Consider the following 71,034-nt stretch of genomic DNA (forward strand, 5'->3'; position numbering starts at 1 on the left):
CAATGCTTTTCTGAGTAATTCTTTTAAACACATTGCTTTAATGCATACTTTAAAATTAACAGATTACTCTTTAAAAGAAAATAAGTTTCTCAATGTCATTCAGTTTTTACCACAGTAAACTTTTAAATAATTACATTTACGGGGTCATCACACTTGCCATCATACTTCTAGATGCAGTTGCAAGACACCAAGACTATTACATATACAGGTGGATGGATTTCAAAATAACTTGTTAGCTATCACCTAGCGGCTAACCTGTCGTGTCCCATAAATGTAGTTATCAATTAAACAACAAAATATAACAGAAAGATTGAATATATCACACAGAAATCAAAAGGAAATTTGTCTATTGTACTACTTATTCGTTAATAAACTTAGCTCGCCGCAAAGAAATGGAGCAAAAGAATGCTCGATCTTACCATTGTGAACCAGTAGCCTCCACTAGGACAGTTTCACTTCCATAGCTGTTTTCTTCCACAGAGTCCACACCAGGTCACCTTAGAGCTTCTCTGGCCATACCAGGGGTTTTCACTGACATGGTTCAATTTGGTTTTCTTTGATAGGGTTCAATTTGGAATTCCACTAGCCAACTAGGTCAAGAATTCCTTTTGTGGAGCGTCCTGCCTTCCTTCACAGTGCTTCTCTAAGGGTATGAAGCTTACATCTTTCCCTTGGGATCTCATTGCTTTCCCTTGGGCCCGTTCGAGGTTCACAAGGTTTCCTCAAGAATTTTCTTCTCTCACTCTCTTGGCTCCTTTTTTCTTAACTGATAATTTATCTCTAGGAATAAGAATTTGGGCAGATAAACATCTCTGCCCATAACTATCTTGCAAGGTCCCAATATATTCACTTTCTTCCAACATCCTTTCCCACCATAACTTATTCACACCAAAATTCAGTTTGCCAACTTAAGGAAAGTAAATTAGAATATTTACAATTTACTAAAATTGAGACGAGAGGCTCATTCTACAGCCAGTGGTCATCAAAGTTGAAATTTTTCTCATGTCAGCGAAAATAAAAAAAATCTAAAAATAAATTAACAACTACACAAAAAATTTAAATAATTTATGCTCATAAAAAAATTGCACGTGAAGAAATTGAATCCCTCTCATCTCATATTAAATTGATATTTAAAATAAATTTATATTAATATTATATTAATATTGAAAAAAATTTATACATGTTTTGACAATAAAAATAATTGTAGATTCATCTATTTACTTTTCAAAATCACAAAATAGTCATATATGTAATTCCGCCATAATTCTATTAAGATATAAGCTATCTCTATTTGACCATGTGGTTTTCGGAAACGAAAAACATGATCAAACCCAATTATTATGAAATTTAATATCATTTTAATTTAAATATTTATAATATTAAATTTACTTTTCAAAATCACAAAATAGTCATATGTGTAATTCCGCCATAATTCCATTAAGATATAAGCTATCCCTATTTGACCATGTGTTTTTCGGAAACGAAAAACATGATCAAATCCAATTATTATGAAATTTAAAATCTTTTTAATTTAAATATTTAGATTATTAAATTTATTAGAATTTTTCTTTTTTATTTTAGAAAGAAAAAAGAGTCACTTGTGGGTTATATTTGACATTTAGGTTTTTATTTTTTTTTATGATTTTAGATTTTATTTCTCTTCCCTATATTGAAATGTAAATATAATTTCAAATATTTTAATTAAAAAAATATTTAAACTATACAAAAGATGAAACAATTATAAATTTAGTCCAATGTTTGATCAATGAGTTTGCTCATAAATGGCCAAATCAACATTATTTTCAAACCTTATATTAAGGAATTCTTGAGTTTGCTCATGAAGGGCCAAATGAACATTATTTTCAAACCTTATATTAAGGAATTCTTAGTAGACATTTTTCTCAATTGCATTTTCATATTAGTTATTATGTACAATGAGAAGTTTATTTTCGAATAAGTTTTTCATAGTTTTAATTTAATTTTTAATAATTATTAAGTATTGAATAGATATTCATTCTTTATGGAATATGTTTGAATATTCATAGCAATATTTACAAATTAAAGATTTAGACTTATCTGGTATTTATTTTATTTTTTGTTTTTTTCTTTCTTTCGGATTGATTAATTAAAGAAATTTTCATATCAACACATGTCATATTGTAATGTATTATTGATAAGCCATGGTATTGTAATAGAAGATATTAACAAGTGAATAATTTCCATAATAAAATAAGATGAAACTCCATAATTAAGAATATTGTTACATGTTTATTAAAATAAATAAATGTTTAACTCATATATTAATTGTTTTTATAATTAATAAAAATAATAATTTTAAATAATGTTACAATTTAATTAATTTATATGATTTATTATAAGTTAGAAAATATAAGATATATTATGAAGTGAGTGTTTTTATATTTATCATATAAACATTTAGAATTTATATAACTACATTAGTTAGTAAATATTTTCACAATTCTAAACAATTTATCTTATTCGGTTAAACCCAAATTGTTATATTAACACAATATTAATATCACTTCTCCTGTATCCTTCATAAAGTGTTAAAAATTAAGAAAAAAAACTTCCTAATCATTTTAATGATAAATGTATCTACAAATTTAAACAGCCTTGAAAGACCACTATTTCTCATCCATTTCGTGAAGCTTTCTCTTATTTCTTAATTTATACATAGCATTTATTTCTAATTTTTATATTTTCCTTCATTTTAACCTTTTTAGCTTTCTTTATTTCCTTAACTTCTTATTATACACATTAAACAATTTAAACTCAAGTTTTTTAAAATCTCTATAAAATTTTGATTACAATTAACTAAGAAAAATGTCTAGTCCAGATGAAAGCTTCAATCTCCCGGTGAAAGCTTCAATCTTGTAGCAAGGGCGATGAATGGGGCATAAGCTTAATAAGCAGAAAGATCTGCTGCCGAAAGAGAGGATGAAGCCGATGAGACGGTTATAGTGGCTTTTCCAGCAGAATAGGAAGTCCTTGATACGGGAGGACCATTTCATCTATAAGGTAGATTACCCTATTGTAAATAGTAATTCATAATTAATTTGCAAATTTTTAAAAAATATTTGAAAGTTTGTTAAAATTTTGGTAAATTTAAATATTAAATTTATTATTTTAGAAAATGAAAATTAATTTTTGAATTTAAAATTTGAATTCTTAATATTTTATTAGTGGATGAGTGATTTTATGTGGTTTAAAATCAATTTGTTAGAATTAAAATTTGTTTAAAAAAAAAACTTCTAATCATCACTTGCCCTTATTTTTTAGCAATAAACATTTTTTAACCTATAATTTTAGCAATAAACATTTATTAACCTATAATAATAGAGTAACCTTTAAGTATGACTCTTTCGTTTCTATGATACTTTATTCCTTGGTTTATAATAACTCCTTCTTCGTTTCTAGTATTTGTGGCATTATTTCTAATAACAATAATTTTTTATAATAACAAATTAATTGGTACATTTCTTCATAAATTTATTATTCAATATATATATATATATATATGAATTTTTCCATAATTAATATTTTCTTTCCATTCATTATCATACTTATTTTTAACAATAAATATTTATTAACTTATAATCATTCCTTATTGGCTTTCTATTAATTGTTGTATTCTTTTTAATAACAATGTTTTTTCTAATAATATTGTTTTTTCACCCTTTTCCATTAATATATTTTATTAAACATAATATTTTTTTGATAATTTAATTATTTAATGTTGCTGACATTTTTTTCATAAAACTTTGTTATCATGTACCAATAGATTATTAGCAATATGATTCTTCCTGGGTGTTTAAATCATGCACTTAATATAACTAAGTTATATGATCACATTCACCACATAAAAATTATCTATTTTTTGCATAAGAAATAGGTACTAAGTAACAAGATTGCATAGGTTTCTCTACTTTTTTGCATAAGAAATAGCTACTAAGTAGCAACATTACATATTACAAGTGTTTTCATATTGTAATAAATAGATATTAATTTAACTTATTTTCATTTATCTTTTCATTTTCTATCTTTATCTTTCATCTTTTTATATAAAGTAATAAATAAATTCCATCTTACACTATTATTTTTTATTATTTTTATAACGATATTTTGATAACTTACTTGTATTTCATGAAATTATCAATGTTTCCTTTATAAATTTTCTTTTGACTATTATTATTTTTTTCTCTACTTTTTGTATAAGAAGACGATACTAAGTAGCAACATTACATATTACAAGTGTTTTTATATTGTAATAAATAAATATTAATTTAACTTATTTTAATTTATCTTTTCCTTTTCTATCTTGATCGGTCATGTTTTTATATAAAGTAATAAATAAATTCCATCTTTACACTATTACTTTTTATTATTTTCAATTATTCTTATAACAATATTTTGATAACTTGTATTTCATGAAATTATCAATGTTTCCTTTATAATTTTTTTTGATTATTATTATATTTTTTGTCAAGTTGTGTTGCCTTGTTGGCTTGAGGAGCCATGACTCAAGGAAATCTAAGTGGTCAAAATCACTTGGGGATTGCAACCAGCCTCTGCCACACCAGCCCTTAGTTAACTTTATTTTTAGCATGTCTCATCCACTAGCACAGGGCACAACCACCCCATGACGATTGATCTTGAGTAGCCTTACCAACAAGATCCTATCCTCAACAAGTTGTGCTAATAAAATTTACCTTTTATATTTAAAAACTTATTATTATTATTTTAAATTCACTTAAAATATTAAATTAATCATAATCTTCTAAATAATAATAAAAATAATCTACGGCCTGGAGTATGCCGTAAAACTGCTTCTGCTTGGCTAAGAGCTCGTCTTCCTCGGACGTAAGGAAACAGGTTAACGGCCCAAGACCCAGAGGCATCTGGCAGGAGTGAGAGCCTGCTCCCGATTACGGACCACCAGTAGGGTTATGCCAGGTGGCGTGGTTTTCCTATTTAACAGTGATGAGTCAAACCCAGCATTCGCGGATAGCAGCCAGAGATGGCTGTCCTCACTGTTGGTTTGACACCTGAGTTGATAGGTTTTACCACCTTCGGAAAAAAAAAATAATAAAAATAATCTAACAATTATTAACTATAAAAGATTACATTATCATATACTAGTCATAACTCCGACCCGCAACCCAAACCGACCTCCCCATTATCATATACTAGTCATAACCCCGACCCCAACCCAACCCCAACCCCAACCCCAACCCCAACCCAAAAAGACAAAAAAAAACTCAAAAATTAAATTAAACGTTTTAATATTAACCTTCATTATTATGTAATGATACTCTTCATTATATATGGAGGATTTAAACATCATTATTCATGCGCCTACTATTCAAGGAGACTCCTCTTATGACCAATTATGTGAGAGAATCGAAGAAAGCATGCCATGATTTGGAGATGCAGATGGATAGGAATTAAATTCAAAGCAGCGTGTGATGGCCCCAAAGGTAAACCTATGGTGATTGATGGGTTATATGTGGGGATGGAAGCACCATTAGACACGACGAATAGTAAGGCCGCTTAACACAATGCAAGCAGCTCTGAGTTTAGCGATGGGACACTGATGCTAAACTCAGATGGGAAACTGATGCTAAGTGATTCATGTAGGGATCACGATTTCTGTTACACTAAAACTTGCAGGTGTTAGTAAACAGACACATCGCCAGAGTTAACGGATCCTTGAAAGGCGGTTAGTCCATGTCACAAAACACACACACGGGGAGTGCTGGATTATCCAATGCCCAACAATCTCCCCCCAACACGAGCCAGGTGTGATTCGAACTCGAGACCTTTGGCTCTGATACCACTTGTAGGGATCACGATTGTCGTTACACCAAAACCTGTAAGTGTTAGTAAACAAACACATTGCTAGAGTTAATGGATCCTCGAGAGACCGTTAGTCCATGTCACGAAACACAAGGAGTGCTGAATTATCCAATGCCCAACAATTCAAGTGGAAAGCCCATAAAATATGAGAGTTTCAATTTTTTATAATGAAACATAATTACAAATGGTCACTCTTTTTCTCCTTAAATTCCTATCGCACAATATCATCTTCCACCATTGAAAACGACTATATATAAATTCTAGTGTTTTCAAAATTAACAATATTAACGTGCTCACGAAACACACAAGGAGTGCTGAATTATCCAATGCCCAACAATTCAAGTAGAAAGCCCATAAAATATGAGAGTTTCAATTTTTTATAATGAAACATAATTACAAATGGTCACTCTTTTTCTCCTTAAATTCCTATCGCACAATATCATCTTCCACCATTGAAAACGACTATATATAAATTCTAGTGTTTTCAAAATTAACAATATTAACGTGCTGTGACCGGGAAGGCCACTCCCACCCACTCAAAGTCTAGCCCTCATTTTCTCCACCACAATTTTTCTATGCAAAAGCCATGTATATAAACTATGTACTGCTTGTCGTATTCAATATACATACCAACTATTATCCCGGAAGCGTCCCCAAAATCCCAGGATTAAGAAGAAAAACAGATGAATCTCACATTCTGAGTTCACACAAAATAAATTTGAACCTTTGAAGCACACCATCCTGAAATCTAGTCATGGAAACTGAACACCACGCCACCCATTAGTGGGTCGGTCGATAATCTTCCACCTCTAACATAAATCCCAGGTCCATATAAACAAAACAATTATGCATACAGGCAGACCGATTAGCTCCAGCGAAATGGTGGCGTCACATGCCAACGAATTCCTTCCATGTGATGAGGACGCAGATTGCAGTCATGTCTTTGGCTCTCTTCGCCGATTCCAGTCATGTCTGTGGCTCCCTTCAGCCCGACAGAGAATATAAGAGTGCGGTGTTATCTACTAACGCTATTGGTAGATTTTTTGGTAGATTTTTTTTGGAAATCGGGTAAAAAAAATCAGAACACTAGAGTGTTTGAATCATTTTTTTAATAGCGGAAACGGATACAACACCATGAAAAACCCCTGGGTCACACAAAATTCCGAAGTTTGACAGCTGCCAAGATTTTCAAAAATATCTCCCCAGATTTTGTAATTTTGTTGGAATTTCCATTATTTTCTTAGGTAATTTGTGTGCTCTTTAGACTACGCTTAAGAGCTCCTCCATGCTTCACCCTACAAAACCACACCAAGGCTCCATAATTCAACAAAAAAAAAATTTGCTAATCACATGCAATGTCAATTTTCATTCATCACATTGCAATGTTGATTTTGTTCATCAAATTGCAGTGTTGATTTCCGTTTGATACAATGTGGCATTTATATATATTTGTCATAATAAGATGTCATCTTTTGAGCATGGTTGTCTATGACTAAACATTTTTTAACCATGCTTGTCAATATCTAATTATAGATAAATATGGTTGACCATGTCCAATAATAATTGACACTATTAACCATGGTTGACCATACTCACATGGGATTGACCATCCCTAAATATTATTGTTTATTGAAAAAGCTTATAAAACTTATATCAAAAATTAAATGTAAAAAAAACTAAATATTAAAGAAACCTTAAATCTTACTATATAAAAATATTAAACCTTATTCAGGAACCGTAAACCTTTTTAAATATAAACCTTAAAAATATTATCAATAAACTTCATAAATAAAAATGTGTTTAACTCCTTTTTAAATATAAATCTTAAAAGTATTATTAATAAACCTCATAAATAAAAATGTATTTAACTTAAAAAAAAACCATACACCAAATTAGTAAATTAGTGTATGGGAGGCGATTTGACACGTATATATACTCTATCTCTCTGGTTTTGAACTTGTAACTTTTTAAGAAGAAACATATGCTCTTAACCATTAGGACCACTATTATTAACAAACCTTATTATTAAATTTTTTAAAACTTTGATTATGGTTCAATAAGGTTAACCATATTTGAATAAAATTGACTATGGTCAACTATGGTTGACTATAGTTGAATCTAGTCAACCAAGGTTGATTGATGATGATTAAAATTCACAATGGGAGAATAAGGTTGACTATGTCATCACATTGTGACATTTTTATTTGTTGATCATACAACAACCACAATTTTTTGTTCCTCACATTGTGATGTTTATTTCGGTTTATCATATTATGAAGTTGAATTTTTGTTTATCACATTGTGATGTTGGTTATGAGTTTCAAATATTGAAATATTGATGTTTTGTTTGTCATATATTGAGATGCATTTTTGTTTTGTTCATCACAATATGATATAATTTTTTTTGCTGAATGAAATCTCCACTTTGTAAACTTTTAAAAATCTCGTAAATAATTTATTAAAAAAAATGATTATTAACTCAGTATTAAAAAATTAAAATTATAAGAATTACTTAAAAAAAATTATTTCAATTAAGTACTAAAAATATAAGAAATATTTTTTCAATTATGAGAAGTATTTAAAAATTGAAATCTCTAAAACCAGCCATGTGAAAATAGAAAGCTTCCCATGGTTTGTGAAAGCAGATACTTTGAACTTAAATTCAAAGCACCATGTCATGGGCCAAAGGTGAACCAATAGTGTGAAAGGCCATACGTCTGTTGTATCGGCTGATGGAAGCACCAGTGGCCACAATGAATCTTAAGTCCGCTGAACGCAGTGGGAGACGCCATAAGCTCACCGGCTAGAAATGCATGCCCAATCGATTCATGTGGGAGGCCCATGAAAAAGCGTTTCAAACTTTTCTATATAAAGCATAACAACAAATAGCCGCACTATATTCTTACCGCACAATATCATGTTCAGCGATTGAAGTGATTTCCAAGTTGTCTTGATGATGAATTACACTAATTGGTTTGAAACGCGTCGACAAATGATATTCTTTGTGATTTTCGCCGAAAAAATCTCTTTAAATTGATTTCCAAGTTTTCAAAATTAAAAATATTAAAGTGATGTAACAGGTAAAGCCACTCCTACCAACTCAAAGTCTACTAGTCATTTTCTCTTCCACATTTTTTTTAAAGAACCATGTAGTTGATGATCACAGTACGTATATAAACCAATTACCGCTTGTCATATTCAATATACATACGAAATATTGTATTTATTTCATGGAAGCGTCCCCAAAATCCCACGTTTAGGAAGAAAAACAGATGAACGTCACGTTCTGGGTTCACACATAAATAAATTTTAACCTTTGAAACACAGCATCCTGAAATCTAGGCAAGTGAACTGAACATGCCACCACCCAATAGTGGTCCGATTGATTTTCCTCCACGTCTAAAATAAACTCCAAGTCCATATTAAAAAAACAATTATGAATACAGACAAACCAAAGCGAAATGGTTGGAAAAATCTCGGGAATCAGATTGCCAACGAATTCCTTCCATGTGATCAGAAACCCGATTGCGGTCTTGACTGTGGCTCCCATCAGCCCTGACAGAGACTTTACGTATTCCACCGGGCATCGCCCTGAAAAAGCACAATGGGGTTCCATAATGTTGGAATATTAATTCCAACTGCACAGTGGTTTTTGAAAACCACCCCGGTCTCCCCGCACCGCCATTCGCAAATGGCTGTACCAGCAGGAGGGGCTCCGACACAATCAAATGCCGCCACGCGTCCACTGTACATCCGCCATACCGCCTGCTCCCCGGACGTTAAAGTCCGTTTCGTTTGCCCGAGGATGGCTTGCGAACCTCGTCGGATCAGCTCAGCGATTTGATCGCGCGTCCTCAGCCGTCGATTTCCCGAATGTGCATTCCGCCTGCGTCAAATCGAAATTTTGCGTGGAGTGTTTGGTTTTCTCTGTTGACCGCCGCGAATGGAATTTAATGTCTGTACGTAGATGTAGGTGAATTATTAAATTTTGTTTACGGCACATAAGTTTTATTGTTTTTCATATACATATGTATGTTTTCCACATAACATTTGAGGGAGCCTGCGCGCTGGAGGATTGTTCATGAGAACAAGGAAAAGAATGTGGAGAGTGCCTGCGCGCGGGATTGTATGAAGAACAGGGAAAAGAATGCACTGCAGTGCGGAAAACAGAATAGAGGCGGACTGTAATGTCTGTTAGCCATTGCAAAACCAGGGAATGGCATGAAACTGTGTGTTGAGCCCGCGCGCAGAGGTTGTTCATGGAAATGCATTGAACGCACAGCAGTGCGAAAAATTAAAAAAAAGAACAGGGATGTATTGTATTGGTTGCCCAGCGCAAAACCAAGAAACAACAAGAATTTTTTTTTGTAATACCCACAGCAGTGGAAGACCAGAAGCGAGAGAGAGACAGAGTCTCTCCAGTGAATCCCTCTCTGCGAAGAGGATGAGTTTGTAACAGTTTTTGTTTTTAAGCAATAGAAAATGTTTTATGCTGTTGTAATGGACTGTTATGAGTACATTTGTTTTTAAAAGCTTCCCTGTCCAAAGGTCCTGGAAGAAATGGAACAGAGCATTGGCTCTGTGGTATTTGCTTGATTGGTTTTGGTATTTTCCCATTCAAAAATACCCAACAGTGGTATCAGAGCAGGTCCAGGCTCTTTAAAGAAGTTAAAGAAGCTGAAGGGAGAAGGTTTGTAGCTGCAGCAAAACCTCTCAGGCAGACAGAAGACTCAGACAATGAAGGATTAAGGTATTCCTCAAGCTTTCCTTTGTGTTACTATTGAAGAAACAGTCAGTGATTTTAAAAAAAACACAGTCAAGTATTTGAAGCCTAGTTAAGAATGGCAAGGTCAAAGAAGAAAGCCTCCAAGCCTGCTAAAAATGTGTCTCCCTCCTCTACTAAACTAGAAGGCAATCCATTTGAATACATTCTATTTGAAGCTCCAAAGTTTGATGGAAACTTTGATGTATGGGAAATAAAGATGAGGGCTTTCCTAAAGTCTGAGGGGATTGAAGTCTGGGAGTCAGTGATTGATGATAGCAAGATGGATAAAGAATCCATGGAGTATGATGCAAAAGCAGCAAAGACTATCTTGAATGGACTCCCTGATTCTGTGAAGAGGAATCTAGGAAAATATACATCAGCAAAGGATATATGGGACAGACTGCATGACCTTCATGCAAAGGGAGCACTGACCATGACAATGAGTCAAGAAGAACCCATCATAGAAGCTGAAAATGAAAAGGTTGACCTCATCAAGCTTCAGGTAAGAGAAAGGGATAAAGAGCTTGCCAAGCTTAAGAAGGAGCTTGACCAATGCAAGAAGAAACATCATGAAGAAGTCATATCCATGACAAATCAGCTGAATAGTGCAAAGAAGCAGGCAGATGCCTTGACAAGTCAACTTGAACAAAGACACGAAAGAGTGAATAAGCTTGTGGAAGAGATTGGACAGTATAAGGTAGAGGTCTCCTCCCTTAAGTCCGAACTACAAGAAGCCAAGAAGCAGCCACAAGGAGCTGAAAAGAAAGTGAAGAGCAGTCAAGCAAATGATGAAGAAGTCTCCAAAATGAAGACTGACATTATCTCCTTCAAAATAGTAGCAGCTGAAGCTACTCGTAGCAAGGAAGAAACTGAGGAACAATTACCAAAGAAAAGTAATGAATGTGAAAAGTTAGAAGAAGAGATTTTCCTCCTCAGGAAGAAGGTTGAAGGGATGAACAAGATCATGAAGAGCTCTCAAGCATTGGATGACATGCTTAGCTATCATAGATCTCCATCTGATAAATCAGGACTTGGGTATGCAGGTGAACCCTCAAACAAGCATGAGGATGCTTTAAGCAAAGGAGATGTGACGAAGCCAGAAATAAGGTATGATGCTCCTAGTTCCAGCAAAGGCAAGGAGAAAAATGAAGGCAGCAATAGAAGAAATCCAGCTCCAAGAAGAAATGTAGCTGATGTCAAAGAGGCAAGAGGCAATGGTGATTATCAAAGGATCTCAAGGCAGCAAGGCTTCAGAAGTACATCAAGGAAACCTCCATCTCCCAGGTACCAAAGTTCATTTTATGGTTATTGTTATGCTTGCTCAAACTTTGGTCATATGGCAAAAGACTGTAGAGCATTTCATGGAGATAGATGTTGTGGTCCCTGACAATCTCCAAGAAATAATTTCACAAGAAGAAATCATGAATTTTTATTCATGAACAATGTTAAATGTTTCAAGTGTCATAACATTGGGCATATGGCACGAGATTGTAACTTAAGATGGGCTCCTATGCAAGCTAGACCCATGCAAAAGAAGAAAGTTACACAAGTATGGAGAAGGAAGGAAAGGCAACCTGAAAACCCCTTGAACTCCCCAACTGATCTAAATTTATTTTGAGAAGAATCTGCCAAAAGAAGACAAGCATACACTAAAGGGGAGCTTGTAATTTTTTGTTGCTGAACTATCTTAACAGTCATTCTTTAATGAGGATTTTTTTACAAAGGAAAGACATGAAATCAAATCTGCCATAACAGCAGAGAAGAAAAGGGGACAGCGCTCAAATGTAAAGTGCAGCGGCGCAAGAAGGAGTATGCAGAGCATGGAGACCCTCACAGCAGTGGGAGGACAAAACATAAAACAACAGCTTGAATTTTTTTATGGAGCACATGCATTGAAATGCATAGCAATGGAAGGTAGTTTCCTTCTATGTAATGTGAGAGAACATACTCACAGCAGAGTGAGTACAATACACAGCAGTAAAAAAATGTAATGTTTTTCTTCATATGCAATGCAACATGCAAAGAAATGCATAAAAAAAAACAGGGACAACAGATTTTTAATGCACATGGGTGAATGATAATGTGTGGCAGCAGAAAAATGAAAGGAACTGCACAGCAGTGCATTGTGTAAATAAAAAAAATGAATGAAGACTAAGATTGTGTGAAGCAAGGGTGTAAAAATAAAAGGCAGCAGCCCGTGTTAATTTTTTTTTGTTGTGTGGAGATTGCAGCGCAAAACTGCGTGAGGATGATTTCTCTCTATGTGCAAGTAATGGAGAGTAAAGAGTTAGTGTATGGGCACACAGCAGTATGATGAAACAAAAGGCAGCCACAGTGCAAATTGTAGAGGCAACGCAACAGCAAATAAAAACCCAGGGATGATAGTCTATGGTTATGGGTATGGACAGCAGTGAATAAGAAAATGCAGCAGCATGAAGTTTTGTTGAAGAAATGAAAGGTAATGGTCAGCAGCACATGTAAAAGAAATTTTTTTCTTTACAGCAGTAAATGTAAGTATAGTGAATATGTTGTTCATTGAATTGAAATGCAACATATACAACAGCAGTGAATGTAAAGAAACATTTACACACAACAGTGTAAATTTGTAAGTTGGGACAGTGTAATTGCTCCAGAAAAGACAGAGTATTTTGTCTTTGGAAAGTGCACAAGCAGTGCAAGTGTAGACACAACAGTGTGGGGTAGACACAGTAAAGAAGATGGCACAACAGTGCAGCAGAGAATGTGCATCAGCATAAGAGAACATTGTAATGAGTTTGCACACACAGCAGTGCAATGATTGTTTGTTTTGGAACTGCATTTGAAGCAGTCATTTGGTGAATCCCTCTATTGAGAGGAAGATGCTCTTTAGCATTTTTTGGTAAATCCCTCTGTTAAGAGGAAGATGTTTTTTATAACAGGTGAATCCCTCTGTCATGAGGAAGGTGCTCTTCAGCACATTGTAATGGTGAACCCCTCTGTCATGAGGAAGGTGCTCTTAAGCACAGTCACATGGTGAATCCCTCTGTCATGAGGAAGGTGCTCTTCAGCACATTGTAATGGTGAATCCCTCTGTCATGAGGAAGGTGCTCTTAAGCACAGTTTCAGGTTAATCCCTCTATTAAGAGGAAGACAACTTTGTTTGTTTGTGAACTGCATCAGAAGCAGTTGGTGAATCCCTCTATGTGAGGAAGATATCTTTGTAACAGCAGTACTGAGGAATCCCTCTACGAGAGGAAGTGTTTGGGTATGTCCTAATGCCCAGCAGTTGAAATTAAAGGGGAGTGTTGGAATATTAATTCCAACTGCACAGCGGTTTTGGAAAACCGGCCCGGTCTCCCCGCACCGCCTTTGGCAGAAGGCTGTACCCGCAGAGGAGGCCCCGACACAATCAGGACGCGCCACGCGTCCCCTGTACAGCAGCCGAAACCGCCTGCTCCCCGGTCGCTAAAGGTCGTTTCATATGCCCGAGGTTGGCTTGCGAACCTCGTCGGATCAGCTGGGCGCGCGATCTCCGCCGTCGATCTCCTGAAGGTGCACGTTCCTGCATCAATTCAAATTTTGCGTGGAGTGTAAGGTTTCCCATTGACCGGCGCCGAAGGAATTTAGTGGAGTTTAATGGTTGTACACAGATGTAGCTAAATAATTAATTTTGTCTACGACACATTTGGTTTTCGTTTTTATGTTATAGACATATGTTTTTACATATAATTGTAATTGTGCCCGCGCGGGAGTTGCAAGAGAACAGGGAGTTCATGAAGAACATTATGGTAGAATGATTGCGTGGTCGCATTTTTCACAGAACAAGAAAACAAGGGTTGAGCCCGCGCGCTGTGTGATAAGAAAACAGGGAAACATGAAATAGCCTGCACGCTGGAGCTTTTTTTATGTAAAACATAGTGTTATGCCTGTGCGCGCTGCAGTTGCAAAAGAACAGGGAGAAGAACATGAAAAATGCCTGCGGGCACTGTGAATGAGAAAACAAGAGAAACAGCAGAGCTGTGCCTGCGCGCCGGGTGTATTGTTCTTATGAGAACAATGTAAAGAATGTGTTGAGGCTGCGCAGCAGTATTGCTCAGGGAACAAAGAACAGAGCACAATGAAGCCTGCGCACAGAGATTGAATGGGGAACAAGAGAAGAATGCACAGCAGTGCAAGGAAAAAGAAAACAGAGGAGCATTGTAATGGTGGTTTGCCATTGTAAGACACAGGAACACCATGAAAGTTTTTTTTGTAATACCCACAGCAGTGGAAGAACGAGAAGAACAGAGACAGAGTCTGTCTTGTAAATCCCTCTCTGTGCAGAGGATGAAGTTTGTATCAGTTTTTTTTGTTTTTAAGCAATAGAAAATGTTTTATACTGTTGTAATGGACTGTTATGAGTCATTTTTTTTTAATAGCTTCCCTGTGCAAAGGTCCTGGAAGAAATGAAACAGAGCATTGGCTCTGTGGTGTTTGTTTGTTTGGTTTTGGTATTTTCCCATGAAAAATACCCAACACATAATCCCAAGGGCAGGGGCCCGGTTCGAATCCTTGGACCAACATCGCCCGAGGTAGCTTGTTTGGGAAACATTAAGTTGAGGGGAAAATGGACCAAGTCCTCCAAGAACAACGCCGAAAGGAAGCCCAATCGAACTTGCTATCCCCGATCATGAAGTTTATCTTTCGCAGCCATTGGGGGGAGGGCAAGGAGATTATGGAGCGGCCAACGGTGGTGATTGTCCTACAGAAGAAGGCTATAGGACACCCTACTCTTTTCTAGGGCAACTCAAACAATATGCCTCGACTTCATATGATGCTAAATATAACAATATTTATACTCTCACACACCCATTTGTGGATCCATCGGGTTCTCCGTTTAATGGGAGTATTGTGGGCTTGGGTTGAGGGAGCCATTTTCAACATGATCGAGGACTTGTTTAGCGTCCAGAAAAATAAATTTTAATTTTGAAGGTTAGGTTTTCGAGTTAGTAATTATCAAAAAAATTAACAGGGAGACGTTGTCATTTTGAACTTTAGAATTTTTGCAATTGAATATACTTCTTTCGACCTGGCCGGTTCGCTGGGTTAGATTACCACTCTTAGAGATGCATTTTGAGAATTAAATATATTCTTTTTCTGCATGATCAAGATAGTACTCTTTCAAAAAAACCGGGAGTTTCGAGAGTGCTGTTTGACTGGTATTTTGTTTTTTTTTAAAGAGTAGATGGATGTAAGCTGGTTCTAATTATGTAGTATCCAATTAATATGATCGTTTTATTTTAAAGTCTATTAGTTACCTTAGTATATTAAGAAAATAGAAAGTATTAATAAGTAAAATGATGAAATAAAATTTTTCAATCAAATCTCTTGAGATGTAATCATTTTTAGAGTGAAAAGAGATTTGATTCCACTCAGCCCTTGGTAGATTTGTAGTTTAGATGGATATAGGCTCATATAATATATATGTAATTGACATTGAAATGTTTTATTTATAATTCAGATTTTCAACATTAAAATATTAAAACATGCCCCTTCATATTTTTTATGCATACATTTAATTATTTTTATTATTAATATTTTCAAAAATTTTAATCCATATTAAGAATGGAAAGAATTAGAATGCAGTTATTAATGAATATATATATATATATATGTGTGTGTGTGTTTCATCTTAAAATATTTTAATCACGCTGCATATTGAAATATTTTATTTATAACTCACATTAAAAAAAATCTTATTGATATTTTTAAAATCTTATGTATCAACTCCATATTAAAAATGAAATAAATTACACATCTCCCTAGAAACTGAAAATATCAATTTTTTTTTTAATTTAAATTACTTTATTGTCCTCCATATAAAGTAGATATAAAATTATGTTATTTAATATCGACATTGAAATATTTTACTTATGGTTGACAATAAAATATTTTTTGCTATTAATATACTTTTGTTTTAAATATAGAATAACTTACACATCATGTAATATCAATAATACTATTTTTTGTCACATGTAAGTAGAATAACTTACACATCATGTAATATCAATAATACTATTTGTTTTGTAATAATGAAGAAATTACATTCTTCGTCTTCTTAAAATTAATTTTTTTTTTTACTCATCTCCATATTATAATTTGTAGTGAAGAAATTCATTTGGTTTTCATACTAATTTTATTCTTTTTCTTTTTTTTCTTTTTCTTTTTAACTTTTACTTTCGGTTACTTTATATATCTCTATATAAAATATTGTAAAATTAAGGTGCAAATTGAAGTATTTTAATTATGGCAGACATTAATTTTTTTTGTTATTACTATCTTTAATTCGTTAATTTGAAGTATTATGTTATTATTTTTAAATGTAATGTTATGTTAGACATCTCTCTCATCTCATATTGGGCTATAGATCTATTGATATATATTCAAATCAAAGAAATCAAATAGTATTCACTAAAACCAATGCAAACAATTAATTCAATTACACGTAAACTAATGCAATTCAATAATGTTCACTAAAATCAATGTAATCAATTAAGTCAATCACACTTACATGCAAATATATTCACTGAAATCAATGCAAACGATTAATTCAATTACACTTAAACTAATGCATCTAATAGTATTCACTAAAATCAATACAATCAATTACTTCAATCACACTTACTTGTAATGATATTCATTAAAATTAATGCAATCAATGAATTATTTTACATTACATTCAAAATATTTCATTCCACTAATAACCTATATTCATAAGCCTCCGTTTTTAAGGAAAATATAAATTCTTGTGTGATAAGTTAATAATTAAATCTTAAATAATTAAATATAATCCCTTAATATTTTAATTTTCACAATAATTATGTAAATCCAATCTATTCCTCTAGATTTAGATTTTTTATTTTCACAATAATTTATATTATTGTTATAATTATCCCTCTAATCTATTTTTTGTTTTCTTTTGGAAACTTTAATATTGATAATCTAACCCTAAACCAACAGCTCAATCTCAATCCCAAACAAAAAAGAGCATGATGTCACGCGTGCATCTATTCATTTTTTTTTAAAGAAATAATCTCTTCGAAGCGGATCTCTTTTGAAAGTAATCGTTTTACTTTACATGTGTAAATGTTTCAGATTATTAAGGAAAAAATAAGCCTTAGTTGCAGTGGAAGCTTACAACATAGATAAAAGTCAATCATTTGTATTCAAAACCGAAAGAAATATAGAAAGGAATGATATCTTTTACTTTACATGTGTAAATGTTTCAGATTATTAAGGAAAAAATAAGCCTGAGTTGCAGTGGAAGCTTACAACATAGATAAAAGTCAATCATTTGTATTGAAAACCAAAAGAAATATAGAAAGGAATGATATCTTTTTTATGACTTTTACGTGTTTTTTTTTCAAAGTTTAAGTTTGAAATTGTAATTCCACTGAATCAGTTCGATCAATTTCACTTTCCAACTTCGAGCATTTCAATATACTTCAAATCATGGACATTTCATTTAAATAATAAAGTTCTCATTATTTCCAATTCACAATCTATTGACAAATAATACTGTGGTTTATAATAATGTTCTCAATATCATGAAGAATGGGAGCATGCAATCTGCGATATTGTTAACTATTACTGTGAATTCCAGTTCATAGATTCAACGGACGATCGAATTGATTATGTTGTTTGTCCTTGAATTACGTATAATTCAGGAGTTAATATGGAGAGCAGTTAGTAGATGAGGGAGATTTTTATTCATTTAGGTTTTTTTGTGCCCACAACATCAATATACTGGTTATATTCAACATATAGAGCTCAACATTTCAAAAATCATTATAAATTGTTATGAAGTTTTCCAAACTATTATTTGGAATTTTGAATTAATCAAAATTTTATAAAAAATTCTATTTAAAAGTGTATACATTTGTTGTGTTTGTAGAAATTCTTTGAAGATTCAAACTACATATTGTAATATTCTAAAACCATTGACATGAATCTACTCTATTCATTAGCAGAAACAATAAGCGAATGATGAAATCACAAAGTATATAAGAGAAATAATTCAATCACACAAAACACAATGATTTTATGGAGAAAATCATAGCTAAAAACCCCTGCTATCTGTATATTGCATCAGAAAATATGTGAAGATTAAAATGCTTTGCTCAAGCCCGAACAATCTCTGCACTATCTCTATCTATCTCATTGCTTCTCAGAAAAGCTCAAGCCAATACTTAGCTGATTTTGTTGCCTGCGAAACTCTTATTTCCTTGTGAAATTCTCTTGGGAATTAGCCGGAAATTCTAAAATTATGAATTGTGCAATCATCATAGGCCTTCCTCTAATTGCATGCACCACCTATACAATTTATATGATTATACAACTGATAGCACAATTTCCCTGAACTCGAATCTCAACTGGATAATTCTCAGATCTGACATGCATGAGTTATTTATGAGTGAATCACCAATTAATTAGTTGGAAACATGAAACAACATCCCACTGTTTGACCTCCTACTAGTTCCTCCATCATGTGGAACTAGTTTAACTGAGTTTAACTCAGTTAAATTGGATTAATTAATTACAATTCAAAATAAACTCAATCAGGGCTCCTATAAAGTATGAGACACTCTACATGACTCAAGTTAGGCCCTCAACTCGAATCAACTAAGCCAACTAAGTCAAATTAACTTAGTTAACTATTACAAGTTGTCATGAAATGTGGAATTACAATTTAATTTATAATTTAATTCAAGGATAAAATTAAATTAGGATTTTCTTGTTGCATTTTCAACACTCCCTTTCAACAAGAAAATGATTATCTACTACCCTGATCTTGTTGGAAATAATACTGAGAGGGGGGGGTGAATCAGTATTATCTAATTCTTTTAATAAATCTTCCTTATTTGTTCTTTGAATTAGTTTTGCATGTCAGTACCATAAAATAATGAGCATGAACAAAGAAAACAGATAGTCACACCAAAGAGCACAAGATATAAGGTGGAAACCCAATGTGGGTGAAAACCACCTGCTGCAATATGTCTCTATCTTCTTTCAAATTAGAAACTCCTTTTACAATGGTTTTGTACTGGTGCAGTCCTTTACCAGTACGCAGGCTGCAACCTGCAGAGAGCTACAACTCTCTCTCGTTTCCCAGTCTCTCCTGGAAGGGAGCTACAACCCCCTACTTCTTTTCTTACAAGGACCAATTTTCATAAATTTTCAAACTGGATCCATAAGCATCAAATGATCATCAAGTATAAGAGAATCACCCAGTCAACTGTAGTAACCATATCAACAATAATAGAACCAAACCCAGAACACAGCAATGATAAACAGAGATTTTAAGAGAAGTAAGCAGCTTCACCCATGTACTGCCTGCTTATAGTAAGCACCCTGCTCAACTGCTCGCCTGCTTACGTACGCACCCTGCTCAACTGTTCACCTGCTTACGTACGCATTGTATCCATTGAACTGCTTGCGGACCTCCGCACCTGCAACCCTTCTGTGCCTGCGTACCGGCGCACCTGAAACGCTTCGTTCCTGCGTATGTACGCACTTTTCTTTCACTGTTCCTGCGTATGTACGCACTTTTCTTTCACTGTACCTGCGTACCTTCGGGCATAGATGATTTCAAGACTTCAAAAATAACCCAGACAGTCAGATCTACAGATCTGAACATGCGCCGAAGAGATCTCAATCCATCAGTAGATTCGCCTTATTTAGATCTAGACATTACTCCCAAGAGATCATAATATTTCAGATCTAGCCCTCATAAGATATTCAACACAAACACACTCAAGCCAAATGATCTCCTTTGCTTTATATAGGAAAGCTCTTCCTTAAATCATGGATCAATACCACAGGCCGACACCATAATAACACAAAATCGTCGGCTAAATACCAAAGGTTAAACATAAGAAACCCCCACGTGTGCTTTTCTCTGCCTTGAAATGTGTGCACTGGGGGTACGCACCTCCTGAACGGGATAACTACGGGTATGTACGCACTTTATGTAACACCGACCTGCGTGTACGCACCTTATGTAAGTTGTACCTGCGTACCCCTTATTTTCTTCAATATTTGATAGCTGATCATCAATCTCTGTTGCTGACTTGAAGTACTGTGATCTATCACCTGAATGGGTTGCCATCAAGGACAACACTTTAGCCATAATGCCAACAATCTCCCCCTTTGGACTTGATGGCAACCTCAAAACTTCAGCTTCATTCTCCCCCTTTGACATCAAGGGCAAAGGGTTATGCTCCCCCTAAGAACATGCTCCCCCTGAATATGAACCAGATCTGCAACAAAGAACCATAATCCACCATGAAAGAGATAGAGACATATTGCAGCTACTTCCAAGATCTCCTTTTGCACATCCTCCATAATGCCAACAATGCATTATATGCTCCCCCTGAACCTGTACCATCAATCAGAAGAGGTTCAGCAATAAGATGATGCATCAACAACCCCCAGCTTTTGCCTGAGGTATTCAAAAGTGTCCCTGGGCAATGGTTTGGTGAGAATATCAGGAACTTGTTCCTTAGAAGGAACATACTCCAACTTGACCTTCTATTCAAGCACTTGTTCCCGGAGAAAATGGTACTTGATTGGTATGTGCTTGGTTTTTGAATGCATAACAGGATTCTTTGAGATGCTGATTGCACTTGTGTTATCACATAAGATGGGGATTGGTGGTGTACAAGTGATTTGAAAATCCTGCAAAGTCTGCATCATCCAAAGGAGTTGGGTGCAACAAGATGCAGCAGCAACATATTTCGCTTCAGCTGTAGACAAGGCAATTGAACTCTGTTTCTTGCTGAACCAAGATACCAGTCTGGAACCCATAAAGAACGCACCACCACTTGTGCTTTTCCTGTCATCCACGCTTCCGGCCCAATCTGCATCTGTATAAGCATCAAGTGTAAGATCTGTATCTCTAGGATACCATAAGCCATAAGTTTGAGTCCCTTGAAGATATTTGAAAATTCTCTTCACTGCCTGAAGATGAGTCTCCTTCGGATTTACCTGAAATCTTCCAACTATTCCCACTGCATGCATGATGTCCGGTCGGGTACCTGTCAACTAAAGTAAACTTCCAATCATAGATCTGTAGGTTGGTTGATGTACTGCTGCAGATTCATCATTTGCACTGAGGCTACATCCTGTGACCATGGGTGTACATACTGGTTTTGCATCTTCCATACCATATTTCTTCAAAATCTGTTTGAGATAAAAAGATTCCTCCTTCTTTTTGTTGGATTTGCAAACCAAGGAAATATGTCAGTTCTCCTAGCAAGGACATTTCAAATTCTTTCTGCATGACCAAGGCAAAGCTTTGACTCATAGCTTCTTCATTGCTCCCAAAAATAATGTCATCTACATACACAAAAAGTATTAGCAATTTGTCATTTTCAACTTTTATATAAAGATTACTATCTGCTGATCCTTTTGAAAAACCTTGTTGATGAAGATATTTGTCCAAACGGTAGTACCAAGCCCTTGGAGCTTGTTTGAGACCATACAAAGCCTTTTTCAATCTGCATACAAGATTTGGATCATTTCCAAGAATGAACCCATCTGGCTGTTCAATGTATACTTCTTCTTCCAAGTCTCCATTCAAAAAGGCTGATTTCACGTCCATTTGAAATACTTTGAAGTTATGAAAACTTGAGAGAGCAAGGAACATTCGGATGGCCTCAAGTCTTGCAACAGGAGCAAAGGTTTCTTCAAAGTCTATTCCTTCTTGCTGCGCATACCCTTTACAAACAAGTCTGGCTTTGCTTCTAATTACTTCTCCATTTTCATTCAATTTATTTTTGAAGACCCATTTTGTTCTGATAACATTCTTATCCTTTGGTCTAGGAACCAGCTCCCAAGTGTTGTTCTTTTCGATCTGCTCAAGTTCTTCATCCATTGCTTTCACCCAACATTCATCTTTGCATGCCTCTTTCACATTTTGTGGTTCAGTAGAGGAGAGTAATGCCAAATAGCTTGAAGCTTCTGCAACTGTTCTTCTTGTTTGTACACCTGCTTCTTTCTGCCCCATAATCTGAGATTCTGGATGATTCTTCTGAACATATCTGGATGGAGTCTTTTCTTCTATTCTTGTTTGCTCCTCTGGTTCTTCTTGAGGTTCTTCTTCTTCATCATTATGTCGTTGGGGGTAGCCTTCATCTTCTTCGATGTCTTCATGATGTACTTGCCTAGGAATGTATCCCTTCTCATCAACCACTACATCAATGCTGTCAACAATTCTGCCAAGTCTTTTATTGTAGCATTTGTATGCTTTGCTATGTGGAGAGTAACCAAGAAGAATGCCTTCATCTGCTCTAGGTTCAAGTTTGCCAAGCTGCTCATCGGTATTCTTGATATAGCATTTGATACCCAAGATTTTGAAGTGCTTTACCGAAGGAGTCCTACCACTTCAGAGCTCATGAGGAGTTTGAGTGTTGTTCACCCGGACATTTGTTTTGTTGAGAATAACAACCGCAGCATGTGCAGCTTCACCCCAGAAAGTTGTGGGAGTTCCTGACTCATCAAGCATAGCACGAGCCATTTGTTGGACTGTTCTGTTCATTCTTTCCACAACTCCATTTTGCTGAGGCGTTCTTGCTGTAGAGAATTCTCTTCTTATCCCATGTTCTTCACAGAAATCGAAAAATGCATTTGAAGTAAATTCCCCACCTCTGTCGGATCTGAGGCACTTAATTTTGTGACCTGATTCATTTTCAACCAAGGCTTTGAAGGATTTGAATTTTTCGAATGCTTCATATTTGTGCTTCATAAGTCCTAACCAGACAAACCTGGAGAAATCGTCAATGAATAATATCAAGTATTCTTCTCCTCGAGGTGTTCTTTTCCTGAAAGGACCGCATGTATCTGTATGTACTAGCTCAAGAGGCATGCTAGCTGAACCTTCTTTCTATGGAAAGTTAGTTCTGGTTTGTTTTCCAAACTGACATCATTTGCATATGGTGTTGTCAGGAATTTTGATATCTGGAAGATCGCGAACTGCCTGATATTTGCATGCTTTCCTTATTTGTGAAAAGCTTAGATGTCCCAACCTCCGATGCCATAACCAGTGCTCATCATCCTTGCTCAGATAGCATTGTTGTTGTCCTTCTGCAAATATGTACAGATTATTTGGATTTCTTTTGCCTTTGATCATTGTTTTACCTGTATCAAGATCACGAACAAGACATCCATTTGATCTGAATATAACCTCGGTTCTTTGATCACACATCTGGCTGACACTTAGAAGATTATGCTTCAATCCATCAACATACAAAACATTTCCAGCCTTGACCTTTTCTTTTAACTGAGCAATGCCTTTTCCTTTTATAGTTGCAGGAGTATCATTTCCAAAAGAGACTTTCTTTCCTTTTTCTAGAGCAGAATATGACTCAAGTTTTTCTTTATCACCTGTCATATGCTTCGAACATCCACTGTCAATGTACCATAGATTTTCCTGTCCCTCTGCATAAAATGCTATCCCACATCTTTCTGTTTGTGGTTCTTTTATTCTCCATGTTTTGGTGCTTGAGGCTTGTTCCTTTTTCTGCTGAAACCTGCTCCTGCATTCAGAGTCTTCATGACCAAAGTTATTGCAAATAGAACATTCAACTTCATTTTCAAGAACCGAAAAGTTGTTATAGGTTCTTTTTGTAATCCCGGACATACTTCTTTGTTTTTGAGCTTCCCTAGTCATGATTGTTTTATATGAAACACATTGAGCTACTTTGTGACCAAAGTTATGGCAAGAAAAGCATTGTCCATTGAAAAAAATTATGCGATTATCGAATCTACCAGCCAATTGATGGTAATTTCTATTGTCATCTATTCTTGAACCAAATTGAGAAGATTTTACCTGTGGCTGGTTGTAGCTTTTGTTCACCCTTAAGATGGATTGCCCTTGATAGTTTCTGTTTGTAATTCGTCCCTGCTTTACCTGATGATCTTCATTGTGCTTTTGCTCATTTCTTCTTGCTGCATCAAGATAACTTTTTGAGGTGGATGCTTGAGAAGTTTCTCCATTATAGCCCAGACCTGTCTTGTTTAGTGGAGACCGCTGCACATTGATAATCTCATCCAAAGTTTCAGATCCTTTGACAAACTTGAGATTAATAGCTTTTGTTTTCTCAATCTCTTTTCTAAGACCAACAATTTCACCTTCTAATTTTTCAAGATGTTTTTCCTTTTCATCAATTTGAAATTGTAGAGTATCAATGATCATGTTCTTTTCTTCTATACATCTCTTGAGTCTAGTAATTTCATCATAAAGGTTATCCACATCTATAGCATCCATATAATCATCATCTTCAAATGTCATTAACAACTTATATTCATTACCTTGTTCATCTTCATCACTGTTTGATAGACCATCACTATCTTCATGAGTGTAGTAGCTTTTCTTATTTGCGTTCTGTTTCTTGTTCCATCTAGCAGGTTCCTTTCCTTTATCCTTATAAGGACATTTTGTAGCATAATGACCTACTCTTCCACAAGCAAAGGATTTAAAAGGTAACTTACCTCTGAACCTTCCAGAACCCCTTTGAAGATTTCTGACAAAATTTGATTCTTCTTCCTCTTCTTCTGGGACGTGGCTTGCTTTATAATAATCTCCTTTGCCTGATGCCTTGAAAGAAGCTTCTCTTCTGTCTGATGGACCTCCCTTTCTCATTTCATAAGCAGTTAGAATTCCATGTAGCTGAGACATAGTAAGAATTCGTAGATTTTCCTTTTCTTCTATTGCAGATACTTTAGATTCAAACTTGGGGGACAATGATCTTAGAACCTTTTCAACCACAATAGCCTCTTTTATTTTTTCACCCAAATTTTTCATACAATTAACAACCTCATCTACCCGAAGAAAATAGTTAGCCACACTTTCATCATTATACATTTTGAGAGTCTCATACTGAATTCTGAGAGTTTGAAGTTTAGCACGCTTTACCTGTTCATCTCCTTCATAGCTTGTGACAATTTTGTCCCATATCTCTTTTGCAGATTTATAGTGCATTACCTTCATGAATTCTGATTGAGATATACATCCTAATAGAGTACTGACTGCTTTCGCATTTGTTTCATACTTCTTTTTCTCGGCTGCATCTGTAGGGGTAGCTGAAGGAAAAGCGTAGCCTGTCTCTACGATGTCCCAAACTTCTGTACCAAGAGATTGAAGATAGGCAGTAACTCTTACCTTCCAATAATTGAAGTTTGTCCCATCAAAAACTGGTGGCCTGATTGATGCTTCTCTCTCGTAATTGCTCATGATGAACGATCTACCTTCAAGCGATCAAGCTTCTCTAAAGGACCTGCTTTGATACCAATTGTTGGAAATAATACTGAGAGGGTGGGTGAATCAGTATTATCTAATTCTTTTAATAAATTTTCCTTATTTGTTCTTTGAATTAGTTTTGCATGTCAGTACCACAAAATAATGAGCATGAACAAAGAAAACAGATAGTCACACCAAAGAACACAAGATGTAAGGTGGAAACCCAATGTGGGTGAAAACCACCTGCTGCAATATGTCTCTATCTTCTTTCAAATTAGAAACTCCTTTTACAATGGTTTTGTACTGGTGCAGTCCTTTACCAGTACGCAGGCTGCAACCTGCAGAGAGCTACAACTCTCTCTCGTTTTCCAGTCTCTCCTGGAAGGGAGCTACAACCCCCTACTTCTTTTCTTACAAGGACCACTTTTCATAAATTTTCAAACTAGATCCATAAGCATCAAATGATCATCAAGTATAAGAGAATCACCCAGTCAACTGTAGTAACCAGATCAACAATAATAGAACCAAACCCAGAACACAGCAATGATAAACAGAGATTTTAAGAGAAGTAAGCAGCTTCACCCATGTACTTCTTGCTTACAGTAAGCACCCTGCTCAACTGCTCGCCTGCTTATGTACGCACCCTGCTCAACTGTTCGCCTGCTTACGTACGCACCCTGCTCAACTGCTCGCCTGCTTACATACGCACTGTATCCATTGAACTGCCTGCGGACCTCCGCACCTGCAACCCTTCTGTGCCTGCGTACCGGCGCACCTGAAACGCTTCGTTCCTGCGTATGTACGCACTTTTCTTTCACTGTTCCTGCGTATGTATGCACTTTTCTTTCACTGTACCTGCGTACCTTCGGGCATAGATGATTTCAAGACTTCAGAAATAACCCAGACAGTCAGATCTACAGATCTGAACATGCGCCGAAGAGATCTCAATCCATCAGTAGATTCGCCTTATTTAGATCTAGACATTACTCCCAAGAGATCATAATATTTCAGATCTAGCCCTCATAAGATATTCAACACAAACATACTCAAGCCAAATGATCTCCTTTGCTTTATATAGGAAAGCTCTTCCTTAAATCATGGATCAATACCACGGGCCGACACCATAATAACACAAAACCGTCGGCTAAATACCAAAGGTTAAACATAAGAAACCCCCACGTGTGCTTTTCTCTGCCTTGAAATGTGTGCACTGGGGGTACGCACCTCCTGAACGGGATAACTGCGGGTATGTACGCACTTTATGTAACACTGACCTGCGTATACGCACCTTATGTAAGGTGTACCTGCGTACCCCTTATTTTCTTCAATATTTGATAGCTGATCATCAATCTCTGCTGCTGACTTGAAGTACTGTGATCTATCACCTGAATGGGTTGCCATCAAGGACAACACTTTAGCCATAATGCCAACAGATCTTGCCTCTATGAAACTCGAATTTGCATCTTGACAATGCCTTTGCAAAAATCCCCGCATCCTACTCCTCTGTAGGATCCATCTGCTGACCAAATAATCCAACAAAGATCTTCCTCATTGATCTGATAATGAGATCTAAGACAATAATAAGGTATTACAGACTTATGTGCATAGATTAGTCTATGTCATTTTATGTAATGGATCGATAAGATTGCGAAATGCACAGACAATGAAGCAGTTACAAAACATAATAGGCAACACATAACACATCAAATTTAATGAGGAGTTCACCCAATACTCCTGAGCTACATCTCCTAGTCTAGCCTTCAGTGGTGGCCTCTCTATTGTGTTTTCAAGCAGAGTTCTTTTTACAACAGTGAACTCTATTTGAGCCTCACACATAATAGAATACAATAACAAGAGCTTTACTTGAACCTCTCAAGTTCTTTATGAGTACAAATACTCTTTCAATGCTCTCTGTCTCTGTGCTAACTCTGTCTCGGCATTTGCCTGCAATACTGCCTCCTCTGCTGCGCTCTCTGTCTGTGGTTTTATAGCCAAAACTGTGCTGCCTGTTTGTTTCAGGTTCCCATCTCTCGGTCTCCACGGCCTCTCTCCACTTTGAATCCCTCTCTCACCATGATACAATCATTGCTAAACGCATAGAGAGGAGGTGGCCACCCATTCTGTAACGCAAGAGTGCATTAGGCCTTTGCAACTCCTAAAATGGCCGCGCTTTGTTTTCACAGTGAAAATGTGTTTCAACAGAGAAAGTCCACCAAAAATCATTGTATTGGACTTCAAAAGTCCTTAAATCCTCCATATTCTTCTACTGGGTCCACTTATAAGTCACCATTGCATGTCACAATGGCCCTGCTCCAAAGTCCCCTTTGTATTTTTTAAATACGTTAAAATTATGAAAATAACGTAAGAAATGGCTTATGGCGGATCTGAATATATATATATATATATATATATATATATATATATATATATGTATATATATATATATATATATATTAGCCTTAAGGAAACATTTCGGGTCCGGCTTATCGCATCGGCCTTCCCCCTTCGTATTTCGTTTAATAACGAAAATTGCAAAAATACATTGAAAATGTCTTGGCTGTGGATCTCAAATTTTATGAAACATTACCGATAAACCTGTTGGGTCTGGTTTATCGGGTCGCACATTATGGTTGCTCCGATTGTGATATCGCAATCTCTCATCGCAATAACCCCCGGGCTGTTGTAAGCGCTCCTTCAATAGTGATCCTGCGATTTAATATTGGTCGTCGATCTGCGTGCTTGATCGACGGTCCATATTAACTCCGTCAATCGTTGTCGCCATATATATGTGTTAAGCACCGATATTGATGTTCACCATCGCACGATTACGATTGTCAATCCGATCTGGACCGTTGATAGCTCAGATCGGACGGCTACTATGCATTCCTTTGTTCCGCCTCCAATACTCTGTTTTTTCATTGATTTCACAGGTTTTTGCCTCCCGATAGTGGTTTGCAAGGCTTCCTTATGCGATTTTTCCTTGGTTTTTGGCATGATTTCAGAGTTTTGAAGACATAGAGAGTGTTTCTTAGATCCATTTGGATCACGCCTTCCCACTGAAAAGGCTTTTGGACTACCAAAATTTGGTTTTCAAGCATTTTTTAAATGAGGATACAACTGCCTCACTTGCCCAATTTCTATCCATTTTGCACTGCTGGGTTTTGAACCTTTGAGTCCATTTCTAAGGTACTCCATGTCCCCTTTGTGAGTAGTCCTCACCTTCCTATCTAGAACTATATCTTCCTGCATCTCATTGATGTATTCAGACAACAGCTCATCAATGGAAGGCAATTGACTTTGCTATTCAGGATCTCCAATTAATGAAGGTTCAAACAATCTTAAATTTTATGCATTTACTATTGAATAGATGTGCATGTATGCTGGCAGATCAAGGCGGAAAGCATTCTAACCAATTTTCTCAAGTAACTTAAAAGGCCCATACTTTATTGGCTTCAGCTTCTTTCCTTCACCTTGCATTCTGTCCTTGCTGATATATAGCCAGACTTGATCACCAACATGGAAGTTGTGCTCCACCTGGTGTTTATCATGCCTTGCCTTGTATTTGGCTTGGATCTTTTTGAGCTGTTCCTGCATTGCCTGGTGAATTTCTTGGATCTGTTCATTGAATCTGGTTGATTTGTCCACATCACTGTGTCCAGCAACTACTATGTCTTTTTCAAAAGACAAAATACAAGGGAGACCTTGGTATGAAACAAAAATAGGTCACAAAAGGAGATCTCTGTGTAGAAGATTGTTTAGCATGGTTGTAAGCATGTTGCACATAACATAAGTGTTCATCCCAAAGCTTGCAATGCTCGCTGCAATAACCCCTGAGCAACTAGATCATTGTCCTGTTGACTACCTCTGTTTGGCCATCTGTCTGTGGATGAAAGGTTGTGCTTTTATTCAATTTGGTGTCCATTAATTCCCATAGACTTGACCAAAACATCCCAACAAATTGGGAGTCTCAATCAGATACTATGGAAGAGTGTAACCCAAAATGCACCCAAACATGTTGAAAGAACAATTTTGTTGTTTGTTCAGTTGTAATCTTCTTATTACAAGGTATTAAAATACACATTTTGCTGAACCTGTCCACAATAACATATAAGTAGTCATGTCCCTTTCTAGATTTTGGCAATCCTCGAACAAAGTCCATGGAAACACTTCCCCAAGGACAAGAAGGAACTGGAATTTGGGTGTAAAAGCCTAGTTTTCTATTGTTGGGCTTGCTTTTAGCACACATGGTACACCCTCTTACATATCTATAAACTGTTTCTTGCATTTTTGGCCAATAGCAATATCTTTGCAGCTGTGAAACTGTTTTACTTACACCAAAATGACCTGATATCAGGGAAGTATGTGCCTCCCTAATTATGTTAATTCTCTATGTTTGTGGAATGCATAGCTTTCCCAAATGATACAGGAGTCGGTCCTTAACATAGTAATCCAATTCTTCTACCTTTTTGCCATTACTTAAAGTTGCATATACATCTTTAAAATCTATATCTTAATCATATTGTTCAATGTAACTTTCATGCATTACTGAGTTATGCTTAAGTATAGTAGATGCATTTATGATTGGTATGGACAACATATCTACAACTTTATTGTTTATGCCTTTTTTATATCTGATGACTAAATGAAACTGCTGTAAGAAATCCATCCACCTATAGTGTCTTGATTGTTGCAATTTAGTTTGTGAGTGCAAGTACTGAAGTGGTTGATGATCAATATGTATTATTGTTTCCTTTCCATGTTTTGAAGGTATTATTTTTTAAATGGTTTTCTTGGTTGGTTTTGTGTTTTTCTAAGATATTTTGAACGCTTTTTTTTGTGGTTTTCGTAGTTTTTGTTATGGTTTCATGGTTTTTGTACATGGTTATTTTTCTTTAAATAATTTGTTATATTTTGTGAAAAAAATAAATAAGAAAGATAAAGAATAGTGTACCTACCCTCATTTGAGCCTCTGCGATGTTGGGAGAGTTGTTGGTGAGATTGGTTTGAAGGCTCCATTGTTCGATCAAGCTCCAATGATCTCGGTCAAGCTACTATCAAACTCTTCGTCAGACTCCTGCGGTTTGTGCAAATCGTGTGTGCAAACCGCGATCTATATATATATATATATATATATATATAAAGGGCTTGATTGAGCCTTAAAGATCGATCAAGTTGTTATGTGGACTTATCCCTCTTACGGACAAGAGCGATCTCCCTAGACTTCAATGAACCCTAGTAACAAAAAAAATAAGAATTTCTACCCTTCTCTAGAGTATGATTGGCTAAAAGAAAATACAATGATACATACCCCTTACTGATTAAATGAAATGATTGATGAAGTCCCCTTCAAAGCTTCCGACCATTCTCTCTTCGATGCTTTAGAGATCCTCTCATCACTCCCCGCAACTTCTCCATAATGTCCTGAAAGATATCTGCATAGAAAGAAACAAACAAGAGATTAAAGCATCCAATATATAACCAAAGAGATAAATAGACTAATTAACCAATTATATATCATAAATTGATCAATATGTAATCACAATCTATGTAGGTGATCAAAGAATCCTACAAATTAGATTAACAAAGATGTAATTGAGAAAGAAAAATTTCCTTTATACTAATAAACTGGATAAAAGTCATACAACCATGCAGCCTTGATGTTGCAAATCCCTCCCACAATCTTCAATTGTTCCCTTGCATGAATAGCCTTCCAACCTTATTCCAAGAGCATAAGCCTACTTCCAACAGTCCTCTTACAATCCTCAGACCTATAGTAGCTTTATAGGCCAAGAATGGGAAGTTTTGAATGCATTTTGCAAGGGATGAGATCCACTAATAGTGGGATAGGGGTTCCATAAAGGAAGTGGAGTTGCTCCATGATGGGAGGGATCAGAGTTGAATAGGCACCCATTCGAAGATAGTTGGTTGGGATAGATGCTACAAACAATACTTCTAAACTTTAATTTTTGTTTTTACCTTCGTTAAGTCATGTTTGTAGGTCATAGTGTAAGACAGTGCATACTTATGCACATCTTTTAATGGTATTCTTTGTGTGTGTGCAAAAATTAACTAGGGACTGCGTAGGTAGCCAAAAACATGGTTTTTATACCATGGGATCCAAGAATTCCACTTTCTTTGGGATGATTTAGATTCTAACTTTTCAAGGGAATGTTTTTGGGACACATTTGTTGATAATGAAAGATCCAAACTGATGGTCTTTGCCTAATGCGACAAAATGGTGTGTAACACGAGCCCTAAAGCTCGATTGAACGTTATGGCTCGGTCAAGTGTTTTAGCTTGATCAAGGGTTAGTTTTTAACCAACGATCGAGCTTCAGTTTTAGAGTCCAAGGAGCTCAATCGAGTGCTCAAAAAAGGCTTGATTGAGCACTTAAATGGCTTGATCAAGCCATTGTTTTTTCCACCCAAACATGCCCTCTTTCGCCAAAAAGTGTAACCCAAATCCATGCTTTCACTCTGTTTCTTTCCCAAGATTCAACACTCATAAGTACTATAAGATTCTTTGATGGGAGGTAATCCTCTAACCATCTGTTTCTGCTGAAACAATCTCAAACCAGAGAAATGAAAGTGTCCAAACTGAAAGTTCCATAACCAATATTCATTAGAACATGCAATTGTAAAAGAACTAACATGATTATTATAATTCATGATTAGTGGAAAGAGTATGTTCCCTGTCATCTGCAACTTTTCTTTCAGCTTTTTACTTGGAGGTTTGTCATATATAACACCCTCTTCTCCCTAAAAAATAACCTTGTATCCTTTCTCCATTAACTAACCAACACTACTCAAATTATGTTTGAGACCAAGGATATAACATACCTATGATATTGTCTTCGGCTCCCCCTGCTTGGTTAGAATGTTGACCACTCCTTTGCCATCTACATCCACAATCTTATTAGTGCCCAACTTTACCTATGTCTTCACAAATTGTGCCAAATTGGCAACCAAATTCTTGTTTCCTAACATATGGTTATTGTAACCACTATCTAACAACCACACATTATCAGAAGGTTCATGCATGGTATGACAATCTAGGAACATGGAGTCAATATTCTCTATAGGGACATTAACTCTCTGCTTTCCTTGATCAACTATCCTCTTTCTGTAATCACGGGAACATTGACCAAATTTATTGCAATAATAACATCTCACATTTGATTTGTCGACTCTTTGATTGTTGTTGGAGCTTCTGTTATTTCTTCCACTTTCATGTTCATGCTCTTCTCTGCCATCTCTGTAAGCACAATGTCTTCTTCCTCGTCCTCTGCCTCTCGATCTACCTCCATCTCTTAAAATAGAAACTTTAATTTTGAAAGTGATTTCTAAGGTGGAATCCTTATTTTTGTATATCCTTGTTTCACAGGATAGAAGTGACCCCATCAATCCATCAGCTGTCAATGTTGCCAAATCCTTGGTTTCTTCTATGTTTGCCACTACAATATCAAACTTGGTAGACAGAGATTTGAGGATTTTCTCAATCATTGTTTGATATTCTATGTCATCACCATAATCCTTAATTGGTTTATGACAGTCAAGCCCCGATTCATGAATGAATCGATTTTTTATGTTTCTTTCATCTGCAAACTTTCAAAATCTCTCTTAGTATTCTGCAACCTAACAATATTGACCTTAGCCATACCTTTATAGCTTGTCAACAAAGTCTCGAACACTATCTTTGTTGATGACGTGGTCATAATATTCTGGAACATTGCTAGGTCTACTACTTGCTGGATAAGCAACAATGCTTGCACTTTTTTCTTTTTGTCTTTCTTCTATTATTACCTATTTGCATTAGTGAGGGCTCATTCAACTGTTTTATCTTTAAGTTCTAAAAATCCATTCGTGACATACTCTCAAACATCATGAGCCTTCAACATCGTTTTTATCTTAATAGCTCACACAATAATTTTTCCTTATAAATGAAAAAAATTATAGCTAAAAAATTATAAAATCATCTTTAAAAAATATCTCCACTTCAAATAATAATAGAAAACCCTCTTATTTTTTACTTTTTGTAAAAACCTTTTCAAAAACACACCATGTAAACTTCTTTTATTAGCTTTTATACCAAACTTATAATTTTATACAGCTTGAGTGGGCCTAATGGTTAAGAGCATGTGTTTCCTCATAAGAGGTCACAAGTTCAAAACCAGAGGGGGGTAGAGTATGTATGCCTTCGTAGACTTAGCAGTCAAATCGCTGCGCGGAGGTGGGTCCCTTGTCCCACAAACAAGGGGGTCTTATACACCAATTTGGTGTCTGGCTTGGTTGTGACCTAAAAAATGGATATTATTATTATTAAATGGATAAAATTATCCTTTTTATAAACTTTCAACAAAGGCCCTTTTAAAAACTTTTGATAAACCCCTTAATACGATAACAAAACAATTTTGGAAATTTTGGAAAAACGGTTTGGTACTCAAAACCAAAATACTTCAATATAGTTTTAAAATAAAAACCACGTGACTTTGACTTGACTTCACAAAAGGTCCGCACACCAATAATGACTTCGACTTTCCACTTTATAATGTTTAACACGGCTTTGAATTGAGGGTGGCTGTCGCACCTTTAACATTTCATATATGCGGTTGTGGTGCTGTGATGTCTCACATTGTAAACCTTAAACATGTCTTTCTGTAACGAACCAGAAAAAAATTGTAAATTTTTGTCACTTGGTTCTTTTTTACTAGTTTTAAAGGGTTCACAAAATTTATCTTTATTCTTTAATTTTGATATCCATTTGTTAGAAAAGTAGGAGAGGCAAGGTACAAAGTTCACACACTTCCACTTTATAATGCTTAACATTGTTTTTTAATTGAGGGTGGATGTGGCACTTTAGCACATTTAATAGGTTCATATGTGCGGTTGTGGCTCTTTAATGTCTTATTTTGTAAACTTTAAACATACAGTATTTCTGCAATGAAATTTAAAAAAAAAAAACTGTCTTTTACACTTGGTTTTTTTTACTAGCTTTGCAGGCTCCACAAATCTTATATTCTTTTTTTAGCTCTGATACCAAGTTGTTAGAAACACAGAGGAGGTAATGCACAAAGTTTACACACAAATAAGAACAGAAGCTGCGACTATTTTATTGATCACACAAAAACTTGTTCATTACAATGAACTTTTCTATTAATCGCACGAAAACTTGATGATTACAATTTACAATCAACCCAATGGTATTTAACTTTTTCCACTAACAACTTACTCAAAATAACTTTAAAATGCAACCACACACTAAATTCAACTTTACCCAAAAATCACTCAACTATAACTCACTTAACTTAATTAATTGACTTTCTAAATTTAAATTTAGCTATCTTTAATAAATAAGTGGGAAATGAATGCCAACGTGATTACGTGATTAAGTAGGAGGACCACGAGAGGATAGCGTTTCAGATCTTTATAAATGAAAAATAAGAACAAATGGCCATACTCTTTTTCTCCTTGAATTCCTACCGCACAATATCATCTTCAACCATTGTAGACGACTATATATGAATCCCACCGTTTTCAAAATTAAGAATAATAAGGTGGTGTGACAGAGAGCGATACTCCCACCAACTGGAAAGCTACCGCTCATTCTCTCCACCACAATTTTTCTATGAAAAAACCATCTATATAAGATATGTACTGCATATCGTATTCAATATACATATCAACTGTTGTATTATTTTCTGGAAGCATCCCCAAATTCCACGTTTAGAAAGAAAAACAGATAATCTCACATTCTGAGTTCACACATAAACAAATTTGACGCACAGCATCCTGAAATCTAGTCACGCAGACTGAACAGCCCACCACCCAATAGTGGCGTCAGTCGATGTTCCTCCAAGTAGATATAAACAACAAAAAATTAGGCATACAGACAGGCCAAATAGCTCCAACGAAATGGTTGCAAATATTGGGCATCAGGTGCCAACGAATTCCTTCCATGTAATGAGAAGGCCGATTGCAGTCATGTCTGTGGCTCCCTTCAGCCCCCACAGAGACTTTAATAGTTCCACCAGGCATCGCCCTTCAAAGCTACACAGGGGTACCATAGTCCCAAGGGGAGGCGTCAAGTTCGAATCCCTGGAGCCATCCTCCCCCAAGATCGACTGTTTGGGACAAATTAAGTTGAAGCGGAGATGGATCAAGTCGTCCAAGAACAGCGCCGAAAAGAAACCCGGGCCAACTACGGAGGGTAACTTGCTATCCCACATCATGAAGTTTATTTTCAGCAGCCGTGGAGGGGGAACGCAAGGAGATTGTGGGGCGGCCAGCGGTGGTGATTGTTCTACAGAAGAAGGTCGTAGGACGCCCTTCCCTTTGCCAGGGCAGCTCAAACGATACGTCTCGAGTTCATATGATGCTAAATTTAACGATATTTATACTCCGACACATCCATCTGTGGATCCATTGGGGTCACCGTTTAATGGGAGTTAGGGAGCAATTTGGCAAGTTAGGGATTTTTGGGTTAAAAATTATGGGATGGTTGAGTTTTTTTTGGGGGAGGACATGGGCGTGATCAAATTATTTAACTGTGATTATGTTATAATCCGCATAGAAATTATCAAAAGAATAACATAGAGGCTTTAGGGTGGTCAATTCTAGAACTTTTGCAATTGAATAAATATAGGGTTTGGGTTTGATTACACTTCAGAATTATATGTATATTTTTAAGCGTGATGAAGATAGTATTTCTTTCTTATCATAATCAGGGTATTTTGTTAAGATACTATTTGATGTGAGTATTTTGTTAAGATATTATTTAATATAAAGTTATTGAGTCAATTCCCTACCTTGATCAAACTGATATATTTAAAAATTCTGTTTTACAGATAGCAGAAACTTGTGCTCAAAGGCAGTAGAAATGATAGTACAGAACGGTATTTGAATGTAGTAAAAATCTTATTTCAAGTAACTGTTCGACTTAATTTTGATTGAAATTTGGCCAGATTTGTTTCGCAATTTTAAGTTTCAACGCTTGCAGAAATTGAGTACTGTGGGGCTTTTCCAGCATGCTGAATTTATAAATATAGCCAATTTCCAAAAAAAACGGCTCTGATAAGTATAATTTGCACTTCAAATGTATCGGAAACTGAGGACTGTCTTAAATGAGAGATAAGTGCGTTGTTGTTAATTGCGGCACCTCGCAGATAAGGTGGATTTGTAACTTGCTAAATGTAGAGTCTCGCTTCTCCAATCTTTAGCGTTTCTGCACGCGGTAAGGAAATGGCAAGCTCGGCAGATCTAAAAGAGTTAGAGCATGGAGTTGGAGTTTCTTAATTAGATTGATAATCTGTTTTCCATGGTTATTAGCTTTGTCAAACACAAAGTATGATGCATACGCATATATATTTAATGGCGACGGTGGTTAGTATAATACTAATATAATTAGCCATAGGATTTTTAAATTATAAAACACGTATTTTGAATTTTATAATTAATGAAAATATTTTTTGTTAGGTATTTCAAGGTGGTAGTGGTTGTGGAAATGAAGTGGTTAGATCCGAAGTCTTGGATTTAAATTTTGTGCTACCTTTTATTGATATCAACTAATATATTTTCTCTGAGCTCATCGAATTTTGATCAACTAATATATTTTCTCTGAGCTCATCGAATTTTGATACCTTCAACCATTGAATAATCTTGTTGGGACGTGCGGTCCGTTTCCATTCACTATGAACACCAAAACTGTAAACCATGCGCCCATTACCCAAACCAACGCTCTCGGCTTACTTCGAGGTCGCCAGTTCGAGTCCTGGGAAGCACTATGCAATTTTAGCTTCTTGAGTTTTGTAAAGCTCTCCGAAATTGGGCCCATGAGAATATTGTCCGATAAATCCAGCAACTCTAGCCCGCTGATATCGCTCGGCTGCGGAGGAATAGAGCCTCTCAGAAAATTTCTGAAGATAAACATTGAATTAAGGTTCTTGAGGTTCCTCAATTCCGTCGGCAAAATGCCTGAGAGACTCGCATCGGCGATGAAGGATATATGTTTGTTGTTTATTCCCATCACTAGGAGACAAATCGTTTTTTCGAGGAGTTGATCTCGATTCTTGCCGGAAAGAGGCATCCAACTGATGAAAGTTATGTTGAATGTGTTGGTGTAGTGGGTTATAATATAGAAAGCAAACTGAAATGCGTAAGGCAAGGAAATGTCGATTTGGAAGAGTGTGTCGAAAGTAAGTAGTTATATAACTTCGATTTGTTGTGGGTAATTTGTTAAGATTCAAGAGGATACGATCCTTGAAGAGTCAAGTATCATTTTTATAACTGAACCGTAACTTGAAGAAGACTACTCTGTAATAACTAAATATTCCTCTACTATTTTGATGATTGTTCTGAAATTTGCTTGTGAGGGAAATTGATTGTTCTGAAATTTGCTTGGTGAGGGAAATTGATATACTTTTGGGAGATGACGGATGTAGAATCTTGATAGGTAAGTCAATGAATTGCCTCCAATTAATGACCAAAAGTCATTGGTTTAATCCTGTGATAAGTGAATATAAATCATTTAAATTGTTCGTAGAAATTGAGGTGCACGAAGATTGCAACCATTGAGAATCGATTCCTTGTGTGACTTTGAACATTGATGAATTGTTGTGTGAATGAGTGTCTGAGTTGCAGGGATGTTTGAAATATTGAAGTTTAGACTAGGCAAGGCATTTACTATTTCTGGTGGCATAATGGGTTTCATGTAACCATTGTTGGATTCCTATGACATTTGTTAAACCTTGTAACATGTTTATTCTTTAGATAATTTCATTTTGAAGTTTTTTTAATCTTACTCTTATTGTTATACAAGAAGGCATGTCTTATGAACACATCCAAAGTAAATATCACCTACAATTAGTAATTGGAATTTTCAAAGCACCACTGCAAGAGCCTATTGACCCAACAACCAAGACACTTGGCGTGTGAGGATAACAATGAGGGGGAAAAGAAGATGAGGAACAGTTACTGAAAGTTGTTACAAAAGAAGGTAAAGATGAGGGGTTGATTCATGAAGATAACTCTACATAACAAAATTCAAATTTAATGTTGTTGAAATTTGAAGAAGAATCAAAGTTTTTGGAAGCACGGTTGATTAATGCGAAGATTGGTAAGCACTACACCGAGTTTGTATATCTAATGGGAACTGGTTCTGAGAAGCATATGAGAATGCTAAACCACACGGGAATGATTAAGGAACTTGAAGAAGAAAGGATTTCCTTGAAAGATGCAAAGCGTGATGAGGGTATTGTAGCAAGTGAACTAAAAGTTCAAAAAGAACTCAATGCATTGGAAAGGATAGACAATAAGAAAAACAAGCAAGTTGTGTAAAAGAAAATCCTTGTAGATAAGAATGCACCTTAAAAATTGCACAAGGAAAATATTTACTATCATGTGTATAGAAGCCAAGGTTTTGAAGAGAAATATTTGTCTTTCATGGTGTGGAAATGGAGGGAGTGTCCCAAAACATTATATACTTGGGAAGTTATACAAGTTGCTAGTAGAGAGTTTGGAGCTTTAATACTGACAAGAGAACAATCTATGAATTTAGATAAGAAATTGAAACCAACAAAGAAGTACAGTGGAAACAGAGTTTTCATAACTCTTACTCATGAGGGTATTATTGAGATAAAGAAACTTGAATGGGGACTTAGCATGTAGGGGAAGAAATGTGTTCTGACAAAAAAAATACCATCTAAAACGTCAAAATAACAGAAGGAATGAAGAGGGAGAAATCGGGAATAGAAATTGCAAATTCAGGTTGGATGAATGAGGTAATTACCCTACTAAGTTACGGGTATCTAATGCTAATGTTGGTAAGGACTACACCGAGCTTTCATATCTAATGGGAACTGGTTCTGAGAAGCATATGAGAATGCTAAACCACAAGGGAATGATTAAGGAACTTGAAGAAGAAAGGATTGCCTTGAAAGATGAAAAGCCTGATGTGGGTGTTGTAGGAAGTGAACTCAAAGTTCAAAGAGAACTCAATGCATTGGAAAGGATAGACAATAAGAAAAACAAGCAAGTTGTGTAAAACAACATCATTGTGGATAAGAATGCACCTCAAGAATGGCACAAGCAAAATATTTACTATGATGTGTATAGAAGCCGAGGTTTTGAAGAGAAAGACTTGTCTTTCATGATGTGGAAATGGAGGGAGCGTCCGAGCACATTATATTCTTGGGAAGTTATACAAGCTACTAGCAGAGAGTTTGGAGCTTTAATACTGACAAGAGAACAATCTATGAATTTAAAAAAGAAATTGAAACCAATAAAGAAGTACATTGGAAAAAATAGTTTTCATAACTCTTACTCATCAGGGTATTATTGAGATAAAGAAACTTGAATGGGGACTTAGCATGTAGGGGAAGAAATTTGTTTTGACAGAAACAAAATGCCTTCTAGAAAGTCAAAATGACAGAAGGAACGATGAGGGAGAAATTTGGAATAGAAAGTACACTTTCAGGTTGGATAACTAAGGTAAATACCTTACTAAGTTACAGGCATCAAGAAAGCCTTCAAAAGGAGATAAATAGAAGTCAAATTTTGAAGGTGAGAAGAGAAAGAAACATCATTAGATGAGATAGAAAACTCATCTAGGGATAGATTGGAGACAAAGGAAATTGTTAACTCATATAAATAGAGCCACAAAAGCGATATTTGAATTGCAGACATGAAACGAATCCATGCAACGTTGGGGCGTGATATTATTTGTGGTCTTCAAATTTGTCAAAGTATAGGAAACAGAGTGTAGCTAAAAGAAAATATAGCGAATTCCACATACAAGACCCACTCCAATGCACCAACAGGATTTGTTATCCCCACGTGGATGAGGTGAAGCTTGTCCCAGGTGAAGCCCTCATTTCAAATTTTTTCAACCCATTTTCTTAACCCAAGTACTTGGTTTCTTAGCCAATATTCATTTTCCTACTACAAGTGCTTTGTGCGTGGATGTTGAAGAGACTTATGGAAAGAGATAAGATGTGGTTCGATTCTTTTATGGAGCATTTTACCTTGGAGCATATCTTCTCGAGTGGGGCATGGAAGACGGATGCCCAAAAATGTGAATCCAAGACTATGTTGTGTGCACCATGATGTGGCGGATAAATTATGCAGTGCGCGGAGTGTTGGAAGAATCACCGCACCTCTATAGAATCCATAATTTCCACCCTAGGGATCCTAGTTATTGGCTTGTAATGTTTACCAAACCTGCAGGTTTTGGTGTAACGGCAAACCTCCACATGGTATCAGAGCTTGGACCCAGGTTCGATTCCCCCAAGTTGCGTTTGAGGGGGGGTGTTGGAAGAATCACCGCACCTCTATAGAATCCATAATTTCCACCCTGGGGATCCTAGTTACTGGCTCGTAATGTTTACCAATACCTGCAGTTTTTGGTGTAATGGAAAACCTCCACATGGTATCAGAGCTTGGACCCAGGTTCGATTCCCCCAAGTTGCGTTTGAGGGGGGGTGTTTGAAGAATCACTGCACCTCTATAGAATCCATAATTTCCACCCTGGGGATCCTAGTTACTGGCTTGTAATGTTTACCAAACCTGCGGGTTTTGGTGTAACGGCAAACCTCCACACAGAGTAGCACAAGACCACTACGATTTTGCTATGCAACTACATAGATAGGAGCACGCTATCACCAGTAGACATGGACTATGGCAAGGGTCATGACTAAGTACCAAAGTTCTGATACCTCTCCTTTGGATGGACTTGATGACATTTTTCACCACATTTTAAAGTCGATATCAGATCCATTTTCAATCAAGTTTTTGGGTTTCCACCTATGAAATATCTCTGATGCTTGGCAAAGTGAGGATACCTGGACCCAATATGTTTTACACTCCAATTAAATGTAGAATCGGCTCCGCCCATCCATTGGGGTTTTTCAAATGGATGTGCTCAGAGTTTCCAATAAGGCCAGACCCAATCCCACTTTATGTTTGATTTAAATCTGATATCATATCCACCACATCAGAATTCTTGTTATGAGCCTTGTTTAAATCTGTGATACCGCCCCGGACCTAATTTCTTTCAAAAATTCAATTTATTATGGCTCAAATCCTCCCGCTATCGGATGTTGCCCTGTCATGAGAAACTTCATTAATTTCTACCACGCTTTGTCTCAGTCTCGGAGTATTTGACCATTACAGTGAACGCCATGGTAACCCAATCTGGAAAAGGCATGCCCATGTTGTGAATAATATCTGAATGCAAACTTATTGTGGGGCTTTATTGCACTCATCACTTATCTTTCGAGCGTTTAGGTTACCTGAATATATTTTCTTGGTGCCAAAACTCATTGGTATGGTCTATGGGAAAATTATACACCCTATTAAATTTCTTGGATGGTGCCAATTTTTTCCACTATGTAGCATGCCAAAGGTGTTAAAATTGGATGCATTTGTGTCCTTTCTTTAGCATCGTAACTAATTTGTTACAACTTTATCCTTCGTTTGCTATCACCACATAGTTGTTAGAGAAAACCAGTTCTTGCTATGTAAAAATTGGTGTTTTTGTTATCTTCTCTTAATTGTAGATTTATGAGGCTTTTTCCTGGATTGAAGGCATCAGTCCTTATCACTTTTGTCCTTAAAAATGTATTATCATTCACCTCTTTTGTCCTGAAGTTTTACCCTTGAATGATGTCTTCTTTGTATGACAAAAAAATCTAGAAAATGTTAATGCTTCTGTAGTTTCTGAAGATATCATTATCAAGCCGGCTCCAATTTCGATTCCAAGACACATCCCTAGACCTACTCCCATACCAACCCTCACACCTTCCTTAAACCAAGATAGCTCTCCCCATGCTTCTCCACCTCTTTCAACGTAAAAGGCTTTGTTGCAGTAAAACGATTCAATATCATGGTAGCCATTGAAATCTTTGACTTCTAAATAGAATCTATTTTCTGATTTTTCCTATTGAACATAGAAATATTATAACAATTAAAATGAGAAAATGTGGTACTGCAATAGAAAATGCAATGATATCTCTAACCATTTTTAGTAATCGTACTCAATAATTGTAAAGAATTTGGATAGTGTCTCTGATGTCAAACTACAATTACAATTAGTTTGGTTTCTACTTGTAGGTAGCATTGGAATTGGAGGTGGAGGTAAAAAAAATAGGGACAGGCATAGAGATTTCCAAATAATATATATTCAAATTTTATGACTCAATTTTCAATTTTAATTAATTTCCAATGTAATGCAAAGTTTTCAATTTTTAATGGTTGCAAAATTTTAGTTTCCAATTTATTTTTTCATTTTTAATTTCTTTTCTTTCCAATTTAATGGACATGAACACTATTTTGTTGTGGAAATTAAAAAAACACATAAACAATGCTCGAATTGAAGTAGAAAACAAAACTTCTTTATCTCTTGTTAACACACTTTCTTTGTTCACATGAAGCAGTATATATATAAAGATAGTATTAGATCAAACAATTGACAAAGTATGTACATAATTAGATTCTAGAGAATAATATGCAACTAGTAGCGGCATTAAATTCATTGCTACTGAGTGCATATTGATAACCTTAGATGTTCTCAAGTGTTGTATGATGCATTAAATATTTTGGGCAGACTTACAAAAGAAAGATGTCCATGTAATTTCCAGGTTGTTGTTCTTTTCATGGATGGATATAGAGTATATGTGGTATGTAGCCTAGTTGACTTGTGTAGGGGTTGGTCCTAACAAGTCACAAGGTTTATTTCCATAGGACTCTTGATCTCTCCTCACCCAACAGGGTCTCTGTTCTATTTGCAGGGGACCCTTGATCTTTCCTCACCCAAGGTAAGCTTATGACATCATGGAGCCATATCGTCTCTCTTGATGAAGTAAAAAAGGATAAACCCATCCCTAGATAGTGGAGAATATCCAATTGAACAATTTTTTTGTTTTGTTTTGTCAGTCATCCTCTTTATTTTATTTTTAGAAGAGTTAAAAATTTTCACTTTAACAAATTATAAACATACCTCTATAACTTAGGTTTGAAAATTTTGGAACATACATTGAATCTTTCAAACCAAGTACTTGGTTTCTTAGCCAATATTCATTCGCCTACAATAGGTGCTTTGTGCGTGGATGTTGAAGAGACTTATGGTAAAGCAATAAGATGTGGTTCAATCCTTTTTTGGAGCATTGTAGCTTGGAGCATATCTTCTCAAGTGGTGCATGGAAGAGGAATGCGCAAAAGTGTGAAACCAAGACTGTGTTACACGCACGTGATGTGGAGGAGAGATTGTGTAGTACGCAGAGTAGTACAAGACCACGATTTGTCTACACAACTACATAGACAGGAGCACCTTATCCCAAGTAGACATGGACTACAAAAAGGGTCATGACTAAGTACCAAAGTTATGATAACTCTGCTTTGAATGGACTCGATGACATTTTTCACCACATTTTAACGTTGATATTGGATCTGTTGGCCATCAGGTTTTTGGGTTTCCATCTTTGTAATATCGTTGATGCTTAACAAAGTCAGGATACCTAGACCCAGTATGTTTTACACTCCAGTTAAATGCAGAATCAGCTTCGCCCAACCATCAGTTTTTTTCAAACAGATGTGCTCAGAGTTTCTGGTAGGCCTGGATATTATCCCACTTTATGTTTGATTTAAATCTGATATTGGATCCACCACATCGGAACTCTTGTTATGACCATTGTTTAAATCTTCGATACCGCCCAAGACCCGATTTCTTTCAAAAAATTAATTTATTATGACCCAAATCGTCCCTCTATCGGATGTTTAACAGTCATCGTAATTTTTGGTTATATATCCATTCAAATTTTTTGATAGTCATACTTTATGTTTTGGATTCAAACTTTTTGAAAGTTTTATGTATCACTACAAAGACTAAGTACATATGCATCGAAATATTAATATTGATTTCGAATCTCATGGAAAAATGGTTTATTGAACTTTATATTTAGTATGTCAATGCATATCTTAATTGAGTTATCACATTAGCATTTGTGTTTTGGACTTCAAAATTTTTAAGCTTGGCGGGGTAGCGTGTCTAGCTAATGCTTGTGTTGGCGCTCAGATAATTCTTGTTACTGGACACTTATAACGTTAAATGTTTCAACAGTCTCCTGAGCCTACACCGAGAAAAGTAGCCCTAAGCTCCATTAATTTTTAAATTTCCTTCATTTATAGTTAAGTTTTAGTGGTTATCACAAGCCTAGTTAACCCATCATTGCATGCACAGTGATCATCCCGGCTACTATACTCAAAACCTTAATTAATGAGAAACATTAAGTTAATGAACCTACACCATAGGCACCATATTCCATACTCTTTAGATCAGCCCTTACAACTTGGAGAAAACAAGGAAAGAGGACATACCATTATCAAAACTCTTGACAACCCCACACAAGCATTAATGGAGCATTGATATGAAATTATTATGACTAGCATGGCTATGAATCATGATCATATTCCAATAGATGAAATCAAAGTGCTACTAACCCCTTTATTCAACATGCATATCTAATTATATTAGCCTTATACAATTCTTATGACATGCATGGTATATATCTTAAACCATTGAATATATAGTTAGACGCATTATTCCCTAGATGTTTTGCATGCACTAATATCTCATGCCAATAACCATTTCAAACACTAATATATATGACAAACTCATGAAGATGAGTTTATATAAGCATTAATGAAATCATTACCTACCTACTCTATTGGGATTATTGTCTCAATCCTACACATATCTCTTCCACAGAAGTTTACCACTGAGTTACCACTTATGTTAAAAGAGTGACAACATATCCAGTATTGCATCTACCCACATTTCACATTCCTCTACTAAATTTAACTTGGACTATATTAATTTCATATGTATTCATATCAAAATATCTCATATAAGAAATTAACACAGGTAATCTACTCATTCATAATGGGCACATGAAATCCATTCAGTCCTTCTCATGGTGAGGAAACTTAAGCAAATTTTCTTAGAGACAAACTGAAATTATAAGAGAGAGGGGAAGAAAACAACACGTCAAACATTCCACGCATACGAAACCATCTAAAACAACACTTGGAGAGAGAAGCACCACCACCCAACCATAAATCACCTCTGATTCCCCCTGAGTCGAGGTTATTTCCATGGATCAAATACCTCCAATTGATCTATGCAATGGGTAATTAATACCCTCTTTCATGATATAGTGTCCATTATCGGCGTCTAGCTTTCATGGATTTTTTTATCAATTTTCCTAGGCCTTTCTCAGAAAATCTTGCCTTTATCTCCTGCAAGGCATTTCCTCATAAAATCTTGCGTTTATCTCCCTCAAAGATTTTATGTTTTTTCCTTGATGGATATCTATCTCCAATCCATCCGATGGATATTTATCTCCAATCCATCCAAACTTATCTAGAATCACATCTAGAAGCTTTATCATGAAATATTTATCCTATCCCATTCCTCAATGGGATTTGGCAAGAATATCATCTCTTGGTGTCTTGCTTTTCCAAGTGATTTATTTATTAATTTATTTAATAATATATTTGTTTTCCATATTACATATCACACCTAGATTTTCTCAGCTTAGGTTACAATAGTCTAACACACAAGGGAGGGGTGTTACATACTCCCCCCCTTAAATTTTACACCATCCTCATTGTATTACTGCATCATGTCCTCATTCACACGTAGTTGTCTTCTAAATCCATGGCTCTCATTGCCTCCCCATCTGCTTCAAGTCTACCGACATATTTCGGTTACAAGTAGTGCTCCAAGCACATCTCCTTCCATAGCTACTTGTAACATTGTTTCTAAACAATTTGTAAGAAACTTTAGATGAAAGTATTCAACTATGTTTACCATGATCAACATCATAATTTGTTACTTAATACTACTAAAATAGTTATGGCCTATATTGCCCATTATTTAGTTTGTTTGAAGGAATGCATGTCTCTCCCTTACATTCTTCCAAGCCTTGGTGTTCTTGTCGAACACTTGCTTTCTACACTTTCTCTGCATACAACAAGTCAGCTAGCCTATGAATAAAATATCATATCAGGTTAGCTCACACATAACCATCAAAACCATATTTATGCATCAGAATCATAATCTCATTTATGTCAAACTGCAAATAAACCACTCTTACTTATCCTTCCTTTTTCTGTGCAACCTCCAGGTCGGTTGCCCCACCAGACACCTACACAATGTCTTCATGCATACCTGCACACAAAGTGTATTACACACATAACTATGCATATCATATTTTAATCATGCAATGCATCTATCCATACTAACACCATATGTAGTGCTTGTAGATATTACAATCTGTACCACTACACATCATACCAAGGTCCATAGCATCACTTGCATGGCATACACTATATCCACATGTTTCCAACCATATTAGTATCATGCCAAATATTCCTTCATCTATTTCTGATAAGGAGAACAAATTGTGCTCAATTTAGAAGAAAGTTAATGAACATGTTCCATTTCTACAAGAAAGTTTTATGTCATACTATTCAACAGCAAATCATTTTTTGATTTCATGTGGTTGTAACACAATATCATTGTAATAGTATAAAAGTATTCATGCATATTTTCATCTTAATCATACCTTCTGCTTAATGTTCTAAAGAAGACTATTAACTCATAGATTTTGAAGTTTAATAATCATTAGATCAACACTCCATACTTAAATAATTCATCTCATGTGATTTACTATTTCCCTCATTATGCCTCAATATTTTGTTGGCCATGCATAATCCAATGTAGGTAAAGTCTCATTCAATAACCAGTATGCACCTACATACATTTCCCAAATAGGAGTTATAAGTGAAAACTTATACTATTCCCCACTTCACGTCCTTAAGACTAAGGGATTGGTTATCCTCTCTTACTTGATGCATGTTTTATGCTAACATCAGATTATTATAAGCGGTAATTTTGCAAAATTGTTTTGCTTTAGCCAATTTCTACTTACTAAGAGGCATTTTCACATCCAACAGACAATCTCATTCCTGATTTAGGTCAGATTATCATGTACTTTACGACTCTTTCTTTATTCAATTGGAATCCCATAGATTCCAACCTATGCATGTTCAATTAACTGTTAGACACATACATGGTAGAAACAATAGATGAATGATAAGCATGAGTGAGTCTCTATTATTAACAAATGATATACATTTATAGTACATTCATATGACCTTTGGTTTCGTATTCCAAGGTCTCTTGGACTTCCTTAGACTATTATGCTTCCACACCAACCCTTAGAGGATTAGGTGTCCAACATTCCCCCCCTTAATCCGAAGGGATATGTATGAGTCCAAGAAGAGAGCTATAATACAAAATGTGCGAAAATGCATGGCAGCACTAGGCTGAATGTGCTCTCTAAAATGTTGGTATAAGGGGGGTGGTTTAAGGATGACCACCAGCATTGGAACGCTTAGTGTAGTTCCCAGAACTCTTCCAAGTTTGGCATGAAGCTCAGGTCTTCTGCTAGAGGAAGTGCTCCTGATGTTTTGAAGAGGGAAACCTTCAACCATGAAAGGGATGTCTCGCCCCGCATAAAAGGGAGAACCTCAACTTGAAAAGGGAGGTCTCAATCTGTGATGGTTTAAGGATTACCAACAACTCTAGAATGCTTAGTGAAATTCCTCGAACTCTTCCAAAACTGGCAAGAAGTTGAAGTCTTCTACTAAATGAAGTGTCCTCAATTCTTTGAAGAGGCATCACCAAGTGAAGGCATGATCAGGGGCATCTTTGTCTCTGGCTACAACTCTGAATTTGGTATGGCAGGTTGTGGCTAAGGCTCGCTTGATGTGGCTTTGGGGCGTGTAGATGATCATCATCCCCCCCCCCCCCCTGTCAGATACAAGGTGAGATGATGGAGAAAACTCAACTGCAAGACTATTCAATACTCTAGAACAAGTTCGGAAATATGACTGAAATATCTTCTTGGTTGTTGATGCCCATTGCCAAGAAGCTATCCATCCAAGATGAATCTTTGTTCTTGCAGGAGGCTTGTGTTTGAAGCATCTGTTTGAAGAATGACTGGTTTTATGACAATTCTTACATGGGTGAAGATCAAAACGGTGATCTTTCATATGACCAACTCAGTCACAATGTTGGCATTTCACAATCTATTGTTGTTGCTGTGGAAGAGGAGAAAAATTTGGAAAAACTAAAGGTGGACTGTCATGAAGGAATCCAGCACTCTGAAACTGGATGGGCTTTGAGTAATCTGGAATATGAAAGGACATGCCCTTATCATATCCAAGACCAGTTTTGTGCTTGTTGTGGATAAGATCTTCCCAAGGTTTGATGATGGGCTTGGGAAGTGTAGATTGAATTTCTTATTGTGCATGCAATTTTGTTGCTTCATTGGAAAATGGATCTGAATCAACTGCAATATTATTGATTTGTTGCTTAATGGTGTCTATTTCAATGTTCTAAACAGAGACAAGTTGAGAATGATGACTCCATTGCTGTAATTCTGCTCACTGAAACTGAGATTCAAGCTCCAAAAAGTCTATTTTTTCTTGTGTATTCTGCAGACATGTCTTAATATCACGAAGAGTGCTATTGCTAATCTTTGTTATGTCTTCAATAGTAGATTGTATCATAGTTTTGAGAGACTCTAATACACCGCCAATTAGAGCCATAACAAGTACACCACTATTAACATCAAAGTGTAATAGTTCTAATGGCAGGAAATGACTTAACTCTCCTCCAAAAAATACTACTTTTAATTTTCAACTTTCTACCTTCATGATTAGATAAAAAAATGATTAAAAATACTTCAATACCAACATCAATATACTATGTCAATACTTCAATCTAAGAATATAAGCTAATGGCAGTAGAATAGGAAATATGGTGTAGCTAATGGAGGATGTCTACCTTATTTCTTTATGAAATTTTGCTGAGTAGAAGGTGTAAACTTTCAGTCTAAGATGGCACTAGCCTATACCTATTATCGACAACAAATGTATGAGAAATATGTTAAGATTTATGCAGAACTTACATCTGTAGCGGTGGCTAGCTTTCTTAGTTTCAATGAATCACCATTGGTTGAACCAATACGGATCAATGATGGAGTTGAAGAGAACAAAGAAGCATTAATGAAGTCGTGTGGTGAGGAAGATGATGATTTCCAAATTATAGAATATCAGGGCCAGAAAGGGAATGTAGTGGCAATATATAAACCTGGTATATTCTACTACTTTGGTTTGAGGCGGGTTCATCATGACAATGCGAAAGCATTATCATGGTTTCTTAAAGCAGTTGAGAGGGGAGACTCAAATTCGATGGATTTCTCAATGTACAAAGAAGTCTTTGCATCACTCTGATCAACCCCACTTCCAATCCCATATAAAAAACCAAGTGTGGATTGGGCATGCGCATAACCACCGTCTGCAGCAAGATGAAGATCTGATGTGGCTTCTTTCATGAGTTTTGGCTCACCCTCACTGACGGCAAACATCATTTTATTCACACCAGATATATACAACCCCGTATCTATCGATGAAATATTCTCTAGGGTTTAAGCTTGCACATCCTTTCATCTTCCCTTCCTCCTCATCAAGAAATCCTTGTTCTCACTATTTATAAAGCGAGAAGGGTTTGGAACGCATAAAATCTGAGAAAACTCCAGATTACAAAAGCTATTATCAGCATGCATCCATTACACACGCGATCAAAAGGGTAAATCTTGAAGCGACCCTCAAATTCTATTTGTTATTAAATCACATTTGCGTGGTTGATCTCTTGTCAAAATTAATTGTTGTGTCTCTCATAACCGAGGTAATCGAGAATAATTCGAGCACCAGACGTGGCACAAGAAGGATTCCAAGGCATCTGCAATGGCGTTATATGCTCTACCTCTTTAATAGGCGGTGGTTTTCATAGAGATAGTCTAACACACACCGAAAATTTGAGTGCAAAGTTACAGTGAGCCTTGGGAGGCCAAGGAATCAATAGAGGCATTATAACACAATAGCGCAGAAGTGTTGAAACGCTTCTGACACGGAGCAGAAATGTCAGAACTAATTATTTATGACACAATGTATCCTAGCCCAAACAAAGGAATACAACCCTTCAAGGTTCAGTCTTTAATGCACAGGCAACATGTACTATATACGGTTCCACTCTCAACACAATACGCCACTCAATGATTTTTATATACCATAAAAACTTCAAAACATATACGAGTTCAATGACTTCCAACTAATTTGCAGAGATGGGCCATAAAAACTCACCACGGCATTTAATCAAACATAGTCCTGTTCTAAGTGTTCACTTTGGGCATGGTTCACCATGGTTCTCGGCTTTCTACGACCCTGAACAATCGAAGAATTTAAACTTGCAACAAGATCCACGTATTCGTGTTTATTTTCTTCTATGACATTAAATAGCACCACGCATCTGCTGCGTACCTCCAGGAAATACCAGATAATACAACCCAAAACTCTCCAACCATTATACTACAACTGCATTCAGGCGAATGTGCATTCCTCTTGTTCCATCCCACGATCACAGGGAATAACTTTGGAGAAAAGTCACTATGGCCCAAGCATTACTACACTGATTCCAATAAGGGAAATGCGTGAAATACAAAAAAGCACAAGACAAGGGCACATTGCACTCTCGTTGACATCCAACTTAGAATCAATCTCACATGGAATGCAAAATTGATGGCAGAACTGACCTGCACAGAAAGGCCATAAAACAAGTGGCTAAAATATGAGCAGGGCAGAATATCGCCCACTCTGATACCATGTTAGACACATGCATGGAAGAAACAACATATGAATGATAAGCATGAGTGAGTCTATTATTAACAAATGAAATACATTTATAGTACATTGATATGACCTTTGGTTTCGTATTCCAAGGTCTCTTGGACTTCCTTAGACTATTCAGCTTCCACACCAACCCTTAGAGGATTAGGTGTCCAACATTAATTATGCATAATTTTCTAATAAAGTTTTGTGTCCTTCATTAAGGTGTATTTAGATCATTTTCTAGGGAGTCTCTCTTCCCCATACTATACTATCCAACAACCTGTATGTTTATTATTTTTGTAATGATTAGTTTTTGTTTGCTCTTATATTCATTTAATGATTGTTAAGACATCATAGTTTAATCTTGGATTTCATAGTGTACACATAAGAGTGTTTACCCATTGCTTAAGTTTTGAATTTTCACAATATCCTTTCAATCATGTTATAGTGTACACATAAGAGTTTTTATCCATTGCTTAAGTTTTGAATTTTAACAATATCCTTTCAATCATGTTATAGTGTACACATAAGAGTGTTTATCCATTGCTTGAGTTTTGAATTTTCACAATATTTAAAATTCCTTATCTAGGAGGGAACTCAATAAAAGTACCTTTATATCATGTTATTTCTTCACTTTATCATGTAATCATACCAAAGAAATATTGTGGTAACCACTTGACCATCATCTCATCATTATTTAGACAACAATTTTATTCATCCAATCACAAACAATTTCTAATAGCCATATGCAACATAGCATGTCATCAATTCTTCATGCCATATTCATATAACATAACCATAATAAAATCTATCACCATCCTTTTAAGCCCCTTATTCATTATGGCCTATAGTTTTTTGTGTGTTTCCAAAGTTAATAATAGCTTAGTTTTGAAACTTCCACACACATAACCACCATATTTTTTTTCCATTTCACATCATTTGATAATAAACTAACTTAGGTTCAATTTTTTTTCCAAGCTAATCAACACATTAACTTATAGTTGTCTTGTGGTATTATTCAATATCAGTTTTTTTTTTTATTTGGAGGGTAACCATGGAACTTCCTTAATAGAATTTAAACTCAAAAATTGTAACACAATTTCCCAAAATTTTAAACCAAGCCACTTAATCTTTTAAATGTGTTTTATCCTACGTTTTGTTTCCTTTTCGTTGATAAATAGTCAAACAATTGTATCTTAAAATTCATTTCCAGTCTTCATCTCTTCATCTTTGTCATATCATAAGCCTATAACATCGATATAACACATCGATTTCATTTCCACAGGCATTCATTGTTGCAAAGATAATCGGGATAATAGAGAGATTAAACCAATAAAAAAAATCTAATTGTACTCTATAAAACCTTCAATTTCCATAATTTTAAACATGAAAAGCTATATTACCAGGCACATCTTACCAATGTCCATTTAATAATTGTTCCCTAACTGTTATTGCATGTTCAAAACCAGACCAGATGGTCTAGTCAAATAACTAACTAGCTTATTAAGGTGTTGATAGACACCCCCTATTGGCCTACTCCATCCAAAAAATTAATCGGCACGATTATAGTGAAAAACTTTTATTCATACTCGTCAAAGACCGATGAAAACTGGAAAACTCTGTAGCGTAAACCATTCTTTAAGCTTTTGGCACTCACTTCTAGCAACTCTGACTTTAACTCAGACGTGTGGCTAGGTAGAGCTGAATCAGGAGTACTGAGAAGGCTCAAGTGATTTGATATTCACCCTATGAGTGACATCAGTTAAATATTTATTAGACTAAGGTATTACAGAATCATGTGCTGTTGTGTGTTCTGTGTTATTGAAGCAACGGATTGATCAAATTTCCAATACACAAACATTAAAATTGAAAAGACAACAGAGAAATATAGTAAACAACACAAAAACACAAACAATTTTAATAAGGATTTCACCCTATTCTCCAGGGCTATGTCTTCGGTCCAGCTTTCAGTGGTGGCCTTGTTTTATTGTTTCTTTAAGCAGAAAAATTACAATACAGGGACTTAATGTGAGTTCTCCTGAAGCAGGTTTTCTTGGCAGGGTGGGTCTTGGATTCCCCAAGCCACTGGAGTACACAGACTCTTCTTCTTCCTACCAGCTCTGTAACCTTCTCGTCTACAGTGGAAAGAGCCAAATGTGATGCTCAGTCCGGACAGATTCCTCTATGGGAAGGCTTGAATCTGCAAGCTCTCTAGTGCTCGATGTTGCCTCTGGTCAGCTTGGCCCTCTTTCTCTTCTGCTTTGCTTTACTATTCTCTATGTTCAGTCCTCCTCTTAGGGTTCATTGTTACACTTCGTCTCTCAACTTTTGTCTTTCTGTGTCTAACTTGACTAATTCGACTATCTCTGTTCATGGCTTTAGCCATTCGTCCCCTATGCCTGTTCAGTTCCTCTTCTGCCTGTCGATTCACCTTCTGCAGCTGCGCTTGGAGTTCCCTGTGTTCGGCATCATCATGAACGCTCAGGGAGTGGCCACATGTCCTCCTCTAAATGGTGCCAGCCTACTTCGTCGGTTCGTTTCTTTAGTTACATCATGGATGCGTTCTTCCTCCACTATGGCAGTCAAACGGATTCCAAATCCCTTTAAAACGTGCCTTAATTCCCTGTCGATTCTACTTCCTCCATCGGGCGCGATCTCAACCGTCCGATCTAGGCCCTCTAGATCCGATGCCATACGCACATTTCGTGCGATTGGCTTGCTCGACCGATAGCACGAGATCAACGGCGATTTTCTCTCACCTCCGCCTGCCACGCGTTGATCGATGTATGGAATCGCTCCGCTCTTGTCCAAAACCTCTTACCGTTCAAGGGCACCCTGATCAAAACCGCCGATTTCCAGAGTGTGGGTCCCACCATTTGTATTTAGCGCTTTTCCCCTTTTCACCTGCAGTCCTCCAGTTTCCCCATGCAACCAAGTGCTCGGGATTTTCCTTCATGGCCCTATTTGCCTAGATATGCGTGATTAGCACTAATCGCGCATCAAAAATCACTTCCTTTTCCCATTCCGGGGCTCCCAGGGGCTACTTTGGCCTCCTGCGCGGTCTCCATGGGCCTCGGTCAGCGCGCTTTTACCAAGGTCCTCATCTTTCCACGTTTGCTGCCATTGCCACTGGTTCAGGGTGTTTTTGATCGCTATTTTGGATTTCTTTAGAGATTTGTTCGACCTGATACAGTCATGGTTCTTTGACAGTCTTCTATGGATCCGATTCTGATCACGGCCTTCCCGCTGAGTGTTACAGGGAAAAGTGTCTATTTAGAACTGCTCTATCCCACTAAGGTGTGACAGTTGCCTTAGAAACAAACAGAGAAAATCTACTTTTGTTTTTCCTTTATGAATTATAGATAGAGAGGAACAGAAAGACCAACCTCTGTCTTGCGCTAATCTTTCGATTCGATCCCTCTCTTCTTTGATAGTCCTCAGCTACCTGCTCCCTTGCATGCCCAGCTTCACAAAGTACCTGTAAGATCACATAAGCATAGCACTATACAAAGACATGGATCTATAATCATAAACAATATAGGATCAGATGTAAATTGACCATACAAATGTAACAAGAATCAATGATATAAAAGCATGGAGGAAAACTCAAATAGTTTTTATTGATAAACAAGAAAAGATCCAGGAGGAGTTACAACCAGTGGTTCCGACCCAGCATCAACCTCCCAGCAAAGAAGCCCCTCTTCACCTCAAACAAAGCTTAGATCACGCAACAATCTGATGTTTGTCTCTAGAAACCAACAGCAATTCCTTACAATATGAAAAATTCCAGCCTCCGGATCTCTGGGATGAGGGATCCATATATAGATATCTATAAGGGGGATGAATCAGCTTGTGATTTGATTAGTGTCTTCTCTCTAACAATTCTTTCTTCCACTTGGAAACTGAGGGCCTCTTACTCATCCTTGGTCGAATTTAGTGAGGCAAGTGTCACAGGAGAAGATTCTGGAAGCTTCCATTGCCTCTCCACCTCGCAGAATGACACTGCCATTTGTCATTTCTCGCCCATCGCACCCCACAGAAGGGACTTTTGAAATGCAATGCACCCTCACAGTGTATTTAGGTGAGATGCAACGCACTTAGCCAGTGGAGCAGCTGCAATGATCCTATTTTGACCAATTCTGAGTAGTTTCTCATGGAGAACTTCTGGGAGAAGATGTAATCTGTTGACCTTGTTCCTTTAGGGGTTAGGACAACACTTTTAGGGACTTAGGAGCCCTTGGTTTATGGACATTTCATGATTGGGGTTGTAGGGCACAAAAATGTCTATAACAGTTGCCCCCTAAAGTATGAGGCCGTTAACCTTTTGGTGTCGGGTGAAATGATTTATTATGAGGATCCGAAGTTCTTTCAATGCTGGGAGGAGACCTGTAATAAGATACAATACAATACATTATCTTCATAATATTTTCATGATATAGCTGAGGCGAGCATTCCCATGCTCAGCTTTATAAATTCATTCTCATGTACATAGGACAGACAATCGTCTGAGTGTAGACTGATGATTCTGATAGAGCCATCATCCTTTTGAGTGGAGGATTATCTATGCGGCAATGATGTACATTTAATGTCTTTATTTCCCTGAACATATATTGCAGCCGGGATGGATGAAACTAGATCGGGGTCTTCAATCTCGTCCGAACTTCACTCGAAGTACAATTCGATCCATGCGAGAAATGTTCTGAAGTTGAACATGGAAAGACATCGCTTGATTACCAGGCAATGACGTAAACTGTTAACAAGCGCGAGAGGAATCACCGATAATGATAATGACCCTCAAGGTACTGCATTACAATTCACGTGGTGTGAATAAAGGACTTGGCATCGAACACCACGCAAAATCTTTCAGTCGAAGGCCATTGATGTAAACCTGTCGCCGGAAGTGAGAAACTTGCCATTGAGGCATGCAAGCTTCAAAGTACTGAATGGGGTGTTCCTAGATCAACTTCTTGGATAATGAGCTGATGTCGACAAGAAGCGATCTGTCACTGGAGGGCCTTAATGAATCCCACATCAATGACACCGAATGGAGCAAATGATTTTTATGGAGGTGAAAACGATCTGGTGATATAAGGTTCAGGGTGGCGGTCATGAAAGAATGGAGTATAATGTATGGTAGTGGGTGAGACACAGGTGAATTCTCTGAATGACTTCTCTTGAACATATCGGCGACACTGATGTGATGGATCAGTAGCATTAACCCCAAATGTGGATGTTATGGCGTGACCATGGTGATGTGACCGGTGAATGAAACAACCCAACCTGACTCGGACACAGAGTGGAAGTGTCATGTTCAAGAGCGACTTGCTACCATCAAAGCTTCTTTGAGTTTTCTTCCCAATTTTTCCCCAGTCATTGCTGACCAGTACCTCTTTATTTTTGTCAAGCTTGAGGAGGATAACATATGCTTGTTCTATAATTTTCCCTTCGGGCAAACCCATCGCTGTGTTTTAACGAGCCTAGCGATAGTGAAACTCGTTCTCGTCTATAGACAAGTTTGTCGCTATTAACCTTTTTAACGAGTTTAACGACAAAGATAACTCGGTCCTTTTCAATTTTAGAGAGTCTGAAAAGGGACGTAAAGGTAACTCCAAAATTCCTTTTTCGTCATCTAATCCCTTAAGTCCGAAAAAGTATAAAACAATACAGAAGGGATGAATTTTCGATACTTTTAACGAGCCGAACAAAACAAGCGCTCGATCTTTTTGTGTAATAATCCCTTAGGTCCAAAAAGATTAAAATCTAGAGGAGGGATAACAGTTCATGTCCCTTTAACGAGCTGGAGGGGCCAATGGCTCGGCAATCTTTTCATGTTTTATGAGTCAGTTGAAAAGAGCTTAAAGGAGACTCGTCTTTTGAGGAACGAGTGATAAAAACGGGTAGCAGCTGATTCCAGGTAAGGTTTGGAATTTTCCAATCATGGCAGTGTCACAAGGATGGCTAGTGAAATCACTCTTCGCAGTTGTTCCTCAAAATGGGTAAACAATCAAATGGAGGTGAATGATCGGCCAATGAAAAAGTGGAGGTGACGGTGCAAAAACGACCAAGGCTTTAATGGCTGAAGTACTACATTCATGATGGCTATTTACCGGGGGATAGTTCATTTTTTAACGAGCTTAAACGCAGGGGGAAACATTTGCTCATGTCTTATGTTTACTTTTTAACGAGCTTGAACTATGTGCTAAAATTGCTTGATGCGGGTTTATTTTTTAACGAGCTTGAACCTTGTGGTAACACTGCTCGATTAATCCAGTCGTATGATAAGAATGTCTCATATAAAAACGGCAATTTTTAGAGTTTTTCCCCACATCCTTTCTTTATGCAAGTTAGGAAACGACCAATCCTACGAGTTTAAAGGGTTAGAGGACCTACAAATTTAAAAAATAAATAGTCGCTCTTTGCTTGCACGCCAAAAGGCTTGCATGCCCCCAGGTATAAAACAGAGTTTCAAGGTCACCTTCTATTCGAGCTGACAAAACATTTGTTTTATCAGGAAAGGTATACCTCTTTCAGGTTACCCAAAGATTGTTCTATTCACAGCGCAAACAAAACACTTCTCTGGCGATGTCTACCGAGATAAACAAAGGTGAGCGGCAGTGCTCGCCAACTCACATAACTTTGACAAGAGAATCTTGTTCCAGTCCAACTCCCCCTTCCAATCACGGACGGGAGTACGGAGGTCATATTCTCTCGCGGAAACCTACCCTATACCCGAAGTTTTCCTGCCGAAGCAGACCAGGGTGCATGCCCCCTGGGTTTCAGTCATGTCCCCCTAAATCACTCGCGCTCATCGGGAGGACGGACTGAAGATTGAGACATTTCTTGCGTGAAAAGATCATTCAGGGATGGTATATGACTATTTGCTCTGTGTGATCCGGGAAATGAAAGCTGGTCTACGAGTTTGACCACTCTTCCCTCGTGCGGAAAACACATTACTCTAAAGAGTGAGGAGACAATTGCTCCCATGTAATAAATATAGTCTCTTCCAAGGAGTAGATTGTAATCCAGGGCTTCTTGAACTACCATAACGTTCATGTGAACAATTTTCCCTCTCAATGTTATGGGCACATTGGGAAGGATCCCTAATGGTCGACTGGTTCCTTTATCAAAGCCTGTTAGATTTCTCATCTCAGGCAAAAGCGATGGCGAACCAAGCGCTTTCCAAGCAGTTGAGGAAAGGATACTCACAGAAGCCCCCTCATCTATGATGGTACCAGCCATAACCATTCTATATATTTGAACAATGATTTGGAATGGTACACTAGCTGGTAAACGGGGTCTGCCTAGTTGATTCCAGTCGAAGGAGACAACTAGGTTGCTTGGAGGTGGGACCGAATAGACAACCGGGTATGACTCTAACGAACTTCCTTCCTGCGGTAAAGGAACGGGTAAAATGCCCCCATGTTCGTTGGAGTCTGTGCTTATGAAAAGAATTTGGACGGTGTCATCCTTGTTCTCTTTAGTGATTGTATCATCTGAAGATGGAACCTCTGAAGGCAAGACCGGGTCAACTGCCGCCTCGACCTTTTGACTTTCGTCTGGTATGGGTTCAAATGGTTTATCTTCAATGATAGATGCTTCGGCCGACCACCTGAGCGGGCCAACCAGATTTTCAACTAGTGACGGACTCGGCAAGAGTTTTTTATATCCAGGAGGAAGTCGTAAAGGTGAAACCGGATGATCATCCAAAACTCTTTTAGCTTCGTCTAAGAAGGGACAACGGTGGACGGCATGATCGCCTTCGCACAGTTTACAAGGAAATCTATATTTTCCTTTTTGTCCTGGGGCTTCACTTTCACTAGTTGACGGTGTGTTTTCAACATGATCATCAAAGGTTGACGACACCGGGTTGTGCAAACGAGGAGACCAGTCCCTTAAGATCCGAGGGATGCAAGGACAATCTCTGTGATAGTGGTCTCCTTTGCAAATGACACATGGCGATTTAGGCCTGGTCGGTGCAGTGTGTGGATTTTCGCTAGACGACACTCGTTTTCCCCCATTCGCTTTTTGCTCCTTCTTCTTCTTCTCTTTCTTCTTCTTTTCCTTCTTCTCTTTAGGTACTTGACTTTTGGCAGTCCCATCAAGCGAAGAGGAAGGGGGAGAGGAAGAATTAGAGGAAGTAGAAGGTTGGTGGGTAACTCTGGACTCATCTAATTGCTGATTTGATTGTTCAGGAATTGCGGTGTTTTGAACGACAGAGGTTGAGAAGAGCCATACGGGTAAACCAATTGTTAGTCCTGGAAGCGACAATGTGGCCAATGGGGTGCACCAACATCTCCCCAAGAGGAGAAGGGACTAGGATTTACTCCAAGGGGAATCCCTTAGTTGGTGGATTCCATTTTCTCAACCCAAGATCAACTTAGGAAAGGGTAATGAATATTCCGTTTAAAATAAATTTTAGATGCTTTGACACAACTTGTTTTTTCAGTTTTTAAGAGTCGAGAAAAAACAAAAGATGACTCTAGTCTCCTTCGATTTTTAATGAGCCTAAAGTGACAAGTGCTTAGATGGACCTTTCCCGTTAAGGAGTCTGAAAAGGAATGAAAGGGACTACTCTGGAAGTCTAGGTAAAGGGAGTACCAAACCAATCGCAAAACTGCAGAATAATTTTTACGGTACGGCAGTCAATCTTCCCGAATGTTGTGTTCAATGCATTGCGATCGATAGGGAGGCAAACATGGCTTCCTATGGATAAAGGATTAAGCCTATTGGGGTCTCCCAAAATATACACGACGGTACGTGGGAGCACAAGCCCGTACTGGCACTTATCGTCTCAAAGTGGAGGAATCACCCAACCATCAGTGAGAACAATAGTTACCAAGCTTTACGACGCCGGAATACGTCTCTAGCCTAGACTTCTAAATGTTGTGCGTTAAGTTCCAAAGCGTTGTTAGATTCATTGAATTTATTTTAAGTTGATCTTGTTTATGAAGTTTGCCTTTCGGGTTCACCACGAGATGTAGATGTAATTCCTAAAGTGCAATCTAAGATGATAAACAAACTTTTTATCTCTTTTATGCAATGAAAATCCTAGCTACTAGGGAAAAGAAAGACAGAATCTTTTCACAAAGAGCAAAGAGCACACTCTAAATGCACTTTCCTAAATCAAGCCAATCAGATTGTCTATATGCAAATGCACATGCATGTATTTGTTTTCGACTTTCTTAGTATATGGATGCTAAAAAGAAAGTTGATGCACAAATCTGAATTTATTTTCAAGCGACAAATATAAACAAGCTTCTTTTCGAAATCAAAAAAATGGAGACGATTAAATCACCTTACGATTTTGAAATGAATACTTGTTTTTGACACTAGAAAATTACAAATTCAGACCAAAATCAATAGTAACAGGATAATCGACCATCAACAGCAATCAAACTTTTTCCTACGATTGAAATCGACACTTGCGACAGATTAAAATCAAAGGACGACAATACGACTATGCTACTTTTGCAAAGGAGAACTGTAAATGACTCAACAAACACACAAAAACATCTACAGTTCTTTTGTACAAAGGAGGTGGAATAAAAGTAAGGAAAAGGGGTTTCAAACAGACATATACTGATCACAGGCAACAAAATTCAGGAATAGAACTGGAAAGAATGATTCACAGAAGCCACAACTGTACAGAGCTAGTCTGATCAGCGCACCTGTAACACAGAGAATCTGAAATGCAGCGCAGGTTGTCCACTTGGGAAGTGTGCTGAAATTCAGAATCTCTGAACAGTACTTGCGCTGGGCTAGAAACGAGACTCTGTTCGGGTTCTGGGTCACAGTTTGCAGTTCAGTTCTTGGGTTTTGGCTGGGTAAACAGCAATCAGTAATGCAACATTCAGGGGTAGATCTAAGGAGGATCTAAGAGCTATCGCAAGGGCAATCAAATAGTTAGTGAATCAGTTGTTTAAATCATAAACAGATCCAGTAGATGGATTGAAGTAGCAGTTGTCTACTTTGCATTTGTTATGGCAAATGCAGTTCGAATGCTACTTGTAAGTTTATGAAACAAACAACAAAGAATGATAAACAAACAAACTAATTAGCTCCCCAGTGGAGTCGCCATTTTGTTACAAGGAAAAGTGTCTATTTAGAACTGCTCTATCCCACTAAGGTGTGACAGTTGCCTTAGAAACAAACAGAGAAAAACTACTTTTGTTTTTCCTTTATGAATTATAGATAGAGAGGAACAGAAATACCAACCTCTGTCTTGCGCCAATCTTTCGATTCGATCCCTCTCTTCTTTGATAGTCCTCAGCTACCTGCTCCCTTGCACGCCCAGCTTCACAAAGTACCTGTAAGATCACAGAAGCATAGCACTATACAAAGACATGGATCTATAATCATAAACAATCTAAGATCAAATGTAAATTGACCATACAAATGTAACAAGCACCAATGATACAAAAGCATGGAGGAAAACTCAAATATTTTTATTGATAAACAAGAAAAGATCCAGGAGGAGTTACAACCAGTGGTTCTGACCCAGCATCAACCTCCCAGCAAAGAAGCCCCTCTTCACCTCAAACAAAGCTTAGATCACCCAACAATCTAATGTTTGTCTCTAGAAACCAACAGCAATTCCTTACAATATGCAAAATTCCAGGCTAGGAGAGAAAACACTTCCATAACGATAGTCATGAGTGGTTGGATTCCTTGTTTCCATAATTTCACTTTCAATTTTTCTTGCCAACCTGAATGCCCTCTCCAATGAATCAAGTTCCCAAAGACAAACCTCATGTTGAATGTTATCCTTTAAAGTCCCTATGAAGACATCAATCATTTTCTTCTCTGGAATATCATTTACCGCTATATTCATCTTTCGGAAGTCCTCAATGTGCTCTACCATTGAACCCTTTTGTTTGAGATTTATCAATTGGCTAAAGAAGGTGTTTCTCTTTGTATCCTCATAATGTGCTATCATTTCCTCTGTGAAAATTGACCATGTGACAAGTGGTTTACAAGAACAAAGCCCTTTATACCATAAAAATTGATTCATTTCTAAATAATTAGATGAAATACATACCTTTTGTAACAGTGGTACACCATGTAGATCAAAATATTTATCGATCTATAGTATCCAATTTACCAGATCCTTGCCATCAAAATTCCTCATCTCGCTTTTTCTTGATTTTAGGAGCTCCATCTTGAAACGATTGTAACTCTGTAATTTATGATCTTTAAGTTCTGAAATTTCTTCCTGCGGTAACCCTCCGAGTAATATTTCTAACCCTGCAAGTCTAATCAAGATTGGAATCTCCAATGAAGATTTATGCCAAATATTCCACGATGACCTGAGTATAGACTGGTTCTGTAGAGTGAACTTGTATGATGTTCCGCGGGTCACTGTTTCAACCTTAGGTTGTAAAAATGATACCCAAAAAACTACAGTCTGTCCTCTTTCTGTAACTTCTTACGAAAATTCAATCTAATAATCAGAGCAAAAGTTATGATGATTTTCCCAAGGTGACCTGTTTGGAATGTAATTCGGGGGTCTGCAAAAACCCTAATTTCCTCAAATTAAATCTCTGAAAATATAGCGAGATAGGATCTAAAATTCGGAACCGAGGTTCAGACTTATTATTCTCAAATGGGTTTTTTTATAGCTTCAGAAACTTCATATCGAAGGATTTATAGTGAAACTTCCATGATTACCTGTTTTAGAAGAAATTGTAGAGCTTGCAAAAACCCTAACTTCCTCAGATCATATCTCCGAAAATGTAGGGAGAAAAAATCTGAAATTCGGACCTGAGGTTTAGAGTGATTAAATCTCAAATGGGTTTTTTCTAAGATTCTGAAACATCATAGAAAAAAGTTATAGTGAAAAGGCCACGATGACCTATTTGGAGCAGCGAAACCCTAGAATCCAAGCTCTGATACCAAATGTTATGAAACTAGCTCACAAAAAGATAGAAAAGAGAGATAAACGCTTTAAAAATAAGCCTATTCGAGGGGGCAACCTCCTTTACATTACACAAATGAACAATTCTTGGACGATACAAATGACAAGGCCTCCTTTCTATATATAGGAGTCTAAGGGGTCATAATATAATCGGAGCCGACATAACAATAATAGTGTAAGGGCATAATAATAACAATAGTGGGCTTTTATGGGGCAAAATAATAACAATATGGGGACTACATGGGCACAACAATTTAATATGGAGGTTGTACTAATAACAATAAGGGGTTACACTAATAGTATAGGGACCTAACATATTTAGTACCCTATTTCATGATATAGTTTCCATTAGCAACATCCCGCTTTTATGGATTTTTTTATCCATTTGCCTATGCCTTTCTCATAAAAGCTCGCCTTTATCTCCCGTGAGGCTTTTCCTCATAAAATCTTGCCTTTATCTCTCGCAAATATTTTATATTTTTTCCTTGATGGATATCTATCTCCAATCCATCTGATGGATATTTATCTCTAATCCATCCAAGCTTATATAGAATCACATCTAGAAGCTTTATCATGAAAGATTTATCCTATCCTATTCCTCAATGGGATTTGGCAAATGAATTATTTATTAATTTATTTAATAATATATTTGTTTTCCATATTACATATCACGCCTAGCATTTTTCAACTTAGGTTACAATAGTCTAGGGAGTGGTGTTTATATATATATATATATATATATATATATATATATATATATATATATATATATATATGTATATATATATGGTTTTTCATACATGATATGGAAGTGTGTAAAAAATTAGCCGGAACCTGAAGCACCCGCAATGCTTCTCATAGTTGTTGGTAATTTTTTTATGAAGATTAATTTTTGTATGATTTCAGGCTTAGAAAAATATAATTTTCATTTTTGGTTTATAGATGGGGTTTTACTTTAGTGTTTTAAGCTAAGTCATGTTTTTATATATATTAAAATTTAAAATAAAAATCACTGGACAAGTATCTTTCTTCTAACCGATTTATTTTCAAAACCAAAGATACTCTTTCAACGAAAGATTTCTCTTACTTTACTTTAAAATAACTTCTAATGGTCACCTTTACTTTACCTTTAAACTCACTCACAAAGGAGTGTTCTTCCTTAGAAATAAGTTCTAGCAACAATCCTAAGTGGTCACCGGATACTTTGGATACTTATTTCCAAAGGTGTAGTACCAAATACAAGTGAAAATAACCTAAGAATTGGCATTTTCTTTTTACAAATGATTTGTTCTTTTAAAGGGAAAGAAGGATTTAATGAAAAATGATTTTATTAAAATTAATATTAATTATATGGTACACATGATATTTGGCGTTGTTCAAAGAATAAGAGAATATAATACTTAATCATGGATTACAAAAGCATAGTTGATGAACAATTAAATGATGGCTCAAAATTTGGGTACATAAATTGTATTGCTTTCTTTTTCATGTATTGATTTCTTTCTAAGTGACCCCTTTGTTGGTCTATGGAGGCTCTTTTATTGGGGTTAATCAATATTATGGTGTTTATTTTATTCACTCAAGTATTGAAAAGTTCACAGTGAAAAATTTCATGTTGTGGTTGCTTCATAGTATAATCCAATTGATGCAAGGTTTTCCATCATACCTTTCTTCACCTTAGACATACATTGTGCAATCATACAGGTTTTCTAATAATTGACTTGTCTAAATAATCCAAAATATATCTATGGCCAAATGTTTTTGAGCATGCCAAGAGTCTTGTCTAGGAGATGATTGAACCTTTGGTTAATTGTTCAACAAGTTCTTGGTATGTTGCTTTATGTTATAACTACATTCTAGATTGAGGCCTACGAGGTGTAGTTCTAGCTTGTAGGATTGAGTTTTGTTTGTAAAAATAACTAAAATTAAATATAACCATTTGTGTCCTCTTTAAAAGTTGTAATTCTTGTTCTCACACAAAAGGTGTTGTTGCTATACATGTTACTTTAATTGGTAAAACGGGTTTAAGGTTTGTTACCATTCATAATGGTGTTAAGTTTTGTTGGGCATAAAACCAATGTAGTTGTCAAGAGGTTTCATTTTCTTAACTCATATGCATAGAGATTTACATCGCATATTTTGATGAATTTCAAGTTAGTAAACACAAATCTTATTCTCAACAATGATTTTCAATTTATTATTTGTTAATAAAATCATGATTTCCAATTATATATTAAAAACCCCAAATCAATAATCCCATATTTGTGATATGTGTCATGTTAAAACCTTTGATACCTAATAAGCTCTCTTTTTGACTCAAACACAGATGAACTCACGGAAGCTCTCTTTTTGGCTCAAACACAAATGAACTCACGGCCTTCGATACCTAATAAGCTCTCTTTTTGGCTCAAACACAGATAAACTCTTGGTCCATCCACAATTTGCTTATCCTATAGACATTGCTTTGCCCCTCTTAGTACAAATGTTAATTATTATTATTTATGACATGATGTCACTTCCTTTAAACTTAACAAAATAAAAAATTTCACTCATTCATAACGCTTAGATTAAAAAAAAAGTTAATTAAACTTTATCCTATGCTTAGCTTAAAAAGTTTGATCTCTTTAGAAAAACTAATAATAATATCTATGAGATTATATTTTACTTAATTTTATTTTTAAAAATAATAATTATATTTAGTTTAATTTATAAAATTGTATTTTAATTATTTATATCTTATTATAATATTAATAATATTTATTTTTATGTTAAAAATAATAATATTTAATTCATAAATTTATATTTTATTGGAATATTAATATTTTCCAAAATTATGAAATCTAATAGTATTTTAGGTTTTTGTAATTTAAATTGGTAATTAATTTATTTGTAATGTATGATACTATTAATAGTTTTTAAAAACATAAAAACTAATTTTAAGATTAATTTCTTCTCTAAAATTGATTATAATTTCAGCCTGCGTTTTCCAGATGAGATGAATTTATTCTGAAATATATTTTATTTTCCATGGGTTTTCCGTAGTTGTTATATTGTAATCGTAACCATAGGTAACTAAAATTAACTTGCTGTTTGACCTGTTTTTTTTGCAATAAACATAACCTGCCTTTCATATGACTCCTAGGGTGGCCATAAAAAGGTAGATGAAAAAGTGAGGTGAACAAATTCAAAAAAAATTCTGCCTAAATATATTTAGTATACGTTAATATTATTAGTGTGAATATTCAATATATATTATAAAAATTATATTTATAATAATTTGATTTTTTATAAATATGTTTGAAATTTAAATGAATCTGTATTAATATAATTGAAAAATTGATTACATATCTATAAAATCTTATATTATATTAAGATTTCATATATAAATATACTTTTATATAAAAAAGAAGAATCCATTATATTATTGTTTATCATAAATATTATTAATTTATATATTTTTATAGATATTATTAATTTATATGTATATTATATTAATAAATTATATAATTTTTATAGAGATAAATGTGATAATATCAATTATAAAAATCCAAAATACTTAATATAAAACATATTATAGAAGAAAAACAATTTTAAAAATTACAATTAATGAGAAATCATGTTGCTAACTTGTCATGAAGTTTATTTAGTTCTCATTTTTTGTAGATTTCATTTTAAATTATAATTTTCATTTTAAGATTAAAATTTCAATATTTTTCAACCATGAAATTAACAACCAAGTATTACCACATTGAAATGTAAAAATGGTTGTGCAAGGTGGCCTTTTGTTGGGTCAAAATTCAAATATCTTTCAATTGGAGCATTACAAACCAAATATTATGACTATGAAAAACATGAAAGACCTTAAATGCCAAAATTATGTGTAACATCACTCATTTTTTAGGGTTAAAATTCAAATATTTTCACATTAAAGGCTAAATATCATGATTATGAAAAACCCTAAAACTCAACACTTAAAATTTATTTATTTTTTTAAAGCATGTTTTTTGAAGTATTTATAAATTTATTTATTTTTTTAAAGCATGTGTTTTGAAATATTTATCTTATTTTATTTATAAAATTAGAATTACCAACTGATTGACATGTATTACACCCTTGGTCATTTGTACCATTAAAAATAAAAAGTATAATAAATATAAAATCAATATTATATAATTTGTTTAATTATTAATATTTTTTAATATTTTTATATTAAAAAAAATTAAAACATATAGTAAATCTAAAATCAGTATTATATAATTTTTGTTTAACAATTAATATTATTTATATTAAGAATTTTCAAAAAGAAATTCTAAATATTTTTTTTTTTCTATTTAGGGAAGTTAATTTTGGAAAAAAAAAACATTTTTGTAAGAAAATTTGAAAGACACTATTTTCTTAAATAAAGAAGAAAACGTATTTTTTCTACCCAATAAAAGAGAAAACATAATAATAATAATAAAACAATTAAAAATAATAATTTTAAAAATATCAAAATAATTTTAAAAAATATATATTAATTTATTAAAAAAATATATTATAAACTAAATGGAGTTTTTCAACGTTGGATAATGTTCAATTCCCATGAGGATCTAACCTTGAAGCCATGGTGAGCACCTTGAGGTAGTGGTCAAACCTGTGGTTGCACCCATTGAAATTATATTAAAATGTTTTTTTTCACTGGTGCACTCATAAGTGGATCAAGGCTCACCCGCATGTCCATGTTCTAAGTTGAAAACATTGAAGTTGTAGATGAGGAATTTTGACTAGAGCTTCTTCTATATAGTTTTCCATGACTAATTCTACAGAAGGGGGATTGGCCCCCTTCTTTAGATAGATTGTCTCAATACTTCATAGGAATGCTAGATAGACCAACAATCCCTTCCAAACTCCTTACCATTTGCATCATTTTCAAAGCTCAATTGGAGATTATGGTCACTCAAAGAAACCATTTCTTGGAGCAATCTTTCAAAATAAAATTGAATGGCATTTTCTGCCAAAAGTAGTACAAGATTCAAAGTATGAGGTCATATCTAACAAGAGTACAAAATACGTCTTATATATGTAGGATCATGCTCTAATTTACATGTTTATCAAATTATGGCTCTCTAAGAAGTCCTTGATGAGTTAGATCCAAAATAAATGGATCCTCAAGGGACAAATAGATCTGAAGTTAGGAGCAAAAGAGTTCTTCATATTAATATTTTCCAACTGAAAAAGATAAAATGAGGGTTTTCAAAGGATGGCATTACGTTTTTAATAATGTTTGGATATTCTTGTAATTTTGGAAAAAACGAAAAAAACCTTGATAATGAATACTTCCTTTCTTCCCTAGTATTCTAAAGGAATATTGGGAGGAATAAATTCTTGAACACATTGTCAATGTCACTAGTAGATTTGTCAAGGTTTATGAATTAGCTAAGAGAGCGAGATATACATCTCGTGCAATGATCTATGCCCATATGAATAATTTTCAACCTCCTATAACTTCAATATACATTTACTATTAAGATCATATTTGGAAAGAGACGCTAGATTATGAAAATGTCCCAATTAGATGCGGGCATTTTCATGAATATTGATATATTTTTAGTTCTTTGCTTGCAAAAGATTTACTCACAGATCAATAAACTCATAAATAGTAATATGGTCTTGGAAAATCCCCCCAAATGACATGAAATTTGAGACCTTGGAGAGCGACAAATTCTGGTTCGAAGCATAGATCTGGAAATAGGTTCACATTTCTCCTCTCTTTTAACAAGACCCCAATGCAATAATCAATCCCACAGTCAGCTATTAGAGGTATTCCCAAGTCTTTTCTACCCCCAAAAGAGCCCAAGAAAAATAATAGAGAAGGTAATCTACAAAATTCTTTGCCAAAGGAGCTAACTAACTCAACAATGAGAGAGGATGAGATTGAAAACTTCCTATAATATATGGATATCGATGTTCCATGCATGGGCAGGGCTTCTCTTCCCAATTGGAAGGAGATGTGGGCACCTCTTCGATAAGAAGAGATTATATTATTGACCAAGGCGAGAAGCAATAACAAAGTGATCAGAGTTAAGAAGGAGGAAGAGGAGGATGCAGCTCTTGCATCAACGGGACAACAAGGGCAACATAAGAGGAAGAAAAAGGACATATCCAAAGTCAGATGCTTTAGATGTGGAGAAATGGGTCATTTCACCACGCAGTGCCCTTGGAAGAAGGAAAAAGAAGAGAAGTTTGACTCAAAGGTTTCTCCAACGAAAGCTGAAAAAGAGGATGATGATGAAGATTGTGCCATGAGTGCTCATGCACCTCTAGATAAGTGGTGGGGCGATATTAAGCTGTAGTTGGGAGGACTAAATCGAGGGCAGGATCCTTGAGGTGCCCAAACTCTTGGATCACATACGGCTACAAGAGTCGTTAATGACAACAACAGAATGATGGGAGTCAGTTGGTGCGAGGGATGCTGAAGCAATAGTGGCAGAGCTAGAGTGCCAAAGTCTGAAGTAGCACAATGGAGTGTTTCAGCGATGCGGGAGGCACAAAGAAGATACAACAACAACATAGTAGCATCAGAGGGTCAACACAAATTAGCAGTAGAGGTAGCTTCAGTGTCACGGGTCATCTAGACTGACGAACATGTCAACTTGTGGGTGACTTTTTAGTTTCTTACATCTTAGCAACTGAGTTGCAGTGCAACAGTTAGCAATGGCACTGCTATGGGCAGCATGATGTAGCATATTGAGAGGGAATTGCAGTAAATATGTAGCATTGACAGTGGCAATGTCATGGGAAACAGTACATATTGCAGCAGTGTAGTAGATGAGGGGCAGCAAGCTGAGCATCAGTAGTGCAGAGGACCGATGTCGTGGATCAGTGTGATACCTCTACTGGGAAGTATTACTAGAGCACATTCCTCGCTAAGAGGGAGTGTTGATTTTTGGATAGCATCAGATGTGCTCTAGCTCTAAAATTTTGTGAAAGGCTAGAACACATGAGATATCCAAGACGCAGAAATAGTTTGGTGAAATTCCACCCGGATTGTATTTTATTAAAATAATTAATATTATTAATGGGGTTCTTGAGTCTAAACTTAGGAAAATTAAAATATTAATGGGTATTAATGAAAATATGGGTGAGAAGCTTCTAAGAGACAAGGATCAAGTCTAATTTAATCTTATCCATTTATTAGAGACTTAATCTCAGTCATTGATTTGTTAACGGGAAAAATGTAAATGGAGGCTTGGGGTCAGTTAGAGAACACACATAGAGAGATTAAGGAAATCGATTTTTTGATATGAGAAGTTCTGAAGAGGGAAATCGATTAGGGATATCTTGTGGTCGAGGGGTAGTAATAGTTCCGGAATACAGACAAAGAGGCAGAGGGAAGCTTGTGAAGGCAGTGTAGTAACCAGGAGAGCTAACATTGGGATAGCCTTGATGCAGAGCC

General features: G+C 36.0%; 1 protein-coding gene across 1 annotated transcript; it reads left to right on the plus strand.

The window, feature by feature from the left end:
• The first annotated feature begins 35,633 nt into the window (after nt 1–35,633).
• LOC149265069 (uncharacterized) lies at nt 35,634–36,555 on the plus strand. Its single transcript, XM_089391327.1, has one exon. It carries the CDS (start codon nt 35,810–35,812, stop codon nt 36,344–36,346), a length of 537 nt encoding a protein of 178 aa, XP_089247453.1. The 5' UTR covers nt 35,634–35,809; the 3' UTR covers nt 36,347–36,555.
• Nucleotides 36,556–71,034: the final 34,479 nt, after the last annotated feature.

The sequence above is a fragment of the Pinus tabuliformis genome, chromosome 6 (genome assembly GCF_031772625.1).
Source record: "Pinus tabuliformis cultivar Carrire ecotype Pingquan chromosome 6, CPIR1, whole genome shotgun sequence".
Taxonomy (NCBI): Eukaryota; Viridiplantae; Streptophyta; class Pinopsida; order Pinales; family Pinaceae; genus Pinus; species Pinus tabuliformis.

Coding starts and splice junctions, on each gene's coding strand:
- LOC149265069 (XM_089391327.1), top strand. CDS start 35,810: ATGGTTGCAAATATTGGGCATCAGGTGCCAACGAATTCCTTCCATGTA.